Source organism: Vigna unguiculata, chromosome 9 (genome assembly GCF_004118075.2).
Source record: "Vigna unguiculata cultivar IT97K-499-35 chromosome 9, ASM411807v1, whole genome shotgun sequence".
NCBI classification, from domain to species: Eukaryota; Viridiplantae; Streptophyta; class Magnoliopsida; order Fabales; family Fabaceae; genus Vigna; species Vigna unguiculata.
Genome location: NC_040287.1, coordinates 40,719,045 through 40,791,133, shown reverse-complemented (window position 1 = coordinate 40,791,133; position 72,089 = coordinate 40,719,045). Strand labels below are relative to the sequence as shown.

Sequence of the window (72,089 nt, the reverse complement as noted above, 5' to 3'; positions counted from 1 at the left end):
AAAATTCTTATAAAAATGAAAAATTAATTTGAAAGATATCACTACATGTATTTTTGGTGTATGGGGTTTGGATAGTTGTGCATAGTGAGAAGGTTTGTAATTTTGCTATAAAATTTCTACCTTTGCAATTTTGTCTAAAAAAAAATCACACAAGTGTTTTGTCCATAAAAAATATTGAGAGATTTGTTTGTAAAAAATTTTATGAGTTCACAAAAATTACACGAGAAAGATTTGCAAAGAGGTACACACAAAATTATACAATAAGAAATAATGGTTTCCAATTTTATTCAAAAAATATAATAAATAAATATTTACAATTTTGTCCATAAAAAATGCCGTTTAATTGATAAAAATTTGCCGTTTTTAGTAGAACAATAAGTAAATTAAATTATTAAATGTTTAGTAATATTTTTGTGGAATATTTTTGTGGAGTATGCCCGGTAGAGATTGAGATGTCAACCTACTGAAAAAAATTAAAATAAATAAATATAAGTTTCTAAGTTAACTACTTTGTTTCTAAAAGTTTGAAGATAGAAACAAAACTATTTATTTCAAAGAAAAAAAAATCTAAATTTTGTTATTCGAAGTTTTCTAAGTTACTTCAATTCTTCTGAAAATAATTAAAATAAATAAATATAAGTTTCTCAATTAACTAACTTATTTTTACAAGTTTGAAGATAGAAACAATTTATTTCAAAGAAAAAAAAAATCTAAATTTTGTTATATGGAGTTTTTATAAGAATATAATTTTTCAAAGAAAAATAAAGAATAACGATATTAAGAAAAATCAATATTTTTTTCTAAAAAATAGAATGGGATATTCCAATCATAGAATTGAATGTGTGAAAGTAGTATAGCATTTCATCTTCAATATTAATCGGATCAATATTTTTTTCTAAAAAATAGAATGGGATATTCCAATCATAGAATTGAATATGTGAAAGTAGTATAGCATTTCATCTTCAATATTAATCGGATCAATATTTTTTTCTAAAAAATAGAATGGGATATTCCAATCATAGAATTGAATATGTGAAAGTAGTATAGCATTTCATCTTCAATATTAATCGGTATTATATATTAGATTCACTTCACAATTTGTATTTACCTATTTTAGTTTCGCATTCATATAGTTTATTTTTCGGTCTATTTGAATAATTTCTTCTGTAAGAAGATTTATGCTTTCTATCCAAATTTTGTTTTGCCTCACAAATTTATTTAATTTTCACCTGTTTAAAATATTTTCTGATTATTTTTTCATTGATTAAGTCTTCATTCTACTCATGTTAGTATGTATGTGAAAAAAACATTTCACTACTTAATATTTTCAAGTTCATTTGAAAAATTTTACTTATCTAATATTTCTTTTAATTTGACCATAGGAGATTAAATTAAAAAATATATTTATAAGTTAAATAATATTTTTTATAATTTTGAACATAAAAAAAAAATTATTTGAAGAAAATAGGTAAATCCTGTTATATTGAGTTTCTTACACGAAAATTGACTTTTTAAAGAAAATTAAATAATATCAACATTTCAATTTATTTGTTTTATATATGTTACTATAATATTAAATAAATGAAGTTTTATCGTTAAATTTTGTCCCGAGTCAAAGACACTCAAAGTTTGTATTTGACCATTCTTATTTCTTATACTATTGTAATACGAGCGTTTTGAGGTTTGGGTTAAATTATTGATTTGGACAGTGTAGATGTACTTAGGGTCAAACGGGTTCAAAGGACATGAGATAGTTGTCTCTGTTTTTCCTTGTGTTTATTTTATTTTTCTATTAATAAAGTGATTATTGGGGGTTTCCCAACAATGGTATTAGAGCTATGGTTCAGTAGCATTTTTTTAGTATGCTCTGTGCTGTGATTGCAAGCGTAGTCTGATCTTCCACATCAGAAAATATCAATGTCTTGTTATTGGAGAAACATCCATGGTTGCTGAAGTTGCGATGAGAAATTTGATGGAAAGATAATTGTCAGTGTTGTGTTGACATTGTGAATCTGCAATTAGTTTCGTGGAGGTGTAAGGACTGTGAGTCATGTTGTATCTGTAGTGGAGTTCGTGTGTGACGAGATGCTCCTGGATCTACGAAGGTGTTTCGCTTTTTTCATGGTTGAAGTATGTCTAATGGCAGAGTTTCATGCGGTGCTTTGTTGGCGGCAGGACATCATGGTGCCATGGTGGTGTTATGTCAGCAAGTGTTACGTCAGCAGGTGTTATGTCTCCGGTGGAGGAGTCAGACGACACGATGGTTGTGAAGTGCGAACGTTCGATCTTGGACTTTTCGTAATGTTCGATGGTTTTGCATCGTGGGTTGCAGTATGGTTTTGTCGAAGGGTGTATGGTGTTTATGCGCAAGCATTGGCTAACATTTATGCAAGGTGTGTGGTGATTATGCACGGACATTGGTTAGCATTGATGCAGGGTGCATGAAAATTCTTGGCATAACTTAATTGGAAGGGAAAATTCTTGGGATGGTTTAATTCCAAGTGAAAATTCTTGGGATAGTTTGATTCCAAGTGAAAATTTTTTGAATGGTTTAATTCAAAGTGGAAATTCTTGTGATGGTTTGATTTCGAGTGAAAATTCTTGGGATAATTTGATTCCAGGTAAAAATTCTTGTGATGGTTTGATTCTAAGTGAGAATTCTTTGGATAGTTTGATTCCAAGTGGAAATTCTCGGGACGACTTGATTCTAAGTGATACTCTTCATACTAGAGTAAGATTGTTGGTATAGGCAATGAAGATGTTTTTATTTTAATCAAGGTAGGATAATTCTTGGGATAACATGTCTTGAAAAGTCGCACATCGTCTGCGTAAGATAACTAAGGAGTGGGTGTTAATGAATATATATGGACTCTAAGTCTATGATGTTACTTGTCTCGAGTCAAGAACACTTTAAACTTTTAGTTGACTCTTCTTATTTCTCATATTCTTATAATAAGATCGCATTTTGAGGTTTATATTAAATTATTACTTTGAAGAGTATAAATATATTTAAGATCAACAAAATAAAAGGACACGAGAGAGTTATGTGTTTCTTTAATTTATTTCTTTATTAATAAAATGATTCTCAAAGAGTTTTCCTCTATATATATATAATATGCAGTTTCAATTTATAATTTTATCTCTATTACTTTGCATTCAAATAGTTTATTTAATTTTTTAAATTGAATAATCCTGACTATTTTTTTATTTGCATTTTACTTATTTTCTTACGGACGTGAAACAAAACATATATATCTTTTATATTTTTAAGTTCATTTGAATAGTTTTATTTTCTTAATATTTCCATTAGTGTATTTTTATGGACCTAAGCTGTTTTTTTTTCTTTTTTTTACTTACATGATTATTTTCATTCATTTGAAAGATGTTTAAGCTATTTTTCCTACCCATCTATTTATAATACAATTCGAAGAATCACAAAAGGCAAAAAATTACACGTGTCATTTTCTATGAATTTGTTCAATTTCAAAATTTTTAAATTTTTTACCTCTTAAGGTAAATGGGACACGTGTCATTTTCTTATCCCGTCTCAGCCATTTTCACGTTTCACCACACTCACTTTAATCATCTCTCCCGACTTCCTCTCTCTCTTCATTTTCTCTCTCTGTTTACGCACACTTCAGTTCTCTCCTTCCTCAAACCTTTCACTTCCTCCCTCTCTCTTCACTTTCTCTCTCAAACCTTCACGCACTCTCCACTTATCTCCTTCCTCAAACCCTAGCCACACCTCTGGCTCCGCCTCTACCTCTCTGCCTCCTCCTCCACCTCAGTCGCTCTTATTCGCTCTTCCTCCACAAACGCGTCACCAAATAACGTTTTCCACCTCTCTTCACTTTCCCTATGTGGAACCCTAACCTGTTTTACGCATTCTCCACTTCTACGCCATCGACCTCCCTTCCTTCTCAACTTCATTGGACCTTTTTGCCGCGTCCAACCATCTCGACGATTCTCTCGATTCGTATTGTTTTAGGGTTAACATCAATTTTTTTGCTTCTAACTAATTTTTTGGTTTGTTTTGTTTGTGTAGATGGTTTTTTTGCTTCAGACGCTCTTCCTGCACAAACGCGATCCACCTCTTTTCTTTCTGAACTTCATTCGACATTTTTTTTCTGTTCACGATTCTCTCGATTCGTACTGTTTTAGGGTTAACATCAATTTTTTCTGCTTTTAACTAATTTTTTGGTTTGTTTTGTTTGTGTAAATGGTTTTTTTGCTTCAGACGCTCTTCCTGCAGAAACGCGATCCACCTCTTTTCTTTGTGAACTTCATTCGACATTTTTCTTGTGTTCACGATTCTCTCGATTCGTACTGTTTTAGGGTTAACATCAATTTTTTTTGCTTTTAACTAATTTTTTGTTTTTTTTTTGTTTGTGTAGATGGTTTTTTTGCTTCAGACGCTCTTCCTGCACAAACGCGATCCACCCCTGTTCTTTCTGAACTTCATTCGACATTTTTTTTCAGTCCACGATTCCCTTTCATGAAACCATGTCCTCTTTTGTGCCGCATGAAACGCTCTCCATGGGAATCGCACTCTCCCCCTTTCTGCGTCATCAAACCCTAGCCAGCTCTTTGACGCCGCCTGAAACGCGATCCTCAAACCCTAATTTTTTGTTCTTAGACTCAGTGAATCCAAATTGGTTTACATCAATTTTGTTGTCTTCTAACTCTTTTTTTGGTTTGTTTTGTTTCTGTAGATTGTTTTTGTTCTTCTGTGCGCCCATCTCTCTCACGCCGCGTCAAACGCTCTCCATCGCTCTTTGGTAATAACTTTTATCTCTTCACTTTTAATTTGAAACCCTAATTTTTCCTTTCTTACTCATATTTTTCTTTGTCTAGATTTTTTTTGTGGTTCTGTACCTTTTGAAAACCTCTCGATTTCTCTGTTGAATCAGACTCAAACCCTACCATTTCAATCTGATATGTTGCCTATTGCATGTTTTATTGGTTTCTATTAACTGAGAAAGTTGCTTCACTTCTTAACAAATCCCACCATTTCAGGTTTGCTTAATTCGAACCCCAAAATTTGAGGTATATTTCATTTTTTTGTTAATTTTATATTTTATGTTACTTCATAAATCTGTTATGTTTTTGTAACTAATTTTTTTGTTTTTTTTGTTTATGTAGGTTGTTTTTGGGTTCATTCCTTCATTAACTCTAATAAGATAACTTCATCCTGACGTCCACTACGTATTCTAGTTGCTGATCAAATTTCTTTTTCTCCACTGCTGAGGAGAATATGTTTTAATCAAAGGAATTCCTTTAATATGTTGTATTGTTTAATTGTTTAATTCATGTTTTTTCATTAAACATGTATTTCTTTGTTATTGATTTTGTTATGCCTGATGAAGAAGTTTGAGCTTCATCTTATTGTCCCTCAACTTTAAATGCAGAATCTGTTGCCATTTTATTTCATAACATAATTTGTTGTTGATTCTTTATGAATTATTTATGAATTTGTTTTATTGATTTATTTTTTGTTTTATCGTTCATTCAAAGATATTCCATATTACAGTTTTTAAAATCTATTTTTGTCGCCTATTTCATGTTTTATTGGTTTCTATTAACTGAGAAACATGTCTTTCTTTGTTATTGATTTTGTGATGTCTGATGTTCTTTGTTTGATTCAAAGATCTTCCATACTATAGTGTTAAAAATATATTTTTGTGGCCTATTGCATTCCCTTACTTTTTTCATTAGTGGTATATTGAAATCAGATCTTTATTTCCTATTTTCGTTGATTTGTCAACCTTTTCCAACATTTAAAGTTACTTTTGTTTTTCTTTTTGTACTGCTTTCTGCCATATTTCCTTTTATTGCACAACATTGAGCCATGTGAAAAACAGCTTTTGTTCTTTTTTGTGATCTTCGTATTTTTGTCAGTCACTTCTCCCAATTTTTACTCCATTTGTTTAACCTAAACCGCACTTTGCGTGTTGTTTCAGTAAATATCTTTTTTCGTATCAAAATCTGATTTTGCTTTTGCAGATTGTTTCTAAATTTGTGAAATGAAGACCAGAGCATGCGTATGCTGTTGTTTTGTATTTATGATCTTCCAATCTATTCTTTTGTACAAATACATTTCTGCAGACCTTTCTTCATTCCTTACTCTACTCTACTCTGATTTCCCTCATTTTCCTCATTCCTTCAACCATGTCTGTTATCCCAAAACACACTCACTCTTTAGAAGAACTAAACCCTGAGAAGGAGAGTTGGAATATCCTTGCAAGAGTTGTAAGGTTATGGTTTGTTGAAGATTACACAAAAGGAAAAACTCCATTTTCCATGGAAATTGTTCTTCAAGACCAAGAGGTATCTTCCTTGAACTATAAACGACTTTTATTTTTTGACTTTTCCTAAATTTTTTTTTACCCAAAAGTTTACATATGTGCTTCTCTTTTTTCATTTATGACTCTTTTTTTTCAGGGTGTACTAATCCATGCATCTGTTAGACGCACATTGATATACAAATTCCAGTCTGAAATCAAAGAGGACAAGGTTTACAACATCCAATCTTTCAGTGTTTCATGTAATGGTGGTTCTTATAGAACCACAAAACATGCCTATAAGATCAACTTCCAATTTGGAACCAAGGTCAATATGGTGCAAAGTACCTTAGTTCCGAAAACTACAACTTCATACACCCCTTTTTCAACCATCATAGCTGATGGTTTTGACACAGATTACTTAGTTAGTAAGTATGTTTTGCTTATTTTTCTTCATTTTTTTGTATAACTTTTTGTTAATTTATTTTCTTTCTTTTTCCTCTTTTTGTAGATGTGATTGGGATGTTTACTGCTGTTGGAACAGAGAGGGAGCTAGAGAAAGCTGGTAAGAAAACCAAAATGAATGTCATCCTTATTGAAGCTGATGGGTAAGCAGATTTCATTTGTTTTTGTTCTTTATTGTTTTTTATTTTTCTTCATGTATTTCATTTTCTTCTCTTTTGATGTTATTTTTAACATTCAATAGTTTGCAACTGGAGTGTACTTTATTTGGTCAATATGTTGATATGTTAAATGCATTTCTGGCCTCTGGAGAGGATCAACATGTTGTCATTGCTTTGCATTATTGCAAAGTGAAGACCTTCCAAGGTAACTAACATAAACCACATTATTACAGTTGTATTAATGAATAAAAATCTTTTTGACATTTTATCTTTTGTAGATAAAGTTTCTATTCAAAACTGTATGAACTGTACCAAGATTATCTTTAACTGTGATGGTGAAGATGCAACCAAGTTGAAAAAAATGTAAGTCTATATACATAACATACATCTTTGTTTATACATAGATATATGTATATCTTTGTAATATAAAATATTTTTTTAATGTAGGATGTGGGATAATACTGAATCTCCTTCTCAAGCTCTTACCCAACTTTCTGCTTCTTCTAAAGTTAGCTTAGAAGATGATTTCATTAAGCTGCATCCTAGGAGTTCAATTGAAGGTCTAAAAGATTTTAAGCAGGTTCAAATATTTGTCTCTATGTTCCACATAAATTTTTTTATTTAATGACTATTTTTTTTTTCATAATTTTATATTCTAAATTTTACAGGAAAGTACTTTTGTAGTAAAAGCTACTATCAAACATGTGCTAGATCATGATGATTGGTGGTATACAGCATGTATCTGCAACAAAGCAGTTTATCCTGATTCCAAAATGTTTTTTTGTGAAAAGTGTAACAAGCATGTCATTAAGGTTACACCTATGTAATATTTTCAATATTCACATAATGATTTTATTAATATAATATTAAGAAAACTTAATAATGTTCATAATGTCTTTATTTTTTTTTTAGGTTTAAACTGAAACTTCGTGTAATTGATGCTACGGATTCTACAACTTTTGTTGTATTTCATCGTGATGCAAGTGCAATGTTGAAGAAATCATGCTCTGACATTCTTGAATTGCAAGACAAGGTTAAGTTTTTAATCTAATCATTTCTGCTTATATTGTTGACATTTAACTTAAATGTTTTATATTTGGTACTTCGTTTGCACTTATTCTACTCATTATTGCTTTTACATTAATTTACATAATTTATATTAATTGCTTTTTTAATAGAACACTGCTGCTGGAGACTTACCTAAAGAGTTTGAAGTCCTAATTGATAAGACCTATCTCTTCAAAGTTGAGTGCAAGAATGATTATAATACCAAATTTGAACAATCATTCAGAGTTAAAAAAGTTTGCATGGATGAAAAAGTAATTGAAAGCTTTTCTGATGTTGAAATTAAGTCTTTGGTAAGTTTATTTTTCTATTTTTTTTCAGGTGTTAGCCTAATTTTTTCTTAAATTTTATCATTATTAATATTTTATACAATTTTTAGGATCTATACTCTGCAAATGAAGAAGAAACCAAATTAAATGAGCCAACAAATCAACTCTCACCTGATTCCATTGCAGAGGTAGTTGAAGATTACAATTTTACTTATTTTGTAAAGCTTGGTATATTCTAATCTTTTGTTTTTTTAGGATTTGTTGATCAAATTCACAGAAGAATCAAATGATCTTGAGACTCTAAGTGATCATTTGAACAATATAGTATCAAGCCATGTTCCTCCCGAAGAATCCTTGAAAAATAAAAATGTAATTGATGTTCAAATTCATGAGTTAACCCGCAAAGAATCATCTCATCTGGACAATCTTGATTTGGGTACTCAACCACCTGTTCCAGTACTTAAAAGACAAAGTCGATCTATGGTTCAAGAAAACAAGAAGATTCCAGTGAAGATGTTGAAGAAGAATATAAAGATTGAAAAGTGATAGACTTTATGTTTCTTATGTTATTTTTTGAAAAACATTTGTTGTTGTTATGTATTTGTACTCATGACCATTATTTCCTGTTTGTCTGTGGTTGTTATTTTGAAAACAATATTACTTCAACTATGTTTTAATTTAATTATGAATAGATTTGATGCTTATTTTTAATTCTGTACTCTATTTTTTCTTTAAAAATTTGCTAGCTGAATCAAAGTGTGTTGATATAATTTGACATTGTCAACACCATAATCATGCTAGCTACATTAAATTAATTAATTTTTGCATAGGTTTTTCCTTTTGTTTTGGTTTATAAAAAATCCTTTATTTTGAATATTTGCTTACCTTTTTTAAATAGATTTCTTTAAATTTATATACATTTTGTTGTATATGCTTATTTTTAAAATTTAGTATATATTGCTAGCCTAATGTCGAAGTTTTGATATTATTTTTAATATCAACTACATTATGATGCTAGCTACATCAAATTCACTAAGTTTTTATCTATGTATTTGTACTCATGAACATTATTTTCTGTTTGTCTTTGGTTGTTATTTTGAAAACAATATTACTTCAACTATGTTTTAATTTAATTATGAATACATTTCATGCTTATTTTTAATTCTATACTCTATTTTTTCTTTCAAAATTTGCTAGCTGAATCAAAGTGTGTTGATATAATTTGTCATTGTCAACACCATAATCATGCTAGCTACATTAAATTAATTAATTTTAGCATAGGTTTTTCCTTTTGTTTGTTTTTATAAAAAATCCTTTATTTTGAATATTTGTTTACCTTTTTTAAATAGATTTCTTTAAATTTATTTGGAAGGACTTCTGCACATTCAATCGTTTGGAAGAAGGAGATATTCTGGTGTTTCTAGCGGACAAAAAAATGAAAAAGAAGAAGATCAAAGTATACGTCCACAAAGAATGCAATTTCTAATATTGCACTTTTCTTTTAGTTTACTATTTATATTATGTATGTTTTTTTGAAGAACTTTGAAAGTAGTTTGGTTTAATTTTGTTTGTAATAGTTTTAGCATCCTTTTTTTGTTGCTTCTAATAATTAGAAGCCATATCTAAAAGTATTTAACCGAATTTAATTATCGTCACGTTTTATATTTTAATTATTTTCGTAATACATATTTTATTTAAGTAATGATTTTATAAAATAAATTTACATATCCGATACTATAAATAATTTGAAATGATTATGATAAAAATTCAAATATGTTAAAATATTTCATTGTTTTCCTTTTAATAAAGAAGCGAACTTCATATTGTACAATACTAATAATTGGGCATACTAACAGAATATAATTTTCAAAAGATTTTATTAATTTCTTTACAATTTTTTTTTTTAATATTTGTTGCAAAATTTATTCAAATTGTTTTTTATTAATATAGTAACTATGAAAACTTTAAAACCCATTTAATTTTGAACTCTCTTACAAGTATTTTAATTAAAATTTAATTTCTTCGAAATTTTTTTTCATTTCTAAACTTGAAAACAATAAAATTATTTTCTTTTGGCCTTTCTTTAGTAGTTGCATTTTACTTGAATGGTTGACTATTACAAAGCAGAGTACTTTTGTGCTTGGCAAAAAAGGACATATATCACATATCCACATTCTGAAATGAGGCTTTGCATTGTCTGCAAATCATCAATTTGGATTTTGCAGATCAAATCTTTTTCAAAAGGTACGCTTTTCCAAATTTTGATTTATTTGTTCAGTTCTGATATTTCCATATCAATGACATGTTTGTTCTTTTTTGTCAAAACATTGTACTGACAATACCTGAATCATCAGGAAGAATGTTGGTTGAATACTAAAAATGTTCCTACATATACTAATAGGTTTTTTCTTCCTCTCTGCTTTACTTTCTTCACAGTGCAATGAATTGTTTTTGTTATTAGTTTTCTATTTGTAATTTTAAATCTTCCTCCAACATGTAATGAATTTGTAAAACACCATAATACCACAATACAATGCATAACTTCTGCACACTTTGAACATTATCACAACAAAATGGATTCAACAAATGGAAGAAGAAAAAGGAAGAACATTATCCCACAAAATTTATCCAATACCTTGATGAAGTTCACAGGTTCAATATTTTTATGTTTCTCACATTGCATTTTTAAGTTTCTTCATTTTTTGGAGCTCATTTCATTTCACTATACATTTCATCCAACAAATTTATTACTGCATTCATTGTTATCAAACTATTTTTCATTTCATTCACAAATCTGAATCCATTGATTGCACTAACACAAATCTTTATTAATGCATTCGTTTGACATGTCAACTTCTATACTTTCTCATTGGACTTTTTAACTATTCTACCAGTATCCAAAGAAAATGTTACGCCAGATTCAAGTGAAGAGATAGACGTGCAGAATAAAAGAATTCAATCCACTATTAGAAAGCCACTTTCCGAGTTGACATATTGTGGTAAGTTTGTTTTTTAATTTATTTTTAATGCATATTATACAATTAACACCCATAATTAATTGGTTTCATCTTTAAATTCATTTCATAATCCTTTTTTTAACTGCATTTTTCAGAACTTGAACAAAATAATGGGAAAGCTGCAAGAAGAAGAAGGAAACTTATTATAAATCACAAGTTGGAATATAAAAGTAATTTCTTTCATATCTAATTCTTTATATATCTATTATTATGAAATCTTCAATTGAATTTCTTTCATAGTAAATTTTTCTATTACTACCTCTCTTATCAGAATCTCATGGTTCTACATCAATTGGATCTACCAATGCTCCAATTTTGCAAAACAGCAACAGTAACAACAAAGGTCCAAATGAAAAATATATTAATTTTTTTAATGCTTTTCTCTTAATATATTAGTGCTTTAATATATACCACTAATATATTTTACTATCTAAAATTATATTTGAATGATAAATTAAATTAATAACAGAATTACAAAATCACCTATATAAATAATATTTAGTTCATTAATTTATGGATGTACTTGCAGGTATTGTTCAATTTGATTGTCCTATTGGAAGAAGCAAAATCAATGTCTTTAATACAGAACTGTTACCTAAAGAAATTGTGGGTACCAGCTCCAGTCATGCTTCACTAAATTCTTCTGGTTTTTCTGAAGTTGTCAATCCTTTTTATGTTCAACAACACCAAAGTCCTGGTAATTTATAATATAAACAAAATTCATTTCATTACTTTAATTTCTGTAATTGTTAAAAATTCAGCTTCCTAATATTAATTTCAATTTTTGTTAAAGGTTTACAATTCTGTCAGCCTTCTCGGGAGCAGGCTATTAGATCTATTTCGAAGATATTGGATTTTGACAATAATTCTGAAGAAGATGAAAATGATGGTAATCAATAATAAATACTTTGTGTTTTTTTATTTAAATTGTTTTTTAAATAATAAATACATTCTTCTTCTTTCAGATAACATAATTGGACATTTCAAATATGATTTGTATTCAAAAGCTGAAATTCAAGGTGAAACAATACTTTTTAGTGTTCTGATATTTAAGTATAAATGTTATTTAATTACTGACATATATGTTTTTTATGTAATTAGGAAATGTTGATGTTGGGGAGTGTTCACTTGAGTGTCCCTATTGTCAAGCTCAACTGTGGTACGAAGAAAGATTTGATAAATGCAAAAGATTAAAACAAGTTGATTTCTCTCTTTGTTGTCAAAAGGGAAAAGTACAACTTCCATTGTTGAAGAAACCTCCACAATTGCTTCAAAAGTTGTTAAAAGGAGAAGACAGTACAAGCCAGAATTTCTTACATTACATAAGAAGTTACAACAACATGTTCTCATTTACATCCATTGGTGCTAAGATCCATTCCTCAATCAACGATGGATCAGGTCCTCCTCAATTTATTCTTAGTGGTCAAAATTACCATCGCATTGGAAGTTTATTGCCCGAAAAAGGATCAAATCCCAAATTTGCGCAACTATATATTTATGACACAGAAAATGAAACAAGCAACAGAGTTAGTCACTTTGGGTATGTTTAAATAGTTTCTTTATGTTTTAGCCATCATTGGCATATAATTGACTAATATTTACTTTTTCAGGTCTGATAGTCAGCAATCCATATTTGATAAATCATTGATCGAAGAATTGAAGAAAATGATTGACAAACACAATGTACTTGCTCAAACATTCAGAAGAGTAAGAGATTTTATACATGATGATGAACAATCAGATTTTGGATTGAGGTTATTTAGACATCGCTTTAAGGATCCTAGAGTATATAATACACCAGTAGCAAATGAAGTGGCAGCATTGATTGTTGGTGATTTGAGCACCTTAGATGTAGGAAGGGACATCATTGTCAAGAAAGTTTCTGGTCAATTAACAAGACTACATGAAACACACACATGTTTCATTCCTCTTCAATATCCTTTGATTTTCCCATACGGAGAGGATGGTTATCAAGAGGATATTCCAATTAGAGATTGTCAAAAATATGGACAAAGTAGAAAAAGAATTCGCATTTCTTTACGAGAATTCATTGCTTTCAGAATACAAGAGAGAAAGGTGGAATTTGGTAATGTTGTAAATTCACGTAGATTGTTTCAACAGTTTTTAGTGGATACATACACCATGATTGAATCCCAAAGGTTGTCTTTTATACGAAATAATCAAAAACTCATTCGTTCACATATTCTGAATGGGTTACAAGAAGCTGTTAACAAAGGTGAAACTGATCCTTCTTCCATTGGTAAGCGTATTGTTCTTCCAGCTTCATTTACAGGTGGTATGAGATACATGTTCAATAATTGCCAAGATGCTATGGCAATTTGTAAGAGGTATGGCTATCCAGATTTGTTTATAACAATCACATGTAATGTAAATTGGCCTGAAATTGTTGATTTTGTCAAATCAAGAGGATTAACTGCTTCAGATAGGCCAGACATATTAAATGAAATTAGACCAAATGATGACAGATTTCAAGAAGAATCATTTCTTTGGCAAAGTCAATGCAGGTATACAATTTTAATTTTCTTAATTTATTTTTCTTTTCTGCCTATTGTTTTCTCTAATAATTATTTTACAAATTTAGGTATGTATACTGTTGAATTTCAGAAGAGAGGTCTGCCACATGCTCATATATTACTATGGTTGAGTGACTCTAACAAGTTAGAAAATGCAAAGCATATAGATCAAGTTATCTCTGCTGAACTTCCTCATCCAGATCTCTATCCTAAACTTTCAAAAGTTGTTCAAACATATATGATACATGGTCCTTGCGGAGCTGCTAGATTCAACTCGCCATGTATGAAAGAAGGTCGGTGTTCTAAATTTTTTCCTAAAAAATTTAGACATTCAACTACAATTGATGAAGATGGATATCCTGTATATAGACGTAGAGATGATGGTTTATTTGTGTTGAAAAATGGACATAAATTAGGTAATGCAAATGTGGTGCCATATAGTCCTCTTTTGTTAATGCGTTATCAAGCTCATGTTAACACAGAATATTGCAACAAATCCAACTCAATCAAGTATTTGTTCAAATATGTAAACAAAGGTCCTGATAGAGCAACAATTAAAATTACAGACAAGGAAAATGAATGTACAGAGATGCGTATTGTCGATGAGATAAAAAGATACTATGATTGTAGATATTTATCTGCATGTGAAGCAGTTTGGCGAATTTTTGGTTTTGATATCCATCATCGGTGGCCAGCTGTTCAACGGTTAACTTTTCACTTACAAGATCAACAACCAGTTTTGTTTAAAGATGATGATCGAATTGATGATGTATTGCATAGGAATGAGAATATGAACACCATGTTCTTAGCTTGGTTTGAAGCTAACAAAAAATTTGAGGAAGGTAGAAACTTGACCTATGCTGAATTTCCAACAAAGTTTGTTTGGATGCCTCAACAAAAACAATGGAAACCAAGAAAGCAAGGTTATAGTATTGGTCGACTAACATATGTTCCTCCAGGATCAGGTGAATGCTACTACATGAGAATCTTACTAACAAAACAAAAAGGTTGTATTGATCATGATAGTATAAAGACAATTAATGGTAAAACATTCTCCACTTACCAAGAGGCTTGCCAAGAATTAGGATTATTGGCATATGACAAAGAATTCATTGATGGCATTAAAGAGGCTAGCCATCTTGCATCTGGAAATCAACTTAGAAGGTTATTTGTTGCTTTGTTAATGATGAATACAATGTCTAAGCCAAATGTTGTTTGGGATGCAACTTGGACTTTACTTGCAGATGTCATCCTATATCAAAAAAGAAAAGACTTGAACATACCAGGTACTAAATTCAATTATTGTACACTGTTTTTTCCATAATTAGGTATTAATTACATATTCTATTTTGTAGATTTTCAAATTGAAGAGCATGATTTACACAATCTTTGCTTATTAGAAGTACAAGAACTTCTAAATTCAAATGGGCGAGCTTTATCAGATTATAGTTGCCTTCCTCAACCTGATCTTTCAAATTCATTCAAATTTCAGAACAGGTTCATTGTTGATGAAATGAATTATGATAAAGAACAAATGGAGAAGCTACATCAATCTCTATTGCAGTCTGTCACTAATGAGCAACTACATGTTTATAACAGAATTATGACAGCAGTGAACTCAGAGGTAGGGAATTTCTTTTTCTTATATGGTTATGGTGGTACTGGAAAAACATATCTCTGGAAACTTTTGTCAGCTGCTATTAGAGCAAAGGGAATGATTGCCCTTAATGTAGCTTCAAGTGGCATTGCATCTTTATTGCTTCCTGGAGGTAAAACTGCTCATTCTACTTTTTGCATACCATTAGCCATCAATGATGAATCAACATGTAACATCAATCAAGGAAGTCTTCGTGCTAAACTATTGATGGAAGCAAAACTTATAATATGGGATGAAGCTCCTATGATGAATAAGCTATGCTTTCAAGCTTTTGATAGAACATTGAGAGACATTATGAGAGCTAGGAATGAACATAATGCTGACAAACCATTTGGTGGAAAGGTGGTGGTCTTGGACGGTGATTTTAGACAAATCTTGCCAGTAGTTAGAAAGGGATCAAGGTATGATATTGTCAACTCATCAATTAACTATTCTGATTTGTGGCAATATTGTACAGTTCTTAAGCTATCACAAAACATGAGGTTAAAGACTGCTACTTCAAATGAAAGTGCAAAAGATATAAAAGAATTTGCTAATTGGATTCTTAAAATTGGACATGGAAATATGAATTTGAATGAAAGTGGTGAAGCCAACCTTTCAATACCAGCAGATCTTCTAATTCAGGAAAATGAAACACCTTTACTTTCTTTAGTCAAATTTGTTTATGGTGGTCTAATTGAAAATATCATGACTCCTGGATTCTTTGATGATGGTGCAATACTTTGCCCTACAATTGATAGTGTTGAACAAGTAAATGACTTCATTTTATCATTGATTCCTGGTGAAGAAAAAGTTTATTTAAGTTCAGACACTCCTTGCCAATCTGATGATGATCAAGAAATTCAAGGTGAGTGGTTTACTCAAGAGTTTCTAAATGATATTAAATGTTCAGGAATTCCAAATCATAGGATTAAATTGAAAGTTGGCGTACCAATTATGCTTTTAAGAAACATTGATCAAGCAAATGGTTTGTGCAATGGTACAAGGTTGCAAGTTAATGATTTGGGAAAGAATGTTATCTCTGCTACAGTAATAACTGGCAAAAACGTTGGTGACAAAATATTCATACCAAGAATGAACTTGACACCTTCTGATTCCAGCATTCCGTTCAAATTTCAAAGGAGGCAATTTCCAATATCCTTATGCTTTGCGATGACAATAAACAAAAGCCAAGGTCAAACTCTTTCTAAAGTTGGACTTTATCTTCCTCGCCCAGTTTTTACTCATGGACAATTGTACGTAGCAGTTTCTAGAGTCACATCAAAGAAAGGACTAAAAATCTTAATTCTGGATGAAGATGGAAAAGTAACCACTACAACTACAAATGTGGTTTACAAAGAAATCTTTGAAAATCTTTGATAAAGGTATACAAATTACTTTTATATAATTCTTAAAATTTTTCAATTATTTTACATTTAACTGTATTTAATTTTTACCTTGCAGATTACAATTAGTGCAGATTACTTTATATTTGGGGTCCATATACAATTTTTGGTGAACATTACAGTTCATGCAGATTAGAACTGTATAATTTATAGTGATTTATAAATGTTTTCACACTTTCATTGTTTATAATTTTTTTTCCAGGACCTACTTCTTTGCATTCCAGTAATGCTTCTTATATGTTAATACACTATTGTTTCTTCTATTAGTTATATATATATGTTGGTTTTCAATTGTTATTTGTTACTTTAAATATCTACATACATGTGCTTGGGTGTTACTGAATCCGAATTGACATAAAGAATCTGAATTATATATTTTTGCTGTTAAAGAATCTGAATTATATATTTTTGCTGTTACTTTACCTGTAACTTCTATACTTTATTTTATCTGTTACTTTACTGACAGTGAACAATAACAATTTTAAATTTGTTGACACTGTTTGCACGTGACAATGTTCTCTATTTTATCTATGTTTGCACTTCACAACTTTCACTTTACCATTTCATACACATCCTTCACTCAACACTACATTTCAACCTCCATTTCTCTGCAATTACAAGATTGGAAATGGACCAAACCCAACATCAGAGAAGAATACTTTGGAAGTTCAACACCATCTACATATTCTCTAAGGTTTGTCTTCAATTTTAAAAATTTAGATCTATTACCCTGCATTCAGATGTTCTGTTGTATGTGGTTTGCAGTATTCTCTATTCATAACGTATGTACTGCACCTCTCACTTAGGTTTCTTTATTATTTGAATGTCCAGAATTTTTTCAATTTTTATCAACGTCTGTTATAAATAAATATATTTTTTGTTGATATATAAGTCTGTTGACAACTTATATATGTTTTGTTTTTCATTCGATTATTGCAGAAAAAATATTCATAATGTCTTTATTGTTATTTTTTGTAGCCATTTTTGTTTGTTGATCGACACTTTGCTGTTGGTTATGCACACGAATTAGGCCCACAGTGGCACTTGGTAGATGTAAATGGTATCACCACAACAGTTACCTATAACATGGATTCAGATAACCCAAGGATCACTGAAGGTTGGTTTAATATGAGAAATTTGTATCAAATTCAAAGTGATTCTCACATCCAGTTTCAGTATTTGGGAAATTGTTTATTTCACCTAACAGTGTTTAAAGGTGGATGTACACGAACAAGTTGGACAACATTTATGAACCGTATTACTCATCAAAATACAAGATCTATATTTTCAGTGAAATTGTCAAAGTATCAAAGCAAAGCAAGTCACTTGGTATATTCCTTCTTATTTATTATTATGCTTATTACTATAATTAAATTCAAATAATTATGCTAACAATAAACGTTTTAATGATGTAGGATTTGCCATCAAAGTTTGCCAACTTTATTCGGGAGGTCAAGGTAGAAGACGTCTTTCTTATAGGGCCTAAAACTATAGTGAATTGCAAAATACTAATATCCAACAAACAACGAAGTTCAACAAAGATTGGTCAAGGTTGGAGGTTATTTTGTTCTGAAAATGAATTAAAAGAAGGAGATATTGTTGTCTTTCAAGTAGACAATGATTTCATTGAATCAAATGTTGAAGTATTCGTGAATGGTTGTTGTTGTGATTAGATTAACGATAATGTTTGAATGTTGATGAATTATGTTCATTCAACTTTGTTATATGACAATATATTTTTGTACTTCATCAATTATGAATATTAAACTTTGTTATATTACAATATAATTGTTTATAATAAATGGTTTTTAAAATTTTGTTTAAAATATATAATTCATGATAATTATTATAAATAATCCCGTGCATTGCACGGGTCAAAAAACTAGTTCAATGACATTATTTTCCCCTCATCTTGACAGTGTGTTTTTAAAAAGTTGTGTGGGTGTGTTAGTGTATATTGTAAAAAACTGACAACGGATTATTTTAGAATACTAAAACAGTAATCATATTATTATTTTATTATTATCGATTCGCTTAATTTTCTTGTGTTATTTTAATTGAATTAAAAGTAAAATCTTTAAATATTTTATTTCTTATTTGCATGTTCTATGATATTTTTTACTTGTTTGGCATTTTTATTGCATTTATCTACCAATGATTCTCAATCTACACATGGCATGTACGGGCTTGTTGATCCACACTAAAAGTTTTTAACAAAAAAAATAGATGTAGAAATATATGAAAATATGTTTATTTATGTAAATACAATATTTGATTTAAAATATTAGTTTTAAAATAAAACCTATTATTATACTACATTTATTGTAATATAATTAAACATGTTGGTTAACAAAAAAAAATTTATATGAAAAAAAAATAATTAATTATAATAGTGACTAATTTAAATATCAATTTATAAAATTAAAAATGATTGATTATTAAAATTACAACATAAGACATATTATGATTTATACATGATATGAGAACATATAACATTACAATTGATAATAAGGGGTCTAGCAAGTGATGAAAATTATTTACACATACTACTTTGTAATGTATTTAAATATTATTTTGAAATTTTAATATTATGTAGTTGTATATCTATATGTACGAATAATAATTATATATTTTATATTAATTAGTTCCATTATTTTTTTTCTATCCGTTAAATTTAAAATGATAATTTTATCCATTGTAAAAGTGATTTACAAATTAAAATTCTGAAAATGTTTCTGAAATTTTTAGAACTTGGTTTTTGAAAAAAAAAATGGAATAAGATTTAAAATTTCCGAAACACATAAAATGTATTCTGAAATGAACTTTTTTAACATAATTTATGGAACAAGTTTTTCGGAATTATTTCATGTAGTTCAAAACAAGTTTTTCATAAAAGCTTTCCAGAATAAGATTTTCAAAACAAATAAAATACGGTCTAGAACAAATTTTCATAGCTTTTCTTTTCTGTAATGCTTGCTCTCTCTCTTCTTTCTCTATAACAACGATGACACAACGACTGCAGTAGGTGTAGTGACAGGAGTGGTGTGGTGTACTAAGAAAAGGTGTTTTACTTCTTTTTTTTTTCTTAATAGAGTAGTGTAATTAATAATAATGGAAATGCAGAAAGAAAAGATCTTGTAGTTTCATCAAGATTGCCTCTATTGGTCCATTAGCCCAATAAGAATTAGCACATATATAAAAAGTTCAAATATGAGAACAGGTCTTTGAAAGATGAAGTTGAACTCCAAAAAAAAAAAAGACAACAATCAAACTTACTATTCGTTTAAGAAAACTCAAAGCCCGTTTAAGCAAAGCCCATCCTTTGTATCCGAATGGGTGGTTGAGAAAAAATAGGGTTAGAAAACGGTGTAGGAAGCAAAAAAAGTTGAGTTTTTTTTAGACGGAGAACTCAAGCTTAGGATAGGGTTGAGAGAACGGTGTTTGGTTTTCAGTCGAAGGAAAGTGGAAATATAAAATGAGATAGGAGTCCAACATATATCTAATTTATATCATATCAAATTTATAAATTTATTTTTAAAACAATAAATTTATAAATTTTCATTTTTAAATAATTTAAATTTTTATTTTATTTAACGTGAGACTTAATTCAGACTTCTTCCCAACACTAATGTGTATTTTCTAACATTATTGATTTAAGCTCGTGGAATAATATGTAAAAACTTATAAAGACAAATTCATTCTTTCGGAAACTTGCATACCTGAGAATTCTATAGTTTGCAAAAGATGTGCGAAAAAAATATCCGGTGGTGGTGCTCGAGAAGAAGAATGCAACGATACGAAATTCAGAGAATATTCGGTGAGATTTATACATAAAAGATAGAAATAGAAAAGTTGTATAAGGAAGAAGATCCCTTAATATGTATTGTATATATGATTGACTTGAATTGAGAGGAATTATATAAGTAGAATATGTATAATTATTTTCTACAGAAGTTTTGTTTGTTTAATGTTGCATGTAAAATTGTTTATGATTATAAGAGTTTTAAAATATGAACTAAACACATATTCAGAAAGCATCTAAAACTCTTGAAAAGTTATTAATAAATCTCCAAAAAAAAAAAACAAAGGAGATGGTTGTGTCACGCACGTGAATAACATGTATGTTCTTGGTTGTTGCTGCTGTCTTTCTTGTTTAGCAAAAGGGTTCCACTGTAAAATAACAAATTGAAATGTGATTCGTGACTTTCTTTTTGAAATTTGATTCTTGACTTTCTTAAGAAAGATTTTCACATTTAGTATATTGAACGAAATGATTTTTGAAAAAATATATTTACCCACCAGAAAATAAAAGCATCATTCAAAAAAGAATGATAGATTTTTAACATTTTATCGTGCATATTGTAAAACATTAAAAATTATTTGTATTTAATTAAAATTCATCAGATAAATTAGTATTTTAACTTATTAAAACTAACAGGAATTATGCCAACTAGAATACATTAATCATATATAATTTGATGAAATTTGGCATGCAACATGTTTCAAAAAATACCGTTTGTAAAAAGAAGATAATATGTAATTGAAAAAAAAAAAAAGAACATCTAAAAAATATCAAACCTAAACCTGATTTTTGAAATTTTTATAAGTATTTTAACCTATATTTATAGAAGATAAATTTATTTTTTCTAATTAAAATTTAAAATAAAAAATAAAAGAAATTACCTTTCCTTTTCATAATTACTCTGAACATAATTTTAGTTTAATTTGAGAAATACATAAGGTAACTTTGTTCTTGAGGGAAAAAAATTCTAGAGATGACTCTTCTAAAAGTTACCTTAAGTTATTATTTTTGGTATAGTACAGTACTACTATCGTTTTTAACGTGACTAATATAGTATCATTTTATGTGTCAGGTAATGTAATTAATATATATATTTATTAAGACCTTAAGTTAAATATGTTAAAAGACATAATACATAAGATTCAAGGATAAAATTAGTTTTTTATATATAATAATAATTTAAAAAAAATTAACGGGTGCACTTACTCATAAGTTTACTTATACTCGTGTACACTAAATTCTATTGTTATATATAGTAAATGACGGATTGGATTTAAGTTGATTCTTAGGAGACATGACCCCTTTCCAAAAATTTTAAATTTGTTTAAAATTAGATGTAAAATATATATATATATATATATATATATATATATATTTTGTATATTGTATTTATAAAAATTAAGTTGTGTAAATTTTTATTTCTTTTATAAATTATAATATTTAATGTTAATAAATAATAAAATATAAAATTAAACAACAAAAAATAAACAAATTTATTGAAAATATTAATTTAATAAATATTTTTTTATCTCATTATCTTTTTAATGTATTCTTTTATAAATATAGAATAAAAAATTACGTACGATGTATTTTTTTTTTTCATAATCATATTTTAATTGCAACATGATTTTTATAAATTTCTTTTAATAATTACATCTATCAATTTTATCAATTTTATATTAAATTTTAATAAATAACTATGTTTTTTTAAATAAATATATAAATAAAAAATAAAAGAATATATTATTTTTGAGAAAAAACAAAACAAACCAATAAAAAATCAAGATAAATTTTATTTTTTCGTATCTTTTGAATTCTTCCTATACTTTTTAACAGATACTATTAATTAAATTAAAGATTCAATTTTTGAATTAAAAGAAATACTTTTTAAAATTCAAAAAATTATAAATGAAAAAAAAAACTTTTATTAATTTTTGAAACATATATAACATATATAAATTTTAAATATATTATTTTATTCTTTTCGAACCTTAATATCCGTCGATGTGTATAGTCATGTATAATATTGCAGTCAACTTTTCCTTGCAATTGAAATTCATTTAAAAACTTTCTTCTACTGCTATCATATCTTTATCAATAGTTTTCCTTCCAGAATATTCAAACGTTCATATTATTTTTCGTGACTTCCACCATTTCCTCGGGTATGGCATGACAATGTCGTAGTGCTATTATTTAAACTTGGTTTCAAAAAAAAAAATAGTATATGTATGTGATATGCACGTCAAAAATATAACCTAAAAAAATTAAAATTGAACATAATCAGTACAAATGATCTTATTTGATTAAAAATATCATGCCAAAGTTTTATTGTTATATAATATATTATAAAAATAATAAAATAACAAGGTGTATATCACATGCAGATTGAAATATTTACCTCTCTTAAATATTTAAAAAAAAATCAATGCTTATTTTATTTATATGTTTTTATCTCATTTCTTAATTATAAAAAATATTGTAAATGTTATGAATTAATGATTGTCCATTGATTTGATACATTTACTCATATGATTCATTACTCTTTATGGTAGATATTTGTATTAACTAAGTTGATTTGTTTCCTTTATGGATTACATATTGTATCTATAAATAGGACTCTTCCTATCAATAATAAGACACATATGAGTTGCTCCCTATTCTCTCATTCTCTATTCTCTTGTTTTTTCTCTTCTCTATTATCTGTCGTCATTCTCTATGTTATTCACTTTATTTCATAACACGTTATCAGCACAATGCTCCAACCAATTGGGGACTAGTGAAAGCTTTTTCTCTATAACGACAGTGTTATGCGTGTCTTAATCCAGGCTTTTTCTAATCCTTTCTCAAATTATAATTTCACCTTATATTCTTCCTCTTGCGATAAAAATTGTTTAACTTTATCAATTTTCATTTCCGTCTTATTATTTTTATTTTTATTATGACGGTGATTATTATTATTATTATTATTATTAATACTATTATTTTATGTGCTAGTTCTAAACACACAAAATGTTGCAAAATTTGGATTTGTGACCCTTGATATTACAAGGAAGAATTCCTTATATTGGATTTTAAATGTTGAAATATATTTAGATGCAATGGATATTGAGATACCATTCAATAAAGAAATAAAGCATCCAATCAACATGACAAAAATATTGTGAAAAGAGATTTCACAAATATTGTGAATTTATTTCATGCCTATGTATGGCTGGCTGGATAAAGCAATAAAGCTTTTGATGAAAAATCATGAGATCCGCCTAATATGCTTCATTCCCAGAAGTGAATGCAACAATAAATATTATGAATTTATTTCATTACTTCATGCCTTTGTATGGCTGAACAAAGCAATGAGCTTTTGATAGAAAATCAAGAAACCTGTCCAAATTGGTTCTGCTCCATTTCCAGAAGTGAATGCTGCAACATTTGATTTATATTTTCATGATCGTGATCATGATATTGATTATGGACATGGTTATAAAGAAAATTTCAAAGACACATTTTGTCACCAGAAGTGACACGATAATGTGAAAAAAGAAAAAGGAAAATGTGAAAATATTGACAAAAAGATGAAGGTATATATTATTGTACACCAGAGTACCTTACAAATAATGAGAAGAACATACAAAGGCATTTTGCTTATGAAGATGGTGATTCTGATTATGGCCATATGGATGCTACTCATCTTAATATTGTTATTTTCTTTGCTAAAGCAAATGAAAGCATTGATCACCTAATTGATTATGAGAGTGTTGAAAAAAAAAATCTCATATTGATATTTATGTTTATATGAAAAACGAATGTTTTACACTAGTACTAAAAAATATGCGTCTTATTGATAGTACAACAACTTATACAATTCTCAAGAGTAATAAATTTTTCTCTTGTTTGATAATGTGAGACATCGATGTTAGTATTATTTATAGTACTACAAATATATTTGAAGACTCTAAAAGAGCTACTATACTTCTACCAAGAAGTTGAATAGAAACTTATTAAGTTTCAATGATATTTGTCTGAATGGATATTATATTGAGACAAACAATGAAAAAGATATGAAATATCTTTATATTTCTATGATTGAGTTGAAAAAGAAAGTGTATTGGAGAAATTATCAACATTCTCTTATAGTTTGTACTACAAGTTTATTAGTACAATTTAAATGCATGTCATGGTAAACCAGAAGTTTACAAATCAAAATGATTGCCTTGTTTGACATGATCATTTATTATGATGTGAAAAAAAAAGGGTTGAAAAACTCATGTGAACACGTTTGAAGCGTGGTAGACCTATTGGTTCCAAAGATAAAAACTCTTGAATGAGAAAGGGGGCTAATATGCAAAATAACCTAATCGAAAAGGTTGAAATCCCAAAAGATTCATTTGACATAATTAATGGTTCGGTTCAAGAAGAACCTCAGGTACCTGAAATGGTTGAAAATGATGAGATCTCAATAAATTATGTCATGAATCATATAATATGGAACCAAAATAAAGTTAACATTGACGAAACTTTTACTTATAATAGCGATGAATGCTATGAATGACAATGAGGATCAATAAGCAATGATCATTGAAGATTGTCGGCAAAGAAAAGATTGGCCAAAATGAAAATATGCAAAGAAGCATAATTATATTTGTTTGCTAAACGAAAGGTTTTTGAACATATAGTTCGCACATCTGAAGTTATGAAACCCGTTGGGTACATATGAATTTTTGCACAAAAAATCAAATTAAGAATGATGAAATTGTTAGATACAAAGCACAATTGGTTGCTCAAGGTTGTTCACAAAACCTTGTATTGATTTGTGAAAAAACATATTCACTAGTATTGGATGCAACAACATTGCAATATTCGATTATCCTAGTTGCACAACAAGGTTTGCATTTACATCTAATGGATGATGTTACAACCTATTCGTACGATTCTTTTGAGAATCATATTTATATGAAAATCCCTGAAGGATTTTATTTGCCCAACAAGACAAATTCTTAAGAGGGTTATTCAATAAAATTGAACATGCTCTTTTATTGATTAAAGAAATCAAGACGTGTGTGGCATAACCGTCTTATTGAGTACTTATTAAAAGAAGGATATAAAAAATGATCCTATTTGGTCTTGTATTTATATGAAAAGATCCAAATAATGAATTTGCCATAATTATTGTTTATGTAGATGATATAAACGTCGTTGAAACTACTAATAAGCTCACAAGGCAATTGAAAGAATTTGAGATGAATGATCTTTGAAGGGCAAAATCTTGTTTGAAATTAGAAATTGAGTATTTAAATAAAAGTATTTTTATACGTCAAGAGGCTTATATGATTAAGGTGCTTAAAATGTTCTAAATGGACAAGTCATGTTCATTATGCACTCCAATAGTTGTGAGGTCGTTAGATGTTGATAAAGACTCTTCTTAGACCTCAAGAAAATGATGAAAATCTTTTTGGTCTAGAAGCACCATATCTTAGTGTCATAGAAACACTAATGTATCTTGCGAATTATACTCGATCTAATATTGCATTTGCTATAAATTTGTTAAGCAAGATATAGTTCTTCAACTACAAGAAGAAAATGGTTTGGAGTAAAACATATACTTCGTTACTTTAAGGGTACTATGAATATATTCCATCCAAATGATTCAAATTCAGACCAATGGGTTATGGATATGCATGTTATTTTACATATTCTTACAATGTCACAATGGTTGATCACAAACAAGATGTTTGTTCAAATGTGGTAGCACAATGGTTTCATTAAGGTATATGAAACAAACCATAGTAGCAACATCGTCTAATCATACAAAATTACGAGGAAAGTTGTGAATATGTTTGGTTAAGGTTTATAATTTAACATGTGCAAGAAACTTGTGACTATCCCCGAGAAAGATGGAATCAACAACCATATATGAAGACAATAATATATTGTTCAATTGAAAGGATGATATAGATATCCAAAAATTCGTTCATCTGAAAATATGACAAGTCTATTTGTAAAGTTTTTGCCAAGAAAAACTTTTGAGCAAATGACTCACAAATTCGGACTCTGTCACCTTAATGATGTAAGTTTACATGAGGGGGAGAAATAGAATATGTGATAAACAATATTGTATTAAAGAATACAAAATGTTGTACTCTTTTTCCTTCACTAGTTTTTTTTAGTCCAAAGGGTTTTTCATAGTAAGGTTTTAACGAGGCACATTCTTTATCAATGGACACTCAATGGGGAGTGTTATGAATTAATGATTGTCCATTGATTTGATACATTTACTCAAATGATTCATTACTCTTTATGGTAGATATTTGTATTAACTAAGTTGATTTGTTTCCTTTATGGATTACATATTGTATCTATAAATAGGACTCTTCGTATCAATAATAAGACATAGATGAGTTGCTCCCTATTCTCTCATTCTCTATTCTCTCTTGTTTATTCTCTTCTCTATTATCTATCGTCATTTTCTATGTTATTCACTTTATTTTTTCATAACAGTAAAATTATTAAAAAGAAGATTTCTCTACTAATAGTATCTACACAAATTTTATTATTTACAATATTTCAAATAATATATATATATATATATATATATATATATATATATATATATTATCAATGATTCTTTTTATTAAAATTGACATTGTGATTATGTTAATTACATCAATAAAATATATTATTTTTTATAATAACTTTAATTTTGATGAAAAAAAATCTTTCATTCGTTACAATAAATTTAATGAAAATAAACAAATTGTATCAATATTTTAAAAATTGGGATCAAATTAAAATTTAAAAAAATTAGATAATCAATTTAATATTTTTAAACAATCAGAGATTAAAAGATTAATTAAAAAAAAATCGAGTTTACTTCTGATTCATTTTAATTAATTCTAGTCTCGATGACAATTTAATTGTATGTGGATTTATCAAAATGTTGGAATATAGTAACGTGGTATTATGAATTTTGTATTCAATTATTAACAAAAAAAAATAATTATAGGTGTATCTGGTAACAGATGTGAAATTTCATCGTCACATTTTGATACAAATATTATACGTAAATAGGTATTTAGTATTGCTATAAATATGACAACGCATGATAACTTTCTAGAAACACATATTACAATATGAATTAAAATTATTTAAATTAAAAAACTGAACAACCAATTAATTAGTTTTTTAGGAATACAAATTGTATAAACTATGAAAACTAAATATAAATTTAAGTTAAAATATTTTCAATAGAAGAATCCTGAAATAGGTTTGTGTTTGTTTGATTCACAACAAGATAGGAATATGTTTTTCTTTTAAAAAACTATTTAATTTTATATTTTAAATCATAAATGAAAACATTTTAGGTAGCACAATTAAAATGTCATGACAAAGTTTCTTGTCATACTTTGTTGAAATTCTTTAACTATATTAATTCAAATTTACTATATGAACATATTTTTACGAATATTCAATCACACATATAATTGAATTTACTTTGGAGATTAATATTGAAACATTAATACTAAACTAATCTTAAAAAATAAAGTATATCTGTTACGCAGGTATTATAATCACACTTTTACACAGGAGAGTTTTACACAAAATCTTCATTAGAAGATGATAATATGATATGATAGTTTTAAATTTAAAATATCCAATTATAAGAATACAAAACTTATCTTTTTTTTTTTTTTTAAAGATTATAGTTATATTAAAATATGAGTACTTGGTTAGATAAATAGTGTCATTACGTGTCGAAGTAATATTGGTGAGGACATTTGGCTTGAAACTCATGGGTCCTGTGGCTATCAGAGAAGAAAGAAGACAAAAGAAAATGTATGGATGTGAAATTAGGGAAGAGGTTGCCAGTTAATGTGGGACACGGCAGTGGCCAATGCCTCTGCCACGTTTATTTTGTGTTTTTGCTATCACCATTACCTACCTACTTAAAACAAAATGTTTTAAACAAAGACAAATACTAGATTTACTAAAACAAATGTACACGAATTAAAATAATTTTTGTGTGTGATATAATTTGTAAGAATTATTAGAAACATATTCAAAACTTTAACAGATGTTTATTACATATATAAGTATATAACCATTAAAGAAAATAATTAAGTACATTAAATTTTACTGTGTTTTTAATAACTTTTAAAAATATATTATTTTTTGTTTAAAAATGCATAATTAATGATACTAAATAAAGTAAAAGTAGTTAAAACTGGCTTTTATTTGATCCAGAAAAAAGTGTGACTACTTCTTTATAAATACTCTTTTTATGTATTTATTTATATATTTTTTAATTATAGATATTACATATAATTTTTTATCATGAATTTAGTGTTTTTTTTTTATATTTTGTTTAATAATTCTTTTAAAAAGATAAAATAATAATGTCGTTGATAAAAATACCTAACTTAAATTTATTTGGATTAGAAGGTACAACGAGTTTGAGTTATATTTTTCTAATAAACATTTAATAAAATTTTACATAATTGCTGTAGCCGCTGGTTTAGGCTTATTTGGGTTATTAAATATTTTGTTACATTACTTTTGGTGCATAATATTATATATACATATACATTAACATTCATATTGAACATAGTTTTATTAATTATATTTGTAAATATTTAGTTACTTTTTTTTTCTGTTTTTGTCTAAAAATATTAAATTGGTCCCCTAGTATGGTTAAGTTTCAATTTGGTCACGATTTATAAAAAAAATGATGCAATTTGATTTTTTTTGTTAAATTTCTTAAAGTGAATTAATAATTTCTTATAAAGATTGACACTGTGATCATGTTAATTACATCAATCAAGCAAGTCATCATTATTAACAATTTCAATTTTGATAAAAAATTCATGATCTATTTCAAGACATTTAAAGAAAATGATCACATTATATCAATTTCTCAAAAGTCGGAATTAAATTAAAACTTTAAAAATCTGAAGAACTTATTTAATACTTCTAAATAAAAATAATAATCAAAATAGTAATTAAACAAAAAATTAAAGCGATGGAGACTATTATCATTTATATTAATTTCGCATCATTATCGTAGTGACCAACTAATTGTCAAAGGAAAAAAAAAACAAGTATTTCTTGACTTTATATAAGGTATATTACAAAGTTATTATTTTTTTAAAGTTAAACATGCAATTAGATGAGCGAATATCAATATATGGTTGAAATTATAATGATATTGGTTTTTTCTTTATAAATTTTAAATTTAACACCTACAATGTGTGAGATAAAAAGATAATTATAAAAAGCTCGAATTATTTAACTTAAAATAATATATATCATAATAATATTTTCCCACGATATTATCTGGATGGATCTTAATAGGATTGTATTGTAGTGTTATGACCCCAAATTTTAAAATCCTTTTAAAATATGTGTTAAAATTTTTAAAGAAATAACAATATTTTAATCTATTTTTTTTATCAACTTTTAATTTATTGTTTTAATTATCATTAAATTATTTATTTTGATTTTTTATAATGATATGATGTGATAATTTAATAATAATTGAAATAATGAGTAAAAAAAATAGATTAAAATATTATTATTCATTTTTAAATCTCAGAAAGCATCTCAATCTCTTAAGAAGTTATTTGTAAATCTCCTTAAAACAGTAAAGTAGATGGTTGTGCACTCACGTGAATAACATGTATATTATTGATTGTTTCTGTCTTTCTTGTTTTGGCAAAAGGGTTACTCCTCTGTAAAATAACAAATTGAAATTGAAATTTTAACTTTCTTAAGAAGGATTTTCACATTTAGTGTTTTATCGTATATTGAACGAAATTATTTTTGAAAATATATATTTACCCACCGGAAAAGAAAAGCAACATTAAAAAAAGATTGATAGATTTTAAACATAATTTGCGAAATTTTATCGTGCATATTGTAAAAAATAAAAAATTATTTTTATTTAATTAAAATTCATCAGATAAATTAGTATTTTAACTTATTAAAACAAACAGGAATTATTTCAACTAGAATACATTAATCATATATAATTTGACAAAATTTGGTATGCAACATGTTTCAAAAAATACCGTTTGTAAAAGGAAGATATATGTAATTGAAAAAACAAAGAACATCTAAAAATATCAAAAGCTTTTCTAAACCTGAATTTTAAAATTTTTAATAGTATTTTAACCTACATTTATAGAAGATAAATTTATTTTTTCTAATTAAAATTTAAAATAAAAAATAATGTTGTCATACAAATTGTAATATATATATATATATATATATATATATATATATATATATATATATATATATATATATATATATATATATATATATATATATATATATAAACCCTGTCTTAATATAACAATACTACTGATTAGAATATCACAATTAAGATATTAGTAAAAAATATTCAATGTATACATGCATTATATTTGAGTCGTCGCAATTTTTTAAAATAGGATTTAAGAAATATTTCCTCATAATATAATATTTAGATCGAGATTAATGCATTAATATTATATATACATATATATATATATATATATATATATATATATATATATATATATATATATATATATATATATAAATTCAAATGATCAACAATTAATTCACATTTTGACCATTATTCCTGCACTATTATATATCTTTATATATCTATATATAATATCCTATTATAACATACGGATAAACTACAAACTAAACTATAAACAAGTAACCTAGTGTAATTATACAATTTCAATTTATTATATTATAATGAATTCAAATTTCATCAATTCCACCGTCAAATACTTTCATTAACAACCAAATGTCTCTACAAATTTAACACACAAATAATAACCTAGAAGATAACCACATTTCTCGTGGTCCACAGGATAGGACTTAGACATATGATTTTATTTTCTTGAATTGAAAGATTTTGCACCTCTCAAAGCATCACTCACTCCCAATAAGCATGCTTTCACTAAGTAATAAATTAGGACCAATATTCTCCTCAATTATAATGGACTAAATTTTTTATACCTATTTGATTCTATCATATTTCATATCGAAACTAGGGGTGACAATTAAGATTTGGTCCGACGGGCCGGCCTACAGGTCCACACAAAATACGCGAGGCGGGCCTAGAAATTAAACCCACAAGCCTGTGACAACCCGGCCTGTATAAACTCGTAGCCTACGGCCCGCACGGATCAACTTGCAAGTTCGCATAAAAAAAAACTTGCACTTGTGTATATTAGTTACTTTTTTTATAGACTCTTGCATTAACGTTCCAAATTCTTGTATAACTGGAGAAGACAAATATTATGTATTTTTTAATGTGCTAAAATTTAAAGAATATATTATGTATGTCATAGTATGAATATGATAAAAATGTTGAATTATCAATTTATCATCAAACTCCCCAAAGTCTTTATTTAATTTTGTGAACTTCTTAAAAATTTTCAATTTTTAAACATTGAAAGTTTTATCATAAAAAAAAAGCAGGCTAGTTCGTGGGCCAAGTGATATGTGGGGTGGATCAGTGATTTCTGCCTACATAAATTGTGCGGGACGGAATGAGTCAACTCGTGATGTGCAGGCCTTATGCGGGCCGAACCGGCCGCATTGTCATCCTAGCCAAAACACCCAATCATAAAAACTTCTCCAGACTCTAACAACAAAGTATATTTTTTCATAGAATTATTCCTCATTAATCTTTTATGATATTCTTATGTTTTTCTATATTAAAAAAAACATTTCCTACTTCTACTATTTTCTATATAATATTAAATTACTATAATTTAATTTATAATTTTTTAAAATTATAAAAGTTCATAAAAAAGTTTATAGAGACTTGTACATGGTACTAGTAAGAAGTTAAGGACAGTACCACGATGTTGGCATCTCAGCTACTCGGAGTATTAATTGAGTGTTTCTTTTTGAATTTTGGTATATTTATTTTTATTAATTTTTTTTTTTGTGTAGATGCATTTATTTTGGTACAGGAGATGATATTAAACATGTGAAAATCATTGATAGTCTAAGGAGATGATATTTTTTCCACCTTCCAGGGGAAAGTGACAAAAAGAAAAAACGAAGAAAAAAAATGTTTTAATTATATCATGATATAATTAAAACTGTTTTTTTAGTCTTTGAAATATTTTCGGGTTTATATTAATTTCTTAAAGAGAAAAAAATTAACTTTAAATAGATTAATTATAAAGGATATAAAATAATTAAAATTCAAACTGAAAAAAAAAATGAGAATACAATCTGACATTTTCAATTATATAAAACTATAACCTTATTTTATACTCCGTCTTTAAACACAAATCACAGGTTTGAAAATAAACAAATATTATTTTAAGAAATTATTCTCTTTTAAGCAACATATCTTTGATAGAAAGATAATTAATCGCTCAAGTTGAAATTCATCACTTAAGATATGCTACTTATTGAAAAATTAATCTTTTTCTTCTCATATTTAATTTAAATATAATTTTACTTTAATCTGAGAGATACATATGGTAACTCTGTTCTTGAGGGAAAAAGAAATAGAGAAAGGACTCTTGTTGAAGTTACCCTTAGTTATTATTTCTGGTATAGTACAACTACTATCGTTTTTAATGTGGTTAATATAATATTATTTTACGTGTCGGTAATATAATGTGATATGATTTGTTTGTCGGTCATATAGTTACCCTTAGTTATTGACAGTTGTTTGGGTATGTATGTATAATCAGGGAGGGACAATATTCCTTGCCATTTAAATTCAAATATTTTTCTTTTACTTCTATCACATTTTTATCGACAATTTTCCTTCCAGAATATTCCTTCATATTATACTTTCCACCATTTCTTAGCGTATGGCATGACCAAGTGGTAGTGTTATTATCTAAACTTGCTTTCAAAAAATAATAATATATCAGTATGTGATATGCATGTGAAAAGTATAACCCATAAAAGAAAGTTAAAATCTAACATAATCAGTACAAATGATCTTATTTGACTCAAAATATCATGCTAAAGTTGTATTTTTGTATAATATATTATAAAAATAATAAAATAACAACTTGTATATCACATGCAGATTAAAATATTTTCTCTCTTAAATAAAAAAAATCAATGTTTATTTTATTTATATGCTTTTTTTTGTCTCATTTCTTAATTATAAAAAAATGAAAAATTATTAAAAAGAATAGTTCTCTTCTTATAACATCTACCAAATTTTATTATTTACAATATTTCAAATACTTAATATATTTTCATGATAATATATATAATTCTATCTTGTAATTTCATCCTTTATAGCAGTGTTAAGAATGATTTGTCAATATTTCAAAATTTATCCAATAAGTTAGTATTTATAGTATCATAGGAATAGTATATCTGGCTAGAATAAATATAGACTCTTTTCCTAAACTTGGAAACACAAAACACAAAACAATGATGTGCAAGAGTTCCATGAAGACAATGGATGGTCCTGTAGTGCAGAGGGTTTCAAAATGCTTTGTGAAAGCAAGCCATTCCACCCAAGAATCAAATCAAATCTGTCACCTAACACCTTGGGATCTTGCCATGTTGTCTGCACACTATATCCAAAAGGGTCTTCTCTACAAGAAACCTGAAACCCTTGTTGATGAACATGATTTCATAGGAAATCTGTTGGAGAAGCTCAAACACTCTCTTTCTCTCACCCTCTCCCATTTTTATCCATTGTGTGGTCGCCTTGTCACCCACAAAACCAAAGACCCTCCCTTCTATGCTGTTTCCATCGATTGCACAACCAATTCTGGAGTTAGATTCATCCATGCAACTTTAGATATGACCATATCTGATATCCTATCTCCCGTTGATGTCCCACCCATTGTTCAATCATTGTTCGATCACGATAGAGCACTCAACCACGATGGTCACACCATGCCGCTGTTGTCCATCCAAGTCACCGAGCTAGTGGATGGTGTTTTCATAGGTTGTTCCATGAACCACTCTCTCGGTGATGGCACTGCTTACTGGAATTTCTTCAACACGTGGTCTGAGATCTTTCGAGCTCAAGCTCAAGGCCATGAACATGATGTTCCCATATCGCACCCTCCCATTCACAACCGCTGGTTTCCGAATGGTTGCGTTCCACCAATCAATCTTCCATTCAACCACCACGACGAGTTTATCAGCAGGTACGAAGCACCCATGATGAGAGAGAGAATATTCCACTTCTCAGCCGAGTCTATCGCAAAACTGAAAGCAAAAGCCAACTCGGAATGCAATACTACAAAAATATCTTCGTTCCAATCACTGTCAGCACTTGTTTGGAGATGCATAACGCGGGCGCGGCGCTTGGCGCGTGATCAGAAAACAAGTTGCAAGTTATCGACGAACAACCGTACAAGAATGGATCCACCACTGGCTCAGGAGTACTTTGGGAACTCGATTCATACACTGAATGCAGGAACAGCCACTTCAGGGGAATTGCTTGAGAACGGTCTGGGTTGGGCAGCATGGAAGTTGCACATGGCTGTTATAAACCATAACGACAGAGTGGTGTTGGGATGGGTGAGAGAGTGGTTAAAATCTCCTCTGATATATCAACTTGGTCGTTATTTTGACCCCTACTGTGTGATGATGGGAAGCTCACCCAGATTCAACATGTATGGAAATGAATTTGGAATGGGAAAAGCAATAGCAGTTAGAAGTGGGTATGCTAACAAATTTGATGGAAAAGTTACTTCATATCCAGGCCATGAAGGAGGAGGAAGTGTTGATTTAGAAGTATGTCTTTCGCCAGGTGTAATGGCTGCGCTGGAATCCGACCAGGAGTTCATGGATTCAGTTTCAGTTTCCAATGTTCTCTAGATCATTATCCGCAATTAATGTAGTAACTTTAACGTTGTTTAAGGTTTTATCCAAATCAACTCCTAATATATTAAAAGCTAAAAAAAAATTGTTATAAAAAAAAAGGAAAAATAATTAGATGAGAGTATTATACAAATATCTCAATATTTTATTTATTTAATTAATATGCAATATAGTTTATAGAAACGTTTGTTTTATTTAATTTCAATTAAATAGTTAGTTTTTTGTTATCTATAATTGATTGATTTTTGTGAATGGCTTAAGTTCACGTTAACTTGAGCCAACAGAATACACATTTAGCACAATTCTTGTCGTCCTGAAATTTTCTTGCTGAGGAAAAGATAGTAATTTTATTTTTTCTCTTGATATCATGTGTAGTTGAGAAAAGAGAATGGAAAAAATCGTTTAAATCCGATTCACTTTAATTAATTTTAGTCTCTACAACTATTTAATTGTATATATGTGTGATTTCTAAAAAAATTAGAATATAGTAATTTGGTTTGTTATGAATTTATATTCAATTATTAACAATAATTATAGGTGTATCTGACAACAGATGTGAAATTTCATCGTTATATTTTGATAAAAATATTATTACGTAAATAGATATTTAGTATTGCTATATAAATATGACAACGTATGATAACTTTCTGGAAACTAGATGACATATTAACAATGAATTAAAGTGACTTAAACTGAACAAAAATAATTAATTAGTGTTTTTAGAAATAAAAATTGTATAAACTATGAAAACTAAATATAAATTTAATAAAATATTTTTAGTAGAAGAATCCTGAAGTAGGTTTGTGTTTGTTTGATTCACAACAAGATAAGAATGTACGTTTTCTTTTTAAGAAAATATTTAATTTTATATTTTAAATCATAAATGAAAACATTTTAGTTAGCACAATTAAAATGTCATGAAAAAGTTTTCTTTCGTACCATGTTGGAATCTTTTAAGATCGTATCAAGTGGCAAAAAGCAACAATGGTTTATGTTGGAAGGCTCAAGGATGATATACGGTGGAAATCTCATATCAAATTAAAAAAAAATTTATATCGCCTTATAAATTAATTTTATGAAATTGAATTAAAGTTAAAATTCGATTTTTAACACGTTAACTATAATTTAAAATCTATATAAATAGGTGTCAGTTCTCCAATTCTAATAACTTTATAAAGTGACTATAAAAAAATAATCCAAATATTTTTTTATATAGAACTGAATTATTATTTCAAATTTTAGTATCTGAACATATTTTTATGAATATTCAATCACGCATATAATTGAATTTACTTTGGAGATTAATATTGAAACATTATACGAAACTAATCTTAACCAATAAAACATATCTGTTACGCATGTATTATAATCAGACTTTATATCTAACAGTTTTACAAAAAAATATTTATTAGAAGATGATAATATGGTATGAGATAGTTTTAAATGTAAAAATCCGATTGTAAGAATACAAAACTTATTTTTGTTTTTCAAAACATTATAGTTATATTAAAATATGAGTCTTTAGTTTGATAAATAGTGTGGTTTACTTGTCAAAGTAATATTGGTGAGAGACATTTGGCTTGAAACTCATGAGTCTTGTGGCTATCAGAGAAGGAAGAATTGACAAAAAGAAAAGGTTAAGATAATGTGTGGATTTGAATTATGAAAGAGGTTGCGAGTTAATGTGGGACACGTCTGCCATGTTTATTTTTTTTGTTTTTGCTATCACCATTACTTGCTTAAAACAAAATATTTTTATCGATTAGACCAGTGTCGCAATTAAATCGAGTCGACAAACAAAAAGAATATTTGAAAATAAAATTTTCAAGTCGTCACCATTATTTAAAAAATTATAGAAAATCATAAAAGTAAAATGAAATTAAAAAATTTATCTAAAATAATTTCCATATCAAATATTACTAAAATAATTTTTAAAAATATATAAAAATATTTTAATACTAAATTATATATAATTTAATTAAAATAATAATAATAATTAAATATATAAATTTTTTGAATATATTATTTAAATTTTATAAAATATTTTATTCTGATGCCCAAACATCACATACTCACCTTACCAGGTCTCCCAATTATCCGTCAACCTGTAGACACAGAAAGTTTATCGGTAAATATGTGGGATTTGCATCTGCTAGACTATACGTGTACGGAAAATATGACTAAAGACAAAACACTGAACATCACTGTGCTCACATGGCCTACTAGGTTATCTGTCAACCTGAGAGTTTATCGGTAAATGTGTGGCATTTGCATCTGCCAGATCATACTTGCACGGAAAATATGAGTAAGGACAAAAAACGCTCACCTCCTGAAGTTATTGAGTCTGTTTGTTTCGAATTTTATAAGATTAATATTTTAGGTACAAATATCTATTTTGGTACAACTATAAAATGAGTTTAAATAAACATGTGAGGAAGCATTGATGGTTGCACGAAGAGGATGATATCTTCCTTTCCTTTTCCTCTTAGGCTGCTTCCAAGAGAAGGAAGGAATTTAGAAGATTGATTATTTTTAGTCATTCGAATATCTCTACTGTGTATATTAATTTTGGAAGAGACCAAAAGAGCAAATTAATACAAAAAACTTCACATACACTAATTATAAATAATAAAAAACATTAAAATTGTTTTTAGAAAAATAAATGCTGAAATTTTAAATCAAATAAAAGCGAAAAATGTTAAATATAATTTTAGTTTCTTAATTATAACTTGGAATTAAATTTTATTTCGGTCACAAATTTTAATATATGAATAACTAAATATATTATTCAACACCAAACAAATTTGCTGATGTAACAAATATTATTTGATTATGAGAATTATATTCATTAATTAATAAAGTTTGAGATAAAAATATTTAAAGTTGATGAATATAGATTAATAGGAAAGCTAAAACATTAAATTTAGATAAAAATATATATTTTGGAATTACATTTTTCCCTCGTGATTTTGGAATTACAATTTTTCCCTTGTGATTTTTATTTGAAACCGGTCTTCTTCATGGAAACGGTGGTTTGTGAGGCCGTTGTAAGGTTGAGATATTACTCTAGGAAGCGTTGAGTGGAGGTCATGGTGGTTTGTGAAAGTCCAACACGCATTATGAAAATAATTATATCTGAATAAGTTAACCATTAGGAAAAAGATTACATAAATTTTATACGATCAATATAATAAAGTAACTAATGTTTCCAATTTTAATTACATTCCCATACTCATACCCATCTCCGGAAAAAAATACCATTCCCATTCCCATACCTAAACTCAACGGGTATCAAACTTTTGTCTCATCCCCATCGGGTAACGGGTATAATCTAGTACCCATATCCGTACCCGTTTTCTTACTACTTTAATATTAATTTTAACTAATTTTTATAAAATAATGAAAATTACAATAAAGGAAACATAATATTATCAAATATTCAATATTAGGAGTATGGTTGTTTCTTTGATATCAAATACTTTGAAATAAATTATAATTGTTTATATTTTAGATTAGAATACCAAATAAAATTTAATGAGAACCAAAACATTTATTAAATTTGCAAACTAATGAAACCTAGTTGATAAACTTTAAAAATATTTTTTAAAAAAACTATAGAAGGAAAAAATATTTTTAAAAAATATAAAAGGAAAAAAATATTTAAATTAAAATATATTTTAAATGTTTTTTTACTTCAATTTTTTAAATTATAATGAATCTATATTTTATACACTAATAAAAGTTATAATACATCACTTGATCAAAATGACGCAAAGAACAAATAATAAACATAATAATAAAATTTTAAAATAGATCTTGTACCTTTTGAACCACAATATATGTTGAATGGTGGTAAAAAAATATTCATGGCAGTTACATTAAATTTTTATATTGTAGTAAATAAAAATTATTTATACAATTATAGTGAAAAAATTAAAGTAATATTGTAATGAGTTAAAAAAATAAAATAATTAGATAAAACTTATCGAAATAATATTCTACATGATGAAAATAAACAAAAAATAAAAATATTAAAAAATTATCAAATGTGTGTCTTATAAACAATTTGGAGACTATTGGAAGGAATCACACAAAAGGAAACAAATATATAATTAAGGGTATGATAAGATGAAAAATTTCTTAGAGATCTAAGAAAACTTTTCAAATATCAACATTTATACTCGATAGTTGATAAAAAAATGACGCAAAGAACAAATAATAAACATAATAAAATTTTATCATAGATCTTGTATCTTTTAAACTCCAGTATATGTTGGTTGGTGATAAAAAATATTCATGACAATTACATTAAATTTTTATATTGTAGTAAATAAAAATTATTTATACAATTATAGTGAAAAACTTAAAGTATGATTGTAATGAGTTAGAAAATAAAAAATAATTAGATAAAATTTATCGAAATAGTATTCTACATGATGAAAATAAACAAAAAAATATTAAAAAATTAACAAATGTGTGTTTTATAAACAATTTGGAGACTATCGGAAGAAATTACACAAAAGAAAATAAATATATAATTAAGGGTATGATAAGATGAAAAATATATTAAAGATCTAAGAAAACTTTTCAAATATCAACACATATACTCAATGGTTGATAAAAAAATGACGTAAAGAACAAATAATAAAACATAATAAAATTTTATCATAGATCTTGTATCTTTTAAACTCCAATATATGTTGGATGGTGATAAAAAAAATATTCATGACAATTACATTAAATTTTTATATTGTAGTAAATAAAAATTATTTATAAAATTATAGTGAAAAAATTAAAGTATGATTGTAACGAGTTAGAAAATAAAAAATAATTAGATAAAAATTATCGAAATAATATTCTACATGATGGAAATAAACAAAAATAAAAATATTAAAAAATTAACAAATGTGTGTCTTATAAACAATTTGGAGACTATTGGAAGGAGTTGCACAAAGAAAAACAAATGTATAATTAAGGGTATGATAAGACGAAAAATATTTTAGAGATCTAAGAAAACTTTTCAAATATCAACATATATACTCAATGGTTGAGAAATAACAAAAATTATTTTAGCGAAATAAAAGAGTTCTTGAAATGAAATAAAAATTAATAATAATAAGTAAAGATTTTTTTTTATATTACAAAATAAATGAAATGTTTATGCTATTAAACACTTAAATTAAGAGTATTAAACATTCTCATGTGAAAGGAAAATATACAATAAATAAAAATATTAAAAAATAATAGAAATATTCAAATGTTAGACATAATTTTTTTTTAATTGACATACATCATTTATTTTAACATAATTACATAAAGATTATGATAAGATAAAAAATATATTGGAAATGCAAATGAGTTTCATGACAAACCAAATATTTAGAAGAAATAAAAAATAAAAAGAATATATATATATATATATATATATATATATATATATATATATATATATATATATATATATATATATATATATATATATATATATAGGGTTACTTAATTAATTGTGAATATTTTAATAATTGAAACGAGGATGAAGATGTGGCGGGGACGAGTATTATGGCAGGGATATATTCATCCCCATCCCCATCCCCATACTCAATTGAAAAAATCGGGGATTCCCCATACTCATACCCATACCCATAACCAGTCAATGCGGGGATTCCCGTCAAAACGGGGACGGGTTCGGGCAATACTCACGGGGACGGGTTTATTTGCCATCTCTATATAGAACATTGACTTTGATATGTGACATGCTATTGAGTTGACACATGAATATTTTAAAAAAGATTAAAAAAAATAAAAAATTAAAAAAAATTAAAAAAAAAAATCACAAAGTGATACGTGACAGTCACTATTCATCACCGTTAATGATTTAAACGGTATTAGAAAAAAAATCTAATTGAACAAAATTGACGAAAATTAGGACCTATTTGAACAGAAAACCAAAATTAGGATTTATTTGACAAAATTTGACAAAAATTGGGACTAAAAAAGTATTTTAACCTTAAATTAAAGGAGCACAAATATCATGATATCCATTTAATGACTCATAAAATGTCAAACAAAATTGAAATTGTTAGTGGAATTGAAATTATGTTCAATCCTTAAATTAATTAATTAATTAATTGTGTGTTTAAAGTTTTATTACATTGCATATGGAACTATTTAGATCTTAATAGAAGAATGAATGTTGTTCGTGTTTAGATGAGAGGGTGGAATTAGTGTAGGTAAATGAGCTTTGTTTCTGAGTTGTTTTTAGAGTATGGATTTTGAGTTTGATTATTAAGATGTTTTACTATTGGAAAATAAATTTTTGACAAAGTTGTCAAATAGAGTAGCTTTTTTATTTTTTAATGGATGTTAAGATAATAAATAATAAAATATCATCTCCCTTTACTATTAGATTATTTATTTATTTTTTGAGTAATGTAGGAGTTTCTTCTGAGTTTCCTAAAGCATAAAGAAGGTTGAGGAAAAAAAAATTAAGGTGAAGGACATAAAGACCCACTGAAATTCAAATGAATATCACTTATAACGAAGAACAGAGTTAGATTCGAAGCAGAGTCCAACAATTAATGTTGGTGTTTTAAGAGAAATAAAACAGAGGAGTACGTTTCTGAACAAAAGCAATATTTCTGATTGAAGTGAATTATCATATCTTATTGAATTGAAGGAGACTTTTAAATACAGAATGAAATAATGAAACTGTTAAGCTAAATAATAGGAGCTGCACAGAACTGCACGGATCACAATCCCATGTTTAACAACTTCCTAAAATATCTCCACTACTAAGTTTGTTTGAAAACTGTCAAACAACTTTTAATTAAAAAATTAAAACAAATAAATTATTTTAATGTAAATGAAACAAGCAACAACTGAAGTATAATCTTTAACACTCCTCCTTACTTTGGTTGCTGCAGACTCCCAGTTTTTCTCTAAGAAACTCAAACTTGCTTCTTGGTAAAGGTTTGGTAAATATATCAGCAAGTTGCAATTCAGATTTGCAATAAATCAAGCTGACAGTTCCTTCCTTTTGCACTTCTCTGATAAAAAATAATGTGATGTTGAAGTGTTTGGTTTTTCCGTGAAAAACATGATTGTTTGAAATAGAGATCGCAGCTTGATTATCAACAAATAATTCAGTGCATCTCTCTTGCTTCATGTTCAAATCTACTAACACTTTTCTCAACCATAAAGCTTGGTTTACAGCAGTACTAGCTGCAGTGAATTCAACTTCTACTGTAGACTGTGCCACAATATTCTGTTTTTTGCAGCACCATGAGAATGCACATGTTCCAAACAAGAAGCAGTACCCTGAAGTGCTTTTTAAATCATCAAGAGAACCTCCCCAGTCACTGTCAGAATATCCTTGCAATGAATAATCCTGACTTGGGCAGAATTTGATACCAAAATTTAAAGTCCCTTTCACGTACCTTAGGACTCTTTTAGCTGCAATAAGATGTGTTTCAGTAGCACAATTGGTAAATCTAGATAATAGACTTACAGAGTATAAAATATCAGGTCTAGTAGCTGTTAAGTACATTAAACAGCCAATTATACTTCTGTAGAAAGTTTCATCAACAGGTTCAGCTTCATCTCTTTTACTTAGCTTCCCCTTTTGGCACACTGGAGTATCTACACTCTTGCATTCATCCATTCTGAATTTTTTCAGAATTTCCTTAGCATATTTCTTTTGACAGATGAACACTTCTCCATTTTTCTGCTTTATTTCCATTCCTAGAAAATAAGCCATTTCTCCCAAATCTGTCATTTCAAAAATTTTCTTCATATCTTCTTTGAATTTTCTCACAAGCTCTTCATTGCTTCCTGTAACCAGCAAATCATCCACATATAATGAGACAACAATGAAATTGATTTCATCACCTTTAATGTAGAGGGTTGCTTCATTAAGACTTTTTTTGAAATCCAACTGCATCAAGTGCTCATCGATTTTGCTGTACCATGCTCTTGGAGCTTGTTTTAGGCCATACAAGGCCTTCTTGAGCAAGTACACATCATCTTCTTGTCCTTTCATAGCAAAGCCTTCAGGTTGCTCAACATAAATCTCCTCCTCCAAAAAACCATTTAAAAATGCTGACTTCACGTCAAGTTGGTAAACTTTCCAACCCTTTTGTGCAGCTATAGCTAGCAACAATCTAATTGTATCTAATCTGGCAACAGGAGCAAAAATGTCAAAAAAATCAACACCAAAAATTTGAGCGTACCCTTTTACAACAAGTCTGGCTTTATGCTTGTTGATTGAGCCATCAGGATTCAACTTGGTTCTAAATACCCACTTCACACCAATCACTTTTCTATTTGTGGGTCTTTTCACCAACTTCCATGTTTCATTTTTTTCAATCATTCGAAGTTCTTCTTTCATTGCTGTAATCCATTTTGGATCCTTTTCTGCTTCCCAGAAATCTGTTGGTTCAAGAATAGCCACATTACACCTTTGATAAATATCGGAAAGTGATCTCATACCTCTAACTGGAAAGTCATCTATAAGCTCATTTTCATCCAGTTGAGATTTTGAAACTTGATCAGGAAATTTTACAGCTTGTTTTTCATCCCAATCCCACTCATCATTCTCCATGAAATGCACATCTCTGCTTATCAACATTTTCCTTGTGTTTGGCTGAAAAATTCTGTAAGCTTTAGAAATTAAGCTATACCCGACAAAAATCCTAGTTTCTGCCTTTTTGTCCAACTTATCACGTTTTGCCTGAGGAACATAAACAAAACACAAAGAACCAAATACTTTAAGATTTTTCAAAGAAGGTTTAAAACCATATCAGACTTCATATGGAGTTTTTCTTATGACAGCTTTTGTAGGAAGCCGATTAAGAAGGAAAACTGCAGTATGTGCGGCTTCTGTCCAATATTCTCTTGGCAAATTTTTCTCAAACATTAAACATCTAGCCATCTCCATAATGGTACGGTTCTTTCTCTCACTCACTCCATTTTGTTGTGGAGTGTATGGAGCGGTGAGCTGATGTTCAATCCCTGCTTCTTCACAAAAATGATTAAATTGTTTGGAGGTGTACTCCTTACCGTTGTCAGATCTCAAAGCTTGTATTTTATGATTACTTTGTGTTTCAATCCATTTCTTGAATTTCAAAAAAACACCAGCAACTTCTGATTTGAATTTAAGAAACTATATCCAACACATTCTGGAGTAGTCATCAATAAAAATCAAAAAATACCTGCTACCATTAAGTGACAGAGTGCTATGAGGTCCAGCCATATCCGTATGTATTAATTGCAGCTTCTCAGTTGCCCTCCAAGTTGATTGCTTGAAAGGAAGTCTTGATTGCTTTCCTTGTTGACAAGCTCTACATTCTGGAATTTTTAATTCAAGACAAGGGAGATCTTGAACCACTTCCATTCTTTGCAAATTCACAACTGCTGTATGGTTGAAGTGTCCAAGCCTTTTGTGCCAAACTTCAGTTTGGACATTTGCTGCAGGGAGTGCTATTTGTTCCTCCTTCATTGGATCAAGTGCAAAGCTTTTTCCTTTCATTTTTACTTTGAACACATCGTTGTCATTTGCATCTTAGATTAAACATTGATCACTTTCAAAGATAACTTTGAAACCTTTTTGAATCAACTGGCCAACACTCAACAAATTTTGACTGATATTAGGTACAAATAACACATCTTTGATAAGTTTTGTACCTGACATACTTTCAATGGCTACTGTGCTTTTCCTTTCACTGCAATGTGTTTTCCATTGCCAATCTTCACTTTGGATGCTACACATGTATCCAGTTCCTTAAAGAGCTCACGATCAAATGACATATGATTAGTGCAACCACTATCAATAAGCCACTTATCACTTGAATTTGAAATAGCAAAGCAAGTGGCCACAAAAAGTTGCTCCTCTTCTTCATCAGCAACTTGAGCATCATTTTTCTGATGAAAATTGCTCTTGCAAATTCTCACATGATGTCCAAGTTTGTTGCATTTTTCACATCTAACATCAGGTCTTCTCCAACATTTGAAAGGAGGATGACCCATTTTGCCACAATGCTTACACGGAGGAAACTCTTTCTTTTTTTCATTACCTTTACTGGTGTTGGCAGCTTCTGAACCTTTGAAATTTTTCTTGTAATTCTTCACTTTTTTCTTTTCTGCTTGGCTAACCTGCAGTTTGGCTTGCAGTGCTCCTTCCACCAAAACTTCATCTCTCATTTTGCTCCTTTGTTCTTGGGCCTGCATAGCACTTAGGAGTTCTACCAAGGTAATATTTGATAGATCCTTAGTATTTTCCAATGTAGTAATGGAAGCCTCAAACTTTTCAGGAACTGTTACTAATATTTTCTGAACTATTCTTGAATCAGAAAATTTAGTACCTAGCAATCTTATCTTGTTTGCAATGCCAAGAAGCTTGTTTGCATACTCCTTGATTGTTTCTGACTCCTTCATTTTTTGCATCTCAAATTCTCTAACCAGATTCATTACTTGCATTCCCTTAATCCTTTCATCTCCTTCATATTCATCCTTGAGAAACTTCCAGATTTCAAATGCAGATTTAATTGTCATGATTCTGGTGAAAACATCTTGTGAGACAGCAGCTAACAACGTAGCTCTTGCCTTTGACTTCCTTACTTTCTTCTCCTTTTGAGTTTTAATCTGAGCAATAATTGGATTTATTGGTAATGGAAGAATTTCGTAGTCTTCCTCAATAGCCTCCCAAAGATCATTTGCCTCCAGGTGTGCCTCCATTCGTGCTGCCCAGATGTGATAATTATCACCATCAAACACAGATGGTGCTAGTGCTGTGAAAGGAGTTTCAGAATCCATTTAATGGATTGAAGCAAGGTGGGTTTAAATATTCACTCACAGGTCCTTCTAAGAAGAAGGCTCTTGATACCAATATGTTGGTGTTTTAAGAGAAATAAAACAGAGGAGTACGTTTTTGAACAAAAGCAATATTTCTGATTGAAGTGAATTATCACATCTTATTGAATTGAAGGAGACTTTTAAATACAGAATGAAATGAAACTGTTAAGCTAAATAATAGGAGCTGCACAGAACACGGGTCACAATCCCATGTTTAACAACTTCCTAAAATATCTCCACTACTAAGTTTGTTTGAAAACTGTCAAACAACTTTTAATTAAAAAATTAAAACAAATAAATTATTTTAATGTAAATGAAACACGCAGCAACTAACTAAAGTATAATCTTTAACAATTAAGACAGAACTACAACTCCAAACAGAATTTGACAATTCGAAGCAGGAACCATTTCTAAACAAAACCCATTTTAAAGTTCAAAGCAGAAATTAGAGTGCATAAACAAAACTCTTAAATTTGTCCTCCAATTCAGACTTTTAAGTGTACTCCCCAAGATCACAAAGTGCAAAAGAGTAGAAAGTGTGTGATGGTGTAGACCTATCACGTATATTGGTCTTAATGTTATGAGGGTTTTCGACCTGCATATGAGAAAACCAGATATACATGTAGATCTGTCATATCTTCCTCTGAATTCTTACAAAATAATAGCATAATTTGATACAAAAGCACATACTCAATACTATTGCTAATTATTCTCTCATTTCACTCTACCTGAGAGGCGCGGGAGCAACAATGTTGTGCAATAAAGGGAACTTAACATTATTAATCATATATGACTTAACTTGCTACATAACATTAATTCTTTCTTTCATCTGTTCCTATATTTCGGTGTATAACATCGTCAGTCGAAAAACATGGAGCATCTATCTGGTACATTTTACCTTATTTTTAATGGTTACCTGTTGAAGACGATGAACAAAGTCGGTGGCTAGTGTAGGAAATTGGCCACAGAAACAGCTTCCATAAACTCCTCATCCGATTCTAGTAAGGTCATTGCATCGGGCGAAAGAGACACTTCCAAATCTATGCTTCCCCCTCCTTCAGATCCAGGATATGAAGTCACATTCCCTTCAAATTTGTTGGCATATCCGCTGAGAACAGCAACAGCTTTTCCCATCCCAAATTCATTCCCATACATGTCGAACCTGGGAGAACTTGACATCGTCACACTGCAGGAATCAAAGTGCACACCAAGTTGGTACACCACAGGGCGTTGTAACCACTCTTTCACCGCGTCTCGCACTGCTCCGTCCTTTTGGTTTGCAACAGCCATGCGCACCTTCCATGCAGCCCATCCTAAATCGTTCTCCAGCAATTCCCCTACTGTTGTCCCCGCACTCACCACATTAATACAGTTTCCAAAGTATTCATATGGCAGAGGCGGCTCCATTCTTGCTCGGTTATTTACGGCCAATCTGCAGCTTGTTGTCTCATCACGTGGCAGTCGACGAGCGCGTGTTATGCATCTCCATACATGAGCTGATAACGATTGGAACGAAGAGATTTTGGTGGTCTTGGACTCTGAGTTAGCCCTGGCTTTCAGTTTCGCAATTGACTCTGCTGAAAAATGGAAGATTCTCTCTTGCAGCTCGGGTGCTTCAAATCTGCTAATAAACTCGTCTTGATGTTTGAAGGGAAGATTGATTAATGGATCACAGCCATCAGGAAACCACCGGTTATGAATGGGGTGGCGTGAAATGGGAACACGGTATTCATGGCCTTGAGCTTGAGCATGAAAGATCTCAGACCATGTATTAAAGAAATTCCAATAAGAAGTTCCATCGCCTATGGCGTGGTTCATTGAACAGCCTATGAAAACACCATCCAATAGTTCAGTGACTTTAACGGACAGCAGAGGCATGGTGTGACCATCATGGTTGACAGCTTTGTGATGATCAAAGAACGAGTGAACAACGACCGGGACGTAAACAGGGGAGAGTATGTCAAATATTGTCAAATCCGAAGTTGCATAGATAAATCTAGCTCCATCACTGTTGTTGCAATCGACGAAAATAGTATAAGAGGAAGGGTCTTTGTTTGTGACAAGGTGGCCGGCCAATGGATAAAAATGGAAGAGGGTGAGAGAAAGAGAGTGCTTGAGCTTCTCCAACAGATTCTCTATGAAATCTTGTCGATGAACAAGTGTTGCAGGTTTCTTGAAGAGTAGACCCTTCTGGATGTAGTGCATGGACAGCATAGCAATATCCCAAGGTGTTAAATTGCATATTCGGTTTGAATCTTGGGCTGGGCCAAACGGCTTGATGAAACATTCTGAAACGTTTCTTACGACGGTGGAATTCATCGTCCACACCCTCACCAAAATTTCGGAGTTGTTTCGCAGATATCTCAGACTTGTCTGAACTGAATGCCGATATTTTTGTCATGTGAAAACGAATGCCGGTAGAGGCAGTTATTAGTCAGTGTTGATAGTCAATGATTAGGAAACGGAACCAATCAAATTCCCTTCAGCTCTATGGCCTTATGGCCATCACGTTCATACACCTTGTTTTAGAATTGTTTCTAGAAAGATCATCTCACCTAACATAAAATTTAATATGTTCAATTATAGATAAGATTTGATGTAACAAAAAGAAGGGGAATATGTTACAATTTTTTTTTAACAAACTTGACAATTTTTGTCCTTTTTCCAATAAAAATGATTTTTTTTAAATAAAATAAAAATTAACAGTAATATTGCAGTGTAAAATACAAACTTTGTCAATATTTTCTTTGTCAAAGTATAATTTTTGTAAAAATATATATATATATATATATATATATATATATATATATATATATATATATAAATTCTTTTATTTTAAACATATCGCTTTGTTAATAATTTATAAAATATTAAAAAGAATATGAGTTTTATAAAACTATATAAAACATTTAAAAAATTAAAAGAACTCGTAAAATAATTATGGGTGCATCTAACCTAAATCATAATATAATTATTATAATAAGTTTTAGTCTTTTCAATGAGTTACTTTTCTTTAGTTTTTCAGATTTAAAATTACCTTTTAGTTTCCAAATTTTAGAAAATGATTTTTTGGTTTGGCGTTATTTATAATGTTAGTTGTTATGTTTCGCTAAAATAATGGAATAGAAATTATCAACCTTAACATGCTCATTTTAATTTTGATCTGATAAATATTTATCATAAAATTATAAGTTTTAATTTTGGGCCGAGGTGATGAGGCATTTGGGCTGAGCAGGATTTAGGTCGAGTATGATTTAAGCCAAACAGAATTTGGACCAAGTATAATGTGGACCGAACAGGATTTGGGTCGAGCAGGATTTGGGCCGAGGTGCTTAATTGGTTCATAAAAAGAAGGGATTTAATATTCAACAGAGAAATATGAATCAGTTAGTAATATTTTGCCACAGTAACAAGTCTTCCCACAAATCAGGTAGGTAGAAGACCTATGGAAAGGAGAAGAGAGGAAGAGATAGATAAACCTCTTTCTGGAACCAGAATTACGAAACTCCAAAAAGGAAAAAATGCATAACTAATAGCGTAAGAGTCAAAGGAGTAATTTGTTCTTGGTTACTAGTGTAAGAGTCAGAGGAGTAATTTGTTCTTGATTTTTGTCTCCTTGATATCGGAGACCGGAACAGAAATATATTTCTTAATTCTTTTGTTAATATAATTTTTTAACCCCTAAAACTTTGAATCAAATTTTATTTTATTTTTCTAAACTTGAAAGTCATTTTTAATTCCTCAAAAATAGAATTAACATTTTAAGTTTCTCAAATTTAATAATTCACTTTTATTTTACAGTTGATATTTTGAAAAATTTACAGAAGATATACTTTGGGTAAAACAATTTTAGTTGAAGTATACAACGAATGAGTTTTAAAGAGAGACATGACTTTGTGAGAACACATGATCTCTGAAACATGAAATCCTAAATAAAAGGATATTATTGCTGAAGCACAACATTGTTTCTGCTTAGTAAAGAAGAGCAGAAGAGTAACGGTTCTGATATGGAATACATGTTATTTCAATGCTTATAGGAAGCAAGTAAAGGCAAATCAAGAAAGTGGGTAGTGCAGAAGATTGGGCACGGAAACAGCTTCCATGAACTCCTGATCTGATTCCAGTGCACTCATTACATCAGGTGAAAGAGAGACTTCAAAATCTATGCTTCCTCCTCCTTCACGTCCTGGATGTGCGATCACGTCCCCGTCAAACTTGTTGGCATATCCACTCAGAACTGCCACCGCTTTTCCCATTCCGAATTCATTTCCATACACGTTGAACCTGGGAGAACTTGATATCATCACACAACTGTTGTCAACGATCACACCATGTTGGTAAATCACTGGATGCTGCAACCACTCTTTCACCATGTCTCTCACCACTCTGTCGTTATGGCCGCCAACAGCCACGTGCACCTTCCACGCAGCCCATCCTAGATCATTCCCCAGCAATTCCCCTACCGTGCTCTCTGCGCTCACCACACCAACAGCGCTTCCAAAGTACTCGGCCGGCAGAGGCGGTTCCATTCTTGACCGGTTGTTTATGGCCAGTTTGCAACTCGTTCTCTCATCGTCTGGCGTCTGGCGTGCGCGTGTTACGCATCTCCAAACATGCGCTGATAAGGATTGGAGCGAAGAGATTTTTGTGGTTTTGGACTCTGCGTTCGCCCTTGCTTTCAGTTTTGCAATAGACTCTGCTGAAAAGTGGAAGATTCTCCCTCTCAGCAAAGGTGCCTCAAATCTTTTAATAAACTCGTCGTGATGTTTGAAGGGAAGGTTGATTAACGGGCCGCAACCATCCGGAAACCACCGGTTATGAATAGGATGACACGAAATGACCATGGGAATGGGAACATCGTGTTCATTTCCCTCAGCTTGAGCTTGAAAGATCTCAGACCATGCATTGAAGAAATTCCAATAAGAAGTGCCATCAGCGAGATTGTGGTTCATGGAACAACCTATGAAAACACCGTCCACTAGTTCAGTAACTTTAATCGACAACAGTGGCATGGTATGACCGTCGTGGTTGACTGCTTTGTGGAGGTCAAAGAATGAGTTCACAATCGGAGGGAGATCAACGGGGGAGAGGATGTCGGATATTGTCATATCCAAAGTTGCATGGATGAATTTAGCTCCTCTGCCGTTGCTGCAATCAACAAAAATAGTATAAGATGATGGGTCTTCGGTTTTGTGGGTGACAAGGCGACCGGACAATGGATAGAAATGGAAGAGGGTTAGAGAAAGAGAATGTTTGAGTTTCTCCAACAGATTCTCTATGAAATGATGCTGATCAACAAGTGTTTTTGGCTTCTGGAAGAGTAGACCCTTCTGGATGTAGTGCAAAGACAGCATAGCAATATCCCAAGGTGTTAAATTGCAGATTCGGTCTGATTCTTGAGCTTGGCCCGACGGCTTGACAAAACATTCTGAAACGATTCGAACTACGGGGGAATTCATCATCCTAATACACACAAAAGTTTCAGATTTCTGTTGCAGATAACTTATAGATGTCTGAACTGAACTGAGCTGGGGATGTTTGTCTGAGTATGATCAATACATAATCAATAGTTTCAATATGAAACGACCAATTTCACTTGAATTTCTCAACTTGGAGTTCGGTGTGACGAAGGTGGCCATCTACCCCTTAAAAAACTTGATTTTATTTTATTATACGTCACCTCATACTTTTTTAATTATCTTTGCTCTTTCACCGGAGCACACAATGATTATGAATTAATAAGTAGGAAAAAAGTTGATAGACATCGATCATTTCACAACTCTTATGAACATAAAATAGTCTTAATAAAATTAATTTTTAGAAGAAAAGGAAAGTGACTAGTTTATAAATGTTTCATATTGTATGCTGTTATACACAAAAATGATTGGTTAGAGTTTGCATTTTGCAGGAGTACTCGTTATGCAGATGGTCGGAGACAACTTAGATTTGTGTTGAAGAGAGGTCGGTGGGTAGCATTTCCTTTGTGAAGAGTGAATGGAGACACTAACATATATCTCTGTGTAACTAAAGAATGCAGTCAAACACCAGCTGCCAAAGGTTTGCGTTGCCGTGCACGTTCAGCCATCTCTCGTTCTCGTCAAACAAATCAAATCTAATTACTTTTTGGCATTTGGTATAAACTTTTACCCATTAGAACAGTGGAAAAGTCTTTGAAAATAACGGGGTACAAAAACAAAGCAAAACAAAGAAAAGCAAAGCAAATTTGTTTGGGTTTCGCTACTAAGCTTTGGCCCACTACAATATTGTGAAGGTCTCCGAGAATGATGCCAAATAAAAAAGAAAACATTTAGTCTCTCCAAATACTGTATTTTAAGTATTTCGTGCTTTTAGTGTTGGAGATGCATTAGAGTTAAAGTTAAATTTGGAGGCTCATTCCGACTTTACAAGTGGATATTATAAAGAAATCGTATTAGACTTAAATTTATTGTTTAATAGGTCGAGTGAAAATGAATTAGAGTTAAATTTGGCTTCCTAGAATTTAGGTAAAGTTTAGGACTCATTGTCTTTAGGGACGGACAGAAAACGTTCAAGATGTAAAGGTAATTTTGAAGTGAATATTGATCAAAGTTTCAGTCTCAGTGAAATGTTTTGAATTATATGTAAAGTATTATAAAAAGTAAAAAGTTATTTTTGAAGTTTTCACCATTACATAAATTAATAGGTCTAATAGGTGTATGGAAAACTTGAGCACTTATATAATTTTGTTTATGAAGCATTGTATGAAAATTTACAGTTTTTACTAAAAAATTGTACGTTGAGAGATAATATTTTTATTGTTTTATTATACTTTAATTTATATTTTTTCTCTTATTTATAGATCTTTGGTTTGAAAAGATTACCAAGATTATATTCTTAGTGCTTCAATAATCCAACTATGTTCAAAGTATGAAGATAGGAGAATTTGTCTTTCATAAATAAATACTGGATGCTAAATGACATCTCTCGAGAGAGAAAAAAACATGCACATAATACAAATAATACAAATGATCTTATTTGGAGGATGACCTCTTCAACAGATTCAAGCACAAAACACGCAGTGAGCTGATCAAATAAAAAAAAGGAAAAGCAAAGAAAACACGTACTGCTTTAAGAATTTAAGTATGAGTTTAAAGTATTAAAAATAGAAAGTAGAGCATTATACAAAAATAAAAATAAAGACTCATAAATCTATTATTTTAAGATTTTGGATTGAGAGTAATGTCAAATATGTGATTGGACTCATATCTCATTTCTTCTCTCAAGCAAAACCCTCTCTCGGTAAACCTAACACAGACAGTGAACTAGTAGAAGACAGTGGACTGAGAAGTTGCAGCGATGAAGTCTTGATCCGATTCGAGCGCGCTCATATTATCCGGCGAAAGGCAAACTTCCAAATCAATGCTCCCCCCTCCTTCACGGCCTGGATATGATGTCACTTTCCCATCATACTTGTTGGCATACCCACTTCTAGCGGCCACTGCTTTTCCCATTCCAAATTCATTTCCATACACACTAAACCTGGGCGAGCTACCCATCATCACACAGTACGGGTCAAAGAAACTACCAAGGTCATATATCAAAGGACATTCAAACCACTTTTTCACCAATTCCATTACCACTCTCTCATTATACTTTGCAACAGTCAAGTGCAACTTCCACGCGGCCCATCCTAGACCCTTCTCAACCAATTCCCCTGTCGTTGTTTCTGCACTCACCACATAAATTGAGTTTCCAAAGTATTCCTCACCCACCGATCCCATTCTTGGTCGATTGTTTATGGCCAACTTGCAACTTGTTCTCTGCTCGGACGGTAGGGAGCGGGCTCGAGTTATGCATCTCCAAACAAGTGCTGATAGTGACTGGAATGAAGAGATTTTTGTGGTATTGCACTCTGAGTTGGCTTTTGCTTTCAGTTTCGCAATAGACTCTGCCGAAAAGTGGAAGATTCTCTCTCTGAGAGAGGGCGCTTCAAATCTTCTAATAAACTCGTCCTGATGTTTGAAAGGAAGATTGATTGGTGGACTGCAATCATTCGGAAACCATCTATTGGGAATGAGTTGCTGTGAAATGGGAACTTCATATTCACGGCCTTGATCATGAGCTTGAAAGATCTTAGACCATGTGTTGAAGAAATTCCAGAAAGAAGTGCCGTCACCGACAGCATGGTTCATGGAACAACCTATGAAAACACCATCCAGTAGTTCGGTGACTTGGATGGACAACAATGGCAGGGTGTGACCATCATGGTTGACTGCTTTGTGGTGGTCAAAGAGTGAGTGGACAATGGGTGGGACGTCCATGGGAGAGAGTATGTGAGATATGGTCATGTCCAGGGTTGCATAGATGAATTTAGCTCCATCACTGTTTTTGCAATCAATGAAAACAGCATAAGAGGGAGGGTCTTGCGTTTTTTGGGTGACGAAACGGCCCGCTAATGGATAGAAATGGGAGAGGGTGAGAGAAAGAGAGTGTGTGAGTTTTTGCAACAGTTTTTCTGTGAAATGATTTGGATGAACAAGTGTTGAAGGCTTCTTGAAAAGTAGACCCTTCTGGATATAGTGGCTACTCAACATTGAAATATCCCAATGTGTTAAATGCCATATTTGCTTTGACATTTCAGTGGGGCGGTGTGGCTGGACGAAGCATTCGGAAATGCGACGAAAGGACGGGGTAGCCATGATGCAGATCACCACTCACTCAAACTTATATGGCATAAGCTTAGAGATTTTAGCACATATATATTTCAATGAATGGTTGAGTAGGTAGATGATTCATTCATACTATGATTTTATCTACTCTAATTACATTTTTTTTTTTTATCTTTCTTCGTATTACATCACATGATTTATATGTCTACCATTTTTCTTCTCTTTTTAATATATACTACATATTAAGAGGTATCTAGTGTTCATAAATCATTACTCGTCCTCAACCAAAATAATGCAGTCAAAGATCAGCAAGTTGCCTCAACCACAATAATGCAGTCAAAGATCAGCCTCAATTTTGTTGCCTTTGTATGCAGCAATTATTCTCTGGCAAATCCTACTCACTTTCTTTTCTGCAAAAAGAGCTCATTACCCTGAACAAATTTTCTGCATTTGTCTGATCACGTATATAAATTTTGTATATGAAACAGAATATCATAACAAATAGAATAAAATAAGAGATCTATAAATATCAAATTTAATTAAGAAAGTACTCTATAATATGATGTTAAATATAAGACCAAAGGAAAAAAAAAAAAGAAGAAGAAAAAAGTCAAAGAGACGAAAAGAAAAGTATTATTCAAAAGTAAGATATACAAGAAAGAGGAAAAAAAGCAAAGTCTTGATCAAGATGTAACATAATAAACCTAACCAGAGTCAAAAGCAAAACCCAAGAGTTCACTAACGAAGGGTTACCTAACTGGTAACAGATAGAGATGATAAAATCTGTAATTACATTACTGTTACACCAATCGTTCAGCTACTGTTCTTGACAATTGCTATAGCAAACTCTGAGTTCGAAGTGTGCTCTCTCATTTCGTAGGCTGTAGCATGTGCATGTATTTGTTTGGACGTGTCTTTTGCTAAATAAATCATTAGAAGATTTTTTTTAATTTTATTTTATTATTAAAATCTTAAATAACTAATACTATATAAACTGTTGCTTTGTGTTTAGATAGTTTATCTACAAAAAAAATTAAAATTGAAAAAGTAATACTAGTTATCCCATTTTCATTATACTAAAAAAGCTTTTTTGTTTCAATGGAAGAGCCTATAATATATATTTTGTATTCTTCTTCCTTCTTATTTTTTAATTAATTTTTGGTCGGAGTCATCATGCTTGTTGGCATGTTTTGTTAGAAGTTTCACATCTACTAGAGATCAGGCCAATTCATAATATATAAGTGAGATGCAAACCTCATCTTACAAGTCGGTTTTGTGAGGTTGAGGTAGGTTTAAGCCTATTTTTAACATGGTATCAGAGCCAAGTTAGAGCCTATGCTAACGAATTCTCTTTGACATTTAGTTCTACCCGATATCGGGCTCCTAATAAACCACCCACTAATTTCTTGTCTCACGTACGAAATGAATATACACCACCTTACAAGTCCGTTTTGTGAGGTTGAGTTAGGCTTAAGCCTATTTCTAACATGTTTTTCATTTTTCTTATTTTTATATATAAAATCGTTGTTGGAATTTTTTTTAAGAACCATTAATATTTCTCAGATGTGAAAGATTTTGCTGTGTTCCATGGACGAAGACGAAGAGAGGGCTTTACCTAAGATAACACAGAATTGGTAATGTTATGATGATGCTGAAAATGACATCACACTGAGAAAATATCAAATTGAAACAAAAGGGTAAATAAAAACATATCAACCAGTTATAATTAAATTTTTCAATATAATCGATCTTTAAATAATTTTGTGGTAGATTTTAGTAACTTTCTTTGTTTTCTAATTTGTTAATAACTTTTTTAAGATGTTTGTTAATAGATTGGTTAAAATATTGACAAAAATGGATAGTTTGATCCAGTGTGACAGATTCAGAAATAAAAATTGCTATCCAAATCTGGTTTGATAAGATAAATTAGGAAGTAAAAATGTTGGTTCAGTGATGCCTCTTTTAAACCCTATTAATACACTTTGTCTTTAACTTTCAGTTTGGCCATGGCATTAAAAAGAGCACTAATAATGAAAGCAACTGGGTACAAAACTACACATTCCTCGTGAAAGAGAGTTCTGTCCCAATCCCAAAAGCCTCCATATTTATCACAGTCCATAGCTTCCCACCAATTAAAGCATGACCCATTTTGAATATCTGTCTTTTTGTTTATAAATGAACAAGATAACGACTTTTAAAAAAAAATCCCTAACCGAATGACTTTATAAAAAGTTATCACAGAGAGAAACGCAAGAAACTAAATTATTGAAAGATAAAGGTTTTGTATAATACACACTGAATAAAATTCAAGGATATAAAAAGCACACGAAACACTTAACTATGGTTACATTTGTACTATGACAAGACTGATCACATGGTAATAAAAGGACAATGGTAGTTTGCCATTGTAAATTTTCTTTTACTATTATTTAACGCTTCAAAATATTATTATTTTATTATAATATTTTATATATATATATATATATATATATATTTATTTATTTTTATAACATTAATAGAATATTTTATTAATAAATTTGGTGTCAAATGGAGGTCAAAATTGAAAACAATGTCAAAATAACTTTTTTCAATAAAAGTAGAAAAAATAAAAAAACATAAAAACATGTCTCAAGGTACGAATTAAAAAAAATAATGTCAATAGGTACGGCTTTATTAAAAAGTAATGAAAAACGTGATAATAAACAAAAGAATAATAATAAAAATTAAAAATGCGCTCACTAGCACAATTTATTTTAAAAAATAAAATAAAAAATTGAAAACTCAATGAAATTGTGTTATAAAGCACAATTTTAGCAAAAGGTTATTCCATTTTAATTGAAGAGCAAATAATATATATCTTGTACTGTTCTTCTTTATTGTTTCGCAATATCATCTCTAGTGCGACGTCTTCTTTTCACGAGGAGATGAGAAAATAAATAAAGGAATAAATTTGTTTTTTGTTTTTATATCTTACAAAAGTGTATAGATAGTAAAAAAAAATATACTATTGAAAAAAGAAATACTCAACTCTAATGACATGAATCATGATGTCACTTGTTATGTTTTTTTAAATTATTAAAATGTTGTAATAAATTTAATATAATAAATTCAAAATTAAATCTTGAATTTTAATTAAATCTATTAAGTTTTATTTTCGGAATATAACTATATAATTTTAATTGATTCTGATTTAATTTTGTTTTTTTAGTTTAATTCTATAATTTTAATAAAATGTTTTAATTTTGATTTAATTTAATTATGTGATTTTTAATAAAATATTTATTTAGGGAAGATTTGACTTGATTTAGCTTCCACTTGTTTATCTATTAATTTTGTTAACCACCGGTATCAAAAGTTAGGTTCATGCGGTGACAGGCTCAGAAGAGTGCTTGTATCGAAAATGTTCCTGACGATGGGTTGTGTAAATGTGTTCTATTAAGATGAAGGATAGCACAAGTGATAAGTGTCTAGAATACATCACATTTTCATATAAACTTGACATTTATGATGCTTTAATTGATCATATTTTGTAAGTAAACAACCAATTTTAGCTTATAATTACATAATAAGGTACTAAAAAGAAGATAAATAAGAAATTTGTGAATTTTTATGATTTTGTAGCAATTTCTCGAAGAATTAAAAATGATGCAACTGAGCCCCAAAATTCACGGTTGAGCTCCACATCAAGGAAAGATCCAGAATATGACTTTTGGAGCTCAGCCACAACAAAATGGTGTTAAGCACTTAAGGCGGTTTATGATTGAGTGACGAGAGATGTACTCAACACTTTAGGCGTTGCATGGCTGAGCCACAAGAGCATGTGTTCAGCACTTAAGGCAGTGCATGACTAAGACACGAGAAAATGTGCTCAGCACTTAAGGCGGTGCATGGTTGAGCCACAAGAGGATGTGCTCAACACTTAAGGCAGTGCATGGCTGAGCGCCAAAAGTTGGGTTGAGCACTGCCCAAAAATTTCTATAAATAAAGACCTTAGGTCCTCATTTCAAGAATTCAATGGAGGTCCAAAAATGTAGTAGTAGGATAGAATAAAGTTTGTGAGGCACAAGAGAGATGCTCTCAGTGTAAATCTTATGTGTAAATGCGGTTGAAATTGCATTGTAATATTTTATGAGTAGTTGAACTCCTTCGTGTTTAGGTTTGATGTAATCAATCCTGGTTCTATTCAGTTCGACTTCTTGAGTATTTATCTTTACTTTCATTCAATTGTTTGTGGTTTGATTTATGCTTAATGATGACTTGATGATTCATTTATTTATCTGGTTTGGATTGAGGAATCACACCGAGTTTGAAGTCCTTAGGTTCTAGTATATTAGGGATGAACTTAGATCTACATAGAAATAGTACTCCCGAGACATTGAATGATTTGCATAGTATGTAAACAAGATGGTAGTGGTATAGTAGAAGAAGATGAGATGAAATCAATTCATAGTCCCTACTACACTTAATCTATCTAATTACTATTATCTATTTTTACTTGCACTCTTTCTCACAAACCAAAAACCCAAAAATAAAACTACTAATATACTTGCTAAATTCCTGTGGGTACAACACTTGTTGATATTACGTTCCAAAAGACTTGTTGGGAAATAATTTTTGTTGTGGATACGACACTTGTTGATATTACATTCTAATAGACTTGCTCGAAAATGGTTGCTGTGAAAGAGTCATCAACAAGTAAGGAGTACTCGTGACTTGAGATGTTTGTGCTCGAGGACAAGTACCAATGTGAAGAGACTCATTTTTGAAAGAGGAGATTGTTGGAAATTTAAGTATAAGTTTAAGTTTTATATTAAATAAAAATGAGAAATTAAGCACTATATAATGATAAAGACTCGTAAACTTATTATTTTAAGATTTTGAATTTGAAATAATATCAATCTTTTATTATCATTAAGATTTTGAATTTGAAATAGTATCGATCTATGTAAGATGAGTTCATATCTCAATATTTTATATATAAAGAAGGAAATCTCATGGAAGTAAGAAAAAAAGAGGAAGCAGCTGGCCCAAGAAAAAACGTCTACAGAAGGAGTCAGATTAGGGTTCACGAGACCTGTATGTTTTTGTAGGTTGTGCTATTTAATGTAATTTAGAATGGTCCTGTTGTACAAAATTTCTTGTTACTCTGTCGGATTCTCTGTAGAATTTGGATTTTATGTGCTTTGGTGCTCTTCCTCTGCTCTGTCTATGTTGGTTCTGTTGATCTTTCCTATGGATATTACTTTTCTACGATCTTATAGCAAGTATCGTTGTATTTACACTTTTATATTTGGTGAACAGAAGAGATAAATTTAACAGATGTTTGAATAATAACTTGTCTATATTATTAAAACTCAGAATCGATATTACATTAATTAAAAGAAGATGTGGTTGCATCACCACATTTAGCGAACTAGAACAGCAGGGGATTGAACTCAGAAACTGCATTCATGAATTCCTTGTCTGATTCCAAGGCAGTCATTGTATGTGGGAAAAGGCAAACTTCCAAATCAATGCTTCCTCCTCCTTCACGCCCTGGGTATGATGACACTTTCCCATCAAATTTATTTGCATAGCCGCTTCTAGCAGCCACCGCTTTCCCCATTCCAAATTCACTCCCATACATATTGAACCTGGGGGAGCTACCCATCATCACACAATACGGTTCAAAGAAACGACCCATTTGATATATCACAGGAGAATCTAACCACTCTTGCAGATACTGCAACACCACTCTATCGTTAAGGTTTTTAACAGCCACATGCAACTTCCACGCTGCCCATCCTAGATCATTCTCAAGCAATTCCCCTGCTGTCGTTTCTGCATTCACTGCATGAAGGCAGTTTCCAAAGTATTCTTCAGGCAGAGCCGGCTCCATTCTTGATCGACTGGTTGCGGCTAATCTGCAAGTTGTTTTTTGGTCAGACGGTATGGAGCGCGCACGAGTTATCGATCTCCAAACAAGTGCTGATAATGACTGGAAGGAAGAGATTGTTGTGGTATTGGATTCTGAGTTGGCCTTTGCTTTCAGTTTCGCAATAGACTCTGCTGAAAAATGAAAAAATCTCTCTCTCAGGAGGGGTTTTTCAGATCTCTCTATAAACTCGTCATGATGTTTGAAATTAAGAGATATCGGTGGTATACAATTATTTGGAAACCAACGATTGTTAATGGGTTGGCGTGAGAGAGACTGTGCTTGGAAGATCTGAGACCATGAATTGAAGAAATTCCAATAAGAAGTTCCATCGCCAATAACATGGTTCATGGAACAGCCTATGAAAACACCATCGACCAATTCAGTGATTTGGATGGACAAGAGCGGCATGGAGTGACCGTCATGGTTGATTGCTTTGTGGTGGTCAAAGAATGATTGAAAAATGGATGGGGTGTCTACTGGGGAGAGTAGTTCAGATATGGTGACATCAAGAGTTGCATAAATGAATCTAGCTCCATCACTGTTCTTGCAATCGACAGAAACAGTATAAGAGGGAGGGTTTTGGGTTTTGTGGGTAACGAGGCGACCAGACAATGGATAGAAATGAGAGAGGGTAAGAGAAAGAGAGTGTTTGAGCTTCTCCAACAGATTTTGTATGAACTCGTTTTCATCAACAAGTGTTTCAGGCTTCTTGAAGAGTAGACCCTTCTGAATATAGTGCACAGACAACATGGCAATATCCCAAGGTGTTAAATTGCAGATTTGATCGGAGAAGTGGTCGGAGGGGTGAGGCTTCACAAAACATTCTGAAATGCGTCGTACCGCCGGAGTACCCATTATGCAGATACTCGCACACAGCCAAGATTCGTGTTGCAGATATCTTGGAGATCAAGTGTATGCTCTTTAAAAGAGAAATGGATCTCTCTACATAGAGAACCGTTTTACCTTTTAAAAAATATTCTTTTATAATTATTATAAAAACAATTTAAGAATAGTAAAAGTTTAGTTAAAATAGCATTGTCTTTTTGCATAGATGTTAAATAAATAATACAAATTATGCTGCCAGCCGCAGCTTGATTGTCCGTCACATGCACCATTAATTTTTCTCGTAAATTAACAGTGCCAGAAGAAAAAGAAAAGGAGAAAAAAAACGAGAGATAAACTTATCTATAATTAACGTGTCTGCAAAATTTGATTAATTGTTTGAATGAGTCTTTATTTTAACCTGTAATAAAAAAATTGAAAAGTGAAGTGGTCCTGTATAAAAAGATAATTCACTTTTTACGTTAGTAGAAATTGGCTTCTCATGATACAATTTCAGTTTTTGAAAAAATAAAACATAAAAGTTGATTGGATGAAAGACGACTTTACTTTTTCATCTTAACAACTTTGATCCTATTTAAAGAAAAAAATTAAACGAATTTATTTTTAAAAATTTAAGTTAAAATCGAGCCCCAAATAGAAAAAGACGCCTGATACCAAATGAACACATAAACAATAAAAAATTTACCACATAAAACAAAATAAAAAACAAAACAAATATCATGCAAAACTAGAATATAATACAGCACACTTACTTTAGCATGATATAATCAGTATCCAAAATAGAATTGGTTACTGTTTAAAAAAAGAAAATTTTCTTAAAATAATTGACTATATCGTAACAAACCAATTCTTTTCACATTGATTCATTCCTTTCTACGGAGATATCTTCTACCGCATTCTCTATAATTTCTCTTCACATTTTTTCCCTCCTTTTCAACTTTATAATTTTCTCTTCATAATTTTTTCCTCAAAAGCAGCCTTTTCAATTTCCCACTATTTTTAAAAGTATAAATAATCTAGATGGGATTAAATTATTTTTTAACTTATTTATTAGTTCATCTTATTTTATTTAGCAATCTAAGTCAATCCAACCGTTATAATAATAATAATTACAATTATTCATTATTTTTTATAAAGATTTCAGGATTTTTGAAAAATATTAAAATATAAAACATTTGTTATATATAAAAATGTATTTTTTATTTATTTATGTTTTTTATGTATAAAATAAAATATGGCAGAATATTGAACATTTATAATATCTTAATCTTAATATGTTTTTGACGAAAGATATTTTCAAAATTTATAACTTTTCTAAAAACTAATATAAATAAGAAAAGTGCTAAACAAATATTCTTAACATTTTTATACTTATTTTCGGCGGAACTTCATGGTAATTGATACAAGTCAAGCGCAGGTCGCAATTGACTGCTTTATTTATTATTTATTTAATATCTATATAAGAGAGTATTTAATATTTATTTAATATAAATAAGAAAAGTACTAAACAAATATTCTTAACATTTTTATACTTATTTTCCCGGAACTCCATGGTAATTGATACAAGTCAAACGCAGGTGGCAAATGACTGCTTTATTTATTATTTATTTAATATTTATTTAACATCTATATAATAGATTCTTCGGTATGTCCTGTTTCAGAACTCAACAAAGGAAAGAAACACAAACACTGCATAATGAGTACCCCCGCCGTTCGACGCATTTCAGAATGCTTTGTGAAGCCTCAACTCTGCAACCAAATCTGCAATTTAACTCCTTGGGATATTATTATGCTTTCTACAAACTATATCCAGAAGGGTCTTCTCTTCAAGAAACCTGCAAACCTTGTTCATGATCATGATTTCATACAAAATCTGTTGGACAACCTCAAACACTCTCTTTCTCTTACCCTCTCCCATTTTTATCCATTGTCTGGTCGTTTTGTCACTCACAAAACCCAAAACCCTCCCTCTTGTACTGTTTCTGTTGATTGCAAGAACAGTGATGGAGCTAGATTCATTCATGCAACTCTGGATATGACTATAGCTGATATCCTCTCCCCCGTTGACGTCCCACCCATTGTTCAATCATTCTTTGACCACCACAAAGCAGTCAACCATGACGGTCACTCCATGCCGCTCTTGTCCATCCAAGTCACTGAATTGGTCGATGGTGTTTTCATAGGTTGTTCAATGAATCACTCTGTCGGTGATGGCACTGCGTATTGGAATTTCTTCAATACATGGTCTCAGATCTTTCAAGCACAATCCGAAGCTGAAAACCATGAATACGATGTTCCCATCTCACGCCAACCCATTCACAATCGCTGGTTTCCACATAATTGTAGTCCACCAATCTCTCTTCCTTTCAAACATCATGAGGAGTTTATTTGGAGATCTGAAACGCCCCTGCTGAGAGAGAGATTTTTCCACTTTTCAGCAGAGTCTATCGCGAAACTGAAAGCAAAGGCCAACTCAGAATCCAATACCACAACAATCTCTTCATTCCAGTCACTATCAGCACTTGTTTGGAGATCGATAACTCGTGCGCGCTCCCCACCGTCTGAGCAGAAAACAACTTGCAGATTAGCCGCCAACAATCGACCAAGAATGAAGCCGCCTGTGGTAGAAGAATACTTTGGAAACTGCGTTCATGCAGTGAGTGCAGAAACGACAACAGGGGAATTGCTTGAGAATGGTATAGGATGGGCAGCAGGGAAGTTGCATGTGGCTGTTGCAGAGCTTACCGATAGAGTGGTGGTAGAATTTCTGGAAGGGTGGTTAGGTTCTCCTTTCATAATTCAAATGGGTCGTTACTTTGACCCGTACAGCTTGATGATGGGTAGTTCGCCCAGGTTCAACATGTATGGGTGTGAATTCGGAATGGGGAAAGCGGTGGCTGCTAGAAGTGGCTACGCAAACAAATTTGATGGGAAGGTGTCGGCATACCCAGGGCGTGAAGGAGGAGGAAGCATTGATTTGGAAGTTTGCCTTCTGCCACACATAATGAGTGCTTTGGAATCAGACCAGGAGTTCATCAGTGCTGTTACTGTGTTTGATCCCCTGCTGTCCTAGTTTCCTAATACGCCCATCATGTTGACCACCTTCATGGTTTGTTTGAATTAGTAACCAAAAATAAAGACAAGAGAAATAAAGTGACGGAAAATAAATGCGGGATCGATATGCATCGAGTAGGAAAAATATATGAATAAACAAAATGAAAAAATTAAATAAAATTTATATATATCACTCCAGTTGCTTTGATGGGCTGGGTTTTTTTCACTCTTAAATTTTCTTAATTTTTACTTTTTATTATGTTAGAAAATTTTATTGAACTAATAAAAAAAACAATGATATTTTAACTAGAAAATTTTGACAATTTTTTTATAATCTGAAGTAACATATTTTAAGAAAATTTTGACAATTTTTTTATAATCTGAAATAACATATTTTAAGTGATTTTAAAATATAAAAAAATAAAATAAAAATATAAAAATATAAAATTATTTTAAAGTTATGAAAATTTAGTGATCCAAAAATCATTTTCCAAAAAAAATTCATGGTTATCGTAGTAGAATTAGGGTTCAAGAAGGATCCGGTTATTATTTTTGGTAGATTGTTGATCGAGTCAAAAAAGATTGGTATCATCTGGGAAAAATATGATTGACTATTACAAAACTACTGTAAGACTACAAAATAAAATAAAAAATCATCTGGGAAAAAAAAATGATCATGGTGAATATATATCTTACTGATGCCATAAAATATACACAATGATTATGAAAAGAGAAGTCAATCCGATTCTTATTGATTTAAGCTTCACAAGGACGATCCCTTTCAATAATATTAATATTGCTTTGAAAATGAATACTTCACACCCTCAGAATATATATTTTAGCTTTGGAAATGAGATAATATTTGTGAAACAGTGGGAAATTAGGAAACTAGCATAAGGAATTGGAAACCGAAACTGCATTCATAAACTCCATGTCTGACTCAAGAGAGGTCATTATATGCGGTAAAAGGCAGATTTCTAAGTCGATGCTTCCCCCTCCTTCACGACCTGGAAATGATGTCACTTTCCCATCAAATTTGTTGGCATATCCACTTCTCACTGCCACTGCTTTCCCCATTCCAAACTCACTCCCATACATGTTGAACCTTGGTGAGCTACTTATCAGCACAACGTACGGCTCCAAAGGCTGACTAGTTTTCTTGATCACCGGACACTGTAACCACTCCTGGACTAATTGCAACACCTTTCTGTCGTTGTGCCTTGTAACAGCATGGTTCAACTTCTCTGCAGCCCATCCTAGATCATTCTCAAGTAACTCCCCCACTGTCGTTTCCGCACTCAACTTATCAACCGAGTTTCCAAAGTATTCATCAGCCAGAGGCGGCTCCATTCTTCCCCGATTGTTTGCAGTTAAGTTGAAACGTGTTTTTTGCTCATATGCTAGGGAGCATGCTCGAATTATGGATCTCCAAACAAGTGCTGATAATGACTGGAACGAAGAGATTTTCGTGGTTTCACTGTTGGACTCTGAGTTTGCCCTTGCTTTCAGTTTTCCTATAGACTCTGCCGAAAAGTGGAAGATTCTCTCTCTCACCAAGGGCGCTTCATACCTGCTGATAAACTCGTCGTGATGTTTGAAAGGAAGATTGATCGGTGGACTGCAATCATTTGGAAACCAGCGGTTGTGAATAGGTTGGCGCAAAATTGGAACATCATATTCTTGGCCTTGAGATTGTGCTTCAAAGATCTCAGACCATGTATTGAAGAAGTTCCAATACGATGTGCCATCACCCACAGAGTGATTCATGGAACCACCTATGAAAACACCATCGACCAATTCAGTGACTTGGATGGACAAGAGCGGCATGGTGTGACCGTCATGGTTGACTGCTTTGTGGTGGTCAAAGAATGAGTGAAAAATGGGTGGGGTGTCTACTGGGGAGAGTAGTTCAGATATGGTGACATCAAGAGTTGCATAAATGAATCTAGCTCCATCACTGTTCTTGCAATCGACAGAAACAGTATAAGAGGGAGGGTTTTGGGTTTTGTGGGTAACAAGGCGACCAGACAATGGATAGAAATGAGAGAGGGTGAGAGAAAGAGAGTGTTTGAGCTTCTCCAACAGATTTTGTATGAAATCGTGTTCATCAACAAGGGTTGCAGGCTTCTTGAAGAGTAGACCCTTCTGAATATAGTGCACAGACAACATAGAAATATCCCAAGGTGTTAAATTGCATATTTGGTTTGAAACTTGGGTTAAATCATTTGGTTTGACGAAGCATTCTGAAATGCGTCGAACGACAGGAGTAACCATGATTCAAGTTTACACACAAGTTTCGATCTGTATGTGTTGCAGAGTAATCATAAATAAGTGTTATGAATATGTATTTACAGGTAATAGAGAGGAATGAGTTAAATAAAAACAAGTTTTTAAGTTTTCCTAGGAAACTTCTACCCATTAACATAAAGGAACCAAATGCATTTTTGAGTTTTGCTAGAATGTGACCCCACTAGAATACAGTTTAGAATTCTTTACTCCTATGTTTCAAGGATTCTGATGTCTTAACATTCCATTCTCATCCAACCACTTACTTTATTACTTTTGTATTTAATCATTTAATGTATATTTAAATTGAATAACTTAATACATCAATAGTTTTTACTGTTGTTACACGGGTGTCAAAACAAAACAGTAGTGTCCCCTAACTTTTTCCATATTTAAACTCAACCATTTTAGTAGCTATTTTTAATAAAAAAAAATATTTATGTTAAATAATATTTTTAATTCAAAAGACATTAAATAATATTAAAAAATGAAATATATATGTCAAACACAAAGATGGGTTGAGTTTTATAATCTTACACTATATAATAAATTATCTAAGCCTAAATAAAGTAATAAATTTTCTTATTTTCTGTAGTTTATTATATTTATATTAGCTATAGCAATCCTGGTAATGTGACGTAAACATTAGGGTAACGCACACATTTTTGCATTTTCCTCCTTTATAGTTTGGTTTTTGCTAATCAAATCAAATTATTGGAAAAAGATTTCGCTTTAACGAAGATACAGCGTGTATTTTCATATTAGTTATTTGTAGTTATCAATTGAAATTTGAGAATTCTTTTATAAGTTAAGAGCTTCATTACAATATTTTGTAATTGAACGACTAATCGAAGAGAAAAAAATACGACGATTAATTTTTGTTGTAAAAAAAAGTGTCGTAAAATGAAAATAGACATGTTTAGTTGAGAAAAATAGTTTTAAAAGAAAAGTGTCGTAAAATAATTTTAATAATGGCTTTGATGTAATTGGTACCTTCAATCTCAAATCCAAGCAATGAATATTATTTTTAAACGTACATGGACGTTCAAATTTATAGTTCAGAAAGGTTACCTTGACTCAAAATTGTATTAACAAGGGTTAAGTTTAAAAGATAGGATTTGATGAAAACGGATGCTCAAATATGAATAGAAGAAATAGCTAAAAATAAGCTTGAGTGAAGAAAAACAGATAGCTGTAGGGAAAATGTGGATAAAGTGACTTCATATTGATTAGTAAATAATGAGTTTGAGTGTTGTAAAAAATCAAGTTGAAGATATGATATATGTCAGATTTTACACAGGAGGTTTCATTAAGGAGAACAACACCAATAAGATCTGAGCTTAACCACATAAGACACTGACATCACTCTCAACCCAAAATCTTAAGGCGATGGGTTTATGAGCTTTGATCCTTATATGGTGCTCTACTTTTTCAATTCTGATCAATGTGAGACTTAGACTCACACTTAAATTCCTAACGATATATTATGTTGGTTGACTGTGTCCGAATACGACTCAGAAGTTCATAATATCTTATTATTCTGGTCAAAAGATGGCTAAAAACAATGGCTTTTTCTGTCACATGCAAAGAGATGCCACTAGCACATGAAATGCTGTAATTTGTCATTGTTTCAGCATCAATTTGGGAGATGGGTATGGTGGAGTATTCATCTATTCTTCTTAATTTAACCATTCGATAGCTATTTCAACAAAACTTTGCTTATGATACCATAAAAAAATGTTTATAACAATCCCCAACTTCCATTTACGCACCAATAAGGAAAATACCCTTTCAGCCTCCTCAATAGACTGCTAAAAAAGTTTCACCTACACCATTTTTTCTCTTCAATTAAAAAATTGCACGTCGGTGTAAAAGGAATCTATACGTATGATATATGACATACACATCACAACTTTTGGACCCACTGTTATTGTATTACTATAGTTGTGTTTTGTCCCAGATCACACTGTAAATAGTACTAATGAATAAAACTCATACCACGGAAATTTCTGTTTTCTTGCTAAAGAAAAGTAAAAAAGAAAAAAAAATTGGGTTAGAAATATTGTTAATTCTTTATATAAATTTAATTTAGGTCTCATTAGTATGTCTATTTAGTAAATTTTCTCTCAAAAGACCAATATAGCTTCAGACAACTTAAGAATTTGAAAGGCTTAAAACAAATTTAAAAATGAAGTTTTTATTTAAAATTAATCTTTTGAACTTTTTTTAATACAAAATTATTTATTAAATTGTGAAAATTAATTTTATTTAAGCCCATCAAGAATCGAACTCATGTCCTTGGTTCTAATACAATTGATATGATTGAACGCCTATGATGCACGGATACAATACGTATCGAATACGACATGTATATGATACATCGATACATTTATTTCTAACAATAATAAGATACGATACGTGATGGATACGTGATATATTGAATATTACAAAATATATAATAATTCTTAAAAACATAATAAATATATAATTGTTATTGTATGAGTCCAAATTAAAACTATATGTACTAAAGTTGTCAACATAAAAAATATAAATTATTGTCATCATTAAAGTACGATTACAAGAAAATGATCAATTTTAGTAATAAAAAATATGTTAGACACCAATTTTCTACTTAGAGACTAATTATTTTGGTAGTCAAGACCTTGGCGGCTAATGGGCTAATGTTAATGACCAATTTAGAAATAAATTGTTTTGGTAGTCAAAACTTTGGTAGCTAATAGTGACAGATTTAGAAACTAATTAATAATATAAACTATTTTAATTATCAATTTAAAAACCAATTATAATTTTTTGGAACTATTTTAGTTGCCAATAATATTTATTTTTTAAATTGGTCACTATATATAGTGAGTATTATTTTTTATCACTAAAATTTTCTTGTAATGTACTACGACTTTATAAACTAGATACTTCATTAATATGTACCGATAAAGTATCCTAAAGTATCAGATACAGGTATGTGTCGGACACGGATACGTGACCCAAGTTGAAGTATCGGTGCATCATAGTCGAGCGCTTACCACTTGGCCTCGTGATCTTGGCTCTGATACTAATTGGTATGATAGAGCGCTTACCACTTGGCCTCATGACCTTGGCTCTAATATCAATTAGTATGATCGAGCGTTTACCACGTGGCCAAAAGTTATAGCTATTAGTCAGAACGTAACTTTTTCTATTTAAGAGTGTAACACAAGCCTAAGTGCTACCATTCGATTGTGACCCGTCTCACTTGGCTTCTACCATGAGACAATTGATCTCACCTGCAACAATCTTTCCTTCAACAATTGTGCAACCCGCAACACACCTATATTTATATCGTTTCTTTCAAAGAACACTCACTATTTTTTAATCAACTTAAAGCTGGTCAAATTTATTTTTTCACGCCAAAATAACTTTTTAATTAATTTCCAAAATTCTAAATCAATAATTATTTATTGATTCCTAGTTATCTTTTCTAGTAATTAGAGAGCACTATCTAATTGTTGTAGGTGAAAATCTGCAAAAAATTGATTAAAAATGTTGAAAAAGGACGGGAATGATTTATAAATATAGAAGGTTCTACAAATAAGATAGGGTTTTAATTATTATGGTGCCATTTTATCTTGAAATTATAAAAATGGAAAGAATTTTAAAATTTACGGTAGATAAGTCGTGTTTTGAATGCAGGACTTCACATTAAAAAAAAAATCATGTCTAGCAAATTAGACTTTAAATTACACTAGAAATTAATAATAAAAGTTGTGAAATCCAAAAATTTGTATTTAGTAAATAAAATTTTAATTAATATAAAGGTAATTGGATGAAGTCACATATTAGAAAAGATAGTTCTTTATTTTTATGTTTAAAGGAGAAGTCGTGGACATAAATAATTTCCCCCTTTATTTTGTTAGTTTCATGACTTTAAAAAATTTAATAAACTTTTGTACAAGAAAATAAGTTTAATAAAAAAATGACTGTTAACAAGTATGAAAGAAAATTGTGTAATAAATTAATTAATAATTTGTTTGGTTGTTGTAAAAATTTTGTAATAATTTGTTTGATTCATTATGAAAACTCTTTTATAATGAATTATTTACTAATATATATTAAAATAAGAAAATAAATTAGATAAAAAAAACACTAATTTATTTTAAAATATTAAATTAAATTAATTTTTTTATCAGCATTAAATTAATTTAAACTGAGTAATAAATTCTTTAATATTTTCTGTAACAATTTACGCAAATAAAGAATTTATTTATAAACAATTAATTTAGCGCCGTATTTAATAACTTTTTAATCAATTATTTAACCATCTATTTAATAACATACTATTCTGTTGTTACTTTGTTAAGTACATTTAATAATTGTTAAATATGTGTCCATTTTGTAATTTTGGATTTTAATGGTAAATTTAATATGTTTTAAGGTTTAGTTTGTGAATGTATTTTGGTTTATTTTATTATGAGTATTTAGTTTGTTGTGTAAAAAGGATGAGTAAATAAAAGAAATAATATTGTTAGATTAAGTAAAAAAACTGTAAACGAAAAATAAATTTGTAAGTAGTATTATTGTTATTATATTATACTAAAAAAATTACCTATGAGATGCGGTGTTACATTATGGTTTTCTTGTTTTCCTTATAGGTTATCTTTGTGTGTTATATTAGGTAGATATGTTAGAAGGCGTTACAAGCATTGAAGCACATCTTCAAGTGGTTACACATTAACATAGTCTCGAAAACTGAAATCAATTGAAAATATTTATGTAATTCAATATTGATTAATTTTTACTATTAAATACTAAATATAATTAAAAAAAATACCCGTACATTATAAAGACCATTCTTTATAAAAACAACAAAAAATTGAAAACATAATAATAATAATAATCTTAAAGAAAAAAAAAATAGACGACATTGAAAGCGTTCAAATTTTTTGTCATGCGAATGTAAATTATCTAACTCTATCACAAAAACTGAAAACAACACTAATATTTTCTTTATTTTTGTTAAATTCCTAAAATTTTGGACGTAAA

The 72,089-nt window shown here is 30.1% G+C and overlaps 11 protein-coding genes across 11 annotated transcripts; 5 read left to right on the top strand and 6 right to left on the bottom strand.

The window, feature by feature from the left end:
• The first annotated feature begins 6,168 nt into the window (after positions 1-6,168).
• LOC114163729 lies at positions 6,169-7,955 on the top strand. The gene is made up of 8 exons (XM_028048024.1): positions 6,169-6,327; positions 6,442-6,709; positions 6,793-6,889; positions 6,988-7,109; positions 7,183-7,267; positions 7,352-7,484; positions 7,573-7,679; positions 7,817-7,955. The coding sequence occupies exons 1-8, from the start codon at positions 6,169-6,171 to the stop codon at positions 7,953-7,955; spliced, it is 1,110 nt and encodes a 369-aa protein (XP_027903825.1).
• A 156-nt stretch (positions 7,956-8,111) lies between these two features.
• On the top strand, positions 8,112-8,814 carry LOC114196093. The gene is made up of 3 exons (XM_028086616.1): positions 8,112-8,262; positions 8,349-8,426; positions 8,494-8,814. Exons 1-3 carry the CDS (start codon positions 8,212-8,214, stop codon positions 8,782-8,784), a joined length of 420 nt encoding a protein of 139 aa, XP_027942417.1. The 5' UTR covers positions 8,112-8,211; the 3' UTR covers positions 8,785-8,814.
• A 1,604-nt stretch (positions 8,815-10,418) lies between these two features.
• On the top strand, positions 10,419-16,805 carry LOC114163728. Its single transcript, XM_028048023.1, is given in 12 exon segments — positions 10,419-10,482; positions 11,133-11,237; positions 11,351-11,425; positions 11,527-11,598; positions 11,785-11,952; positions 12,049-12,144; positions 12,357-12,795; positions 12,866-13,714; positions 13,716-13,780; positions 13,858-14,182; positions 14,231-15,075; positions 15,145-16,805. Coding segments are annotated over 12 exon segments (4,764 nt in total).
• A 17,180-nt stretch (positions 16,806-33,985) lies between these two features.
• On the top strand, positions 33,986-35,495 carry LOC114162935 (uncharacterized acetyltransferase At3g50280-like). The gene has a single exon (XM_028046952.1). It carries the CDS (start codon positions 34,047-34,049, stop codon positions 35,451-35,453), a length of 1,407 nt encoding a protein of 468 aa, XP_027902753.1. The 5' UTR covers positions 33,986-34,046; the 3' UTR covers positions 35,454-35,495.
• Positions 35,496-45,155: 9,660 nt separating this feature from the next.
• On the bottom strand, positions 45,156-46,265 carry LOC114163727. The gene has a single exon (XM_028048022.1). It carries the CDS (start codon positions 46,263-46,265, stop codon positions 45,156-45,158), a length of 1,110 nt encoding a protein of 369 aa, XP_027903823.1.
• A 504-nt stretch (positions 46,266-46,769) lies between these two features.
• LOC114162790 (uncharacterized acetyltransferase At3g50280-like) lies at positions 46,770-48,761 on the bottom strand. The gene has a single exon (XM_028046765.1). The coding sequence runs from the start codon at positions 48,621-48,623 to the stop codon at positions 47,250-47,252; it is 1,374 nt and encodes a 457-aa protein (XP_027902566.1). The 5' UTR covers positions 48,624-48,761; the 3' UTR covers positions 46,770-47,249.
• Positions 48,762-50,216: 1,455 nt separating this feature from the next.
• On the bottom strand, positions 50,217-51,942 carry LOC114196329 (uncharacterized acetyltransferase At3g50280-like). Its single transcript, XM_028086941.1, has one exon. The coding sequence runs from the start codon at positions 51,764-51,766 to the stop codon at positions 50,360-50,362; it is 1,407 nt and encodes a 468-aa protein (XP_027942742.1). The 5' UTR covers positions 51,767-51,942; the 3' UTR covers positions 50,217-50,359.
• Positions 51,943-53,471: 1,529 nt separating this feature from the next.
• Positions 53,472-55,068, bottom strand: LOC114162378 (uncharacterized acetyltransferase At3g50280-like). The gene has a single exon (XM_028046249.1). The coding sequence runs from the start codon at positions 54,980-54,982 to the stop codon at positions 53,606-53,608; it is 1,377 nt and encodes a 458-aa protein (XP_027902050.1). The 5' UTR covers positions 54,983-55,068; the 3' UTR covers positions 53,472-53,605.
• A 5,206-nt stretch (positions 55,069-60,274) lies between these two features.
• LOC114162211 (uncharacterized acetyltransferase At3g50280-like) lies at positions 60,275-61,808 on the bottom strand. Its single transcript, XM_028046026.1, has one exon. It carries the CDS (start codon positions 61,722-61,724, stop codon positions 60,366-60,368), a length of 1,359 nt encoding a protein of 452 aa, XP_027901827.1. The 5' UTR covers positions 61,725-61,808; the 3' UTR covers positions 60,275-60,365.
• A 1,550-nt stretch (positions 61,809-63,358) lies between these two features.
• On the top strand, positions 63,359-64,959 carry LOC114162342 (uncharacterized acetyltransferase At3g50280-like). Its single transcript, XM_028046198.1, has one exon. The coding sequence runs from the start codon at positions 63,409-63,411 to the stop codon at positions 64,783-64,785; it is 1,377 nt and encodes a 458-aa protein (XP_027901999.1). The 5' UTR covers positions 63,359-63,408; the 3' UTR covers positions 64,786-64,959.
• Positions 64,960-65,487: 528 nt separating this feature from the next.
• On the bottom strand, positions 65,488-67,187 carry LOC114162228 (uncharacterized acetyltransferase At3g50280-like). Its single transcript, XM_028046047.1, has one exon. It carries the CDS (start codon positions 67,038-67,040, stop codon positions 65,655-65,657), a length of 1,386 nt encoding a protein of 461 aa, XP_027901848.1. The 5' UTR covers positions 67,041-67,187; the 3' UTR covers positions 65,488-65,654.
• Positions 67,188-72,089: the final 4,902 nt, after the last annotated feature.

Excerpts from the sequence above, each read along its gene's own strand:
- LOC114163727 (XM_028048022.1), bottom strand. The coding sequence starts at position 46,265 with ATGGATTCTGAAACTCCTTTCACAGCACTAGCACCATCTGTGTTTGAT.
- LOC114162378 (XM_028046249.1), bottom strand. The coding sequence starts at position 54,982 with ATGGCTACCCCGTCCTTTCGTCGCATTTCCGAATGCTTCGTCCAGCCA.
- LOC114163729 (XM_028048024.1), top strand. The coding sequence starts at position 6,169 with ATGTCTGTTATCCCAAAACACACTCACTCTTTAGAAGAACTAAACCCT. Across the intron at positions 6,710-6,792 it reads TGACACAGATTACTTAGTTA|ATGTGATTGGGATGTTTACT; the intron begins GTAAGTATGTTT and ends CTCTTTTTGTAG. Across the intron at positions 6,890-6,987 it reads ATCCTTATTGAAGCTGATGG|TTTGCAACTGGAGTGTACTT; the intron begins GTAAGCAGATTT and ends AACATTCAATAG.
- LOC114162342 (XM_028046198.1), top strand. The coding sequence starts at position 63,409 with ATGAGTACCCCCGCCGTTCGACGCATTTCAGAATGCTTTGTGAAGCCT.
- LOC114162935 (XM_028046952.1), top strand. The coding sequence starts at position 34,047 with ATGATGTGCAAGAGTTCCATGAAGACAATGGATGGTCCTGTAGTGCAG.
- LOC114162211 (XM_028046026.1), bottom strand. The coding sequence starts at position 61,724 with ATGGGTACTCCGGCGGTACGACGCATTTCAGAATGTTTTGTGAAGCCT.
- LOC114196093 (XM_028086616.1), top strand. The coding sequence starts at position 8,212 with ATGGATGAAAAAGTAATTGAAAGCTTTTCTGATGTTGAAATTAAGTCT. Across the intron at positions 8,263-8,348 it reads ATGTTGAAATTAAGTCTTTG|GATCTATACTCTGCAAATGA; the intron begins GTAAGTTTATTT and ends TACAATTTTTAG. Across the intron at positions 8,427-8,493 it reads CACCTGATTCCATTGCAGAG|GATTTGTTGATCAAATTCAC; the intron begins GTAGTTGAAGAT and ends TTGTTTTTTTAG.
- LOC114162228 (XM_028046047.1), bottom strand. The coding sequence starts at position 67,040 with ATGGTTACTCCTGTCGTTCGACGCATTTCAGAATGCTTCGTCAAACCA.
- LOC114196329 (XM_028086941.1), bottom strand. The coding sequence starts at position 51,766 with ATGATGAATTCCCCCGTAGTTCGAATCGTTTCAGAATGTTTTGTCAAG.
- LOC114162790 (XM_028046765.1), bottom strand. The coding sequence starts at position 48,623 with ATGAATTCCACCGTCGTAAGAAACGTTTCAGAATGTTTCATCAAGCCG.